General features: G+C 44.5%; 1 protein-coding gene across 3 annotated transcripts; it reads right to left on the bottom strand.

The window, feature by feature from the left end:
- Nucleotides 1-18,986: 18,986 nt before the first annotated feature.
- On the bottom strand, nucleotides 18,987-66,610 carry NDRG2 (NDRG family member 2). Of its 3 annotated transcripts, none has more exons than XM_073554762.1 (17): nucleotides 66,498-66,607; nucleotides 41,246-41,319; nucleotides 41,126-41,167; nucleotides 38,791-38,896; nucleotides 38,089-38,209; nucleotides 37,577-37,639; nucleotides 37,432-37,492; nucleotides 35,871-35,957; nucleotides 35,173-35,229; nucleotides 34,988-35,091; nucleotides 34,126-34,170; nucleotides 33,299-33,350; nucleotides 33,166-33,213; nucleotides 32,052-32,087; nucleotides 30,791-30,842; nucleotides 22,167-22,200; nucleotides 18,987-21,556 (listed from the first exon to the last, which is right to left on the bottom strand). In XM_073554762.1, exons 2-17 carry the CDS (start codon nucleotides 41,309-41,311, stop codon nucleotides 21,385-21,387), a joined length of 1,146 nt encoding a protein of 381 aa, XP_073410863.1. In that variant the 5' UTR covers nucleotides 41,312-41,319; nucleotides 66,498-66,607; the 3' UTR covers nucleotides 18,987-21,384. The 3 variants fall into 3 exon arrangements, with proteins under 3 accessions (XP_073410863.1, XP_073410864.1, XP_073410865.1); XM_073554763.1 differs by lacking the exon at nucleotides 66,498-66,607 and adding an exon at nucleotides 56,171-56,426; XM_073554764.1 differs by lacking the exon at nucleotides 22,167-22,200 and having other exon boundaries at nucleotides 66,498-66,610.
- Between the last annotated feature and the right edge of the window lie 5,479 nt (nucleotides 66,611-72,089).

Genomic DNA, 72,089 nt, shown 5'->3' with positions numbered 1-72,089 from the left:
ATATAATGCACCCCATAATAATAATAATAAATGTTATTTCTATAGTGCCGACATATTCCGCAGCACTTTACATTTCAGAGGGGACTTGTACAGACAATATACATTACAGCATAACAATAATCACATAGATCATAACAGATACCAAGAGGAATGAGGGCCCTGCTCGCAAGCTTACAATCTATGAGGAAAAAAGGGGAGACACGAAAGGTGGGTGGTAACAGTTGCCCTGATTGTATGGACCAGCCATAATGTTAAGTGTGTAACAGTACAGATGCAGAGGGCTAATGGATGCATAAAGCATGTGGGAACATGATGCGGGGAACCTGGTTATGGTAAAAAAACTTTTGGCTGTGCCACTTAGGGATAGATTAGGTTAATGTGTTGAGGCGGTAGGCCAGTCTGAATAAATGAGTTTTCAGGGCACGCTTAAAATTGTGGGGATTGGGGACTAATCGTATTGACCTGGGAAGTGCGTTACAAAGAATTGGCGCAGCACGTGTATAGTCTTGAAGACGGGAGTGGGAGGTTCTGATTATTGAGGATGCTAACCTCAGGTCATCAGCAGAACGGAGGGCGCGGGTAGGATGGTATACAGAAACAAGGGAGGAGATGTAGGGTGGTGCTGAGCCATGAAGAGCTTTGTGGGTGAGGGTAATAAGTTTGTACTGGATTCTGGAGTGGATGGGTAGCCAGTGTAATGACTGGCACAAGGTAGAGACATCGGTGTAACGATTGGCGAGGAATATGATCCTGGCAGCAGCATTCAAGACAGATTGGAGGGGGGAGAGGACGGTGTCCTTGAGGCCAATGGAACAGAGCATAGTGAGGAGGAGCTGATGATCCACAGTGTCGAACGCTGCAGAGAGATCCAAGAGAATTAGCATGGAGTAATGACCATTTGATTTAGCTGTTAGTAGATCATTAGAGACTTTAGTGAGGGCAGTTTCAGTAGAGTGTAAAGAGCGGAAACCGGATTGGAGAGGGTTGAGAAGAGAGTTTTCTGAGAGACAGTGGATAAGACGGGAGGGGACCAGGCGTTCCAGGAGTTTAGAGATGAAGGGAAGATTAGAGACAGGTCTATAGTTAGCGGCACAGTTTTGGTCGAGGGATGGTTTTTTAAGTAGTGGATGTATGATGGCATGCTTAAATGAGGAGGGAAAGATACCAGAAGAGAGAGAGAGGTTATGTATTTATGTATGAGGGGTGACAGCAGGGGAAAGGGGCTGGAGTAGATGTGACGGAAATGGGTCACTGGTGCAAGTGGTTCAAGATGCAAGGAGCCTGCTTACTTCTTCTTCTGTGACTGGTTCAAAATCAGAGAGTGAGCTAGATGCAGTGGGGGAGGGAGGACAGTGCATGTTATGAGGTGATTGGGAGATAATTTCCTGTCGGATCTGGTCAATTTTTTCTTTGAAGTAATTGGCCAGATCGTCAGCTCGAAGCTCCGTGGTTGGGGCCTGTACTCTTGGGTTGAGTAGAGAATGAAAAGTGTCAAAGAGACGTTTAGGGTTATTGGACAGTGAAGTGATGAGGGTGTTGAAATAGGTTTGTTTTGAGAGGTGAAGGGCAGTGTTGTATGTTCAAAGCATAAATTTATAATGGATGAAATCTTCGGGTAGGTTGGATTTTCTCCACAGACGTTCGGCGCACCTGGAGCACCGCTGCAGGAAACGTGTTTGCAGGGTGTGCCAGGGTTGTCGCTGTCTGTGTTGTGGTGTTCCATGTATAGGAGGAGCAAATTCATCCAGGGCACTTTGAAGTGTTTCATTGTAATGCTTCAATGCAGAATCAGGACATGAAAGGGAGGAGATAGGGGCCAATGAAGACTGCAAGCTCTTCATAAGTTTCTGGGTGTTAATGGCCTGTATGTTTCTATAAATATGGACAGTGGGGGTGACCTGAGCAGCCTGGCAGTTCTTGATAGAGAATGAAAGAAGGTTGTGGTCAGAGAGCGGGAGAGGGGAGTTTGCAAAATCATCCACTGCACAAAGCCGAGAGAAGACCAAGTCGAGGGAGTTTCCGTCTTCATGCGTTGGAGAATTAGTAAGCTGCAAAAGGCCAAATGAGGAGGTTAGAGATAAAAGGCGAGTAGCAGATGGGGAGAGGGGAAGAGCAATGGGGATGTTGAAATCATCCATGATGAGGGTAGGGATGTCACAGGAGAGAAAATGTGGAAGCCAAATGGCATAATGATCCAGCAACTGATTGGAGGGGCCGGGAGGACGATATACCACCGCCACTCGCATGGAGAAGGGGGTGTAGAGTCTGACAGCATGGACCTCAAAAGAAGGGAAGACGAGTGAGGGTAGTTGAGGGATAACCTGAAAGGTACATTTTGGTGATAGCAGCAGACCAACGCCTCCACCTGCTCTATTGTCTAATCTTGGGGTATGAGAGAAGTGTAGTCCTCCGTATGAAAGAGCAGCAGCAGCGGTAGTGTCTGACTGCTGGATCCAGGTTTCAGTAAGAGCCAGGAGGTTAAGAGAATTAGAAAGGAAAAAGTTATGAGTGAAGGAGAGTTTGTTACACACTGAGCGAGAATTCCAAAGTGCACAATTAAGAGAGACAGATGGCATGCAGGGAATATTAATAAGATTAGAGGGGTTTCTCAGTGTAGCAGATGGGGGGGTTTGACTTTCTATAACATGGGGGACCAGGGTTGGGAGCAATGTCTCCTGCGACTAGGAGAAGGAGGATAGAAAGAGTGAGCAGATGGTTAAGTGATTTGTGAGAGCGTCTCTGATGTTGAATGGTGGGACTGAATGGATCTGTGCTGTGTAGCAATGTGAAAAGAGCGTGAGTGCTATACATAGGAGAGGAAAGGAGTGAGGGGCCAATATGGACGGAGTATAGAGAGTTAATACCATAGGCAGCCTCATCAAAAATAAATCCAAAACTCACCTTTCCTCCTGGTTTCTTCACTGCTGCGAGCTCCCGCACATCTGCGGACTGTAGGCTCTGAGTAGTGACGTCATTGCGACCCTCTGTCAGTGTTGGCGTTAGTGACATCAGAAGCTGATGAGAGGGGGATGATGGGAGAGGGAGCGTAATGCTCCTTCTCTCATCAATGTAGTCAGCTGAAATGGCATCCAGCCAATACAGTTGATTTTGCAATGACAGGTGGGGACCCACTGCTGGCGCAGGGCCCCTGCGCCTGCTCATGGGCCCCATAGCAGCCGGGTGGCAGAGCAGGGAGATCGATCCTGCCTGATCTGCCACAGAATGTAACACTATCGGCGTGCTGTGGGTGGGTCCCCTCAAAGCGCTGGTCCTGGGGTGACCTCCCTCCCCCCTGTAGCTCACCACATTGTAGGATTCACTCCAACAATAAGTCACCTGCATTACTGATACTAATATATTATATCACACTAGTAAAATGTCCATGCCACTAACAATCGCTGTATAGAAAAACACTGTTCCACAGCTATTTGTCATCAAGCACTAACTGCTGCTGTGGCACTACAAGTGCCAGACTCAACTTCCCAGTAGGAGCACTCTGGGAGCAGCAAACACCAGTTAGGGTGTCTGCACACGTTGCGGATTCTGCTGCGGATCCGCAGTGGATTTGGTCCTGCGGATCTGCAGCAGTTTCTGCTGCGTTGTACAGTACAGTCTATGAGAAATGAAAAACACAGTGCACATGCTGTGGATTTTCTGCAGATTTAAATCTGCAGTATGTCAATTCTTTGTGCGAAATCTGCAGCATTTTGACACCTGCTCCATTATAGGAATCCGCAGGTGTAAAAACGCAGGGGAAATCCGCAGGTAAAACGCAGGTCATTTAACCTGCAGATTTACATATGGATTTGGCCAAATCCACGTGGAAAAATCCGCAGAGTAATCCACAACGTGTGCACATACCCTAATCCTCTACGATTCGCTGTCAGCCTGGTAACGGGTAGGTTAATAATTACACGCCAGCACAAACAGCGAGATAAGGTGATCGATACACTGGTTTAACCCTCCCTCTGCCTGCCAGGGAGGATGCGCCGCTTTCTCTGCACAGCTCAATGACTGCAGCCAGCAGTGCGATCTCTAGTTTGCACTTTTCCTGGTTTTCTCTCAGTCCCAAAGTGCAGTAAATTCCTAGGCCAATACAAAGCATCGCCATATAGCGCATCAGTGACTGCTGCAAAGTGCCTGAAAACTATGTAACACGTAAGGAGAGCATCATGTAATGAATATTACACCCAAATAGCAGTAAGTTGTATGTATATATTCAAAGCAACAGATTAGACACTTCAAATAGTAATTAACATAGATACTCATCAATTCCCATGCTGTGTGCAGTGGCCACTGGTCCTGGAGCAGCACGCTCCTCAGCTTTCAGGCTCCTCTCAGTCAGAAGCAATCAAGTGCAGAGCAGATAGTGAACTCAGCTCACAGGCAGAGGCAGCGCCCCCTGCGTCCAGGCTGCTGCTGGAGCTGATGACTTCTCTGCAGCAGGGAGCTTTCAAGGAGAGCGCGCTCAGCCAGGATTGGGTGAGAGACCTCCCCTCCCCCTCTCCTCTGCAGAAGAGCGGTCACATGACTCACTCCCTGCTGCAGCATGTAATTGTATCTGCGCAATCTGCATGCCGATATAGTTACATAGCATAGCTCGGGTGGGCCCCATCAGAGCGCGGGGCCCGGGGCCACTGCCCCCTCTGCCTGCCCCCCCCGCGGTAGCTATGCTACTGGCTCCTAGGCATGGGAGGAAGCAAAAGACAATACTGACATTACAGCAGAAGATTGCAGAGGATACATTTTGTGAGGTAAAATATTGTTTAAAAACAGTCAGTAAAATATTTTACCTCACACAATGAATCCTCTGTGATCCCCTGCAGTAATGTCAGTATTATCTTTTGCTTCCTCCCCTGCACAGAATTCGCGCAGGTGCAGTCTGACGGTGTTCCGCTGGTGGTACCGCGCAAGAGGCTGAGTGAGAGTGTGAGTGTGTGTGTGTATGAGTGTGAATTTGAGTGAGTGTGTGAATGTGAGTGAGTGTGTGAATGTGAGTGAGTGTGTGAATGTGAGTGTGACTGAGTGTGTGAGTGAGTGAGTCTGAGTGTGTGTCTGAATGTGAGTGTGTGAATGTAAGTATGTGTGTGTGGTGCGTACGGCGTATAGAATGTGTGTGTGTGTGTGGTGTGACGGTGTTCCGCTGGTGGTATCGCGCAATAGGATGGTGCCAGCAGCAGTTTCCATAATGAGACACCCATCACTGGGTTTGCCAATATGACGGTCGGTGAACTTCCCCCGCTTGGAATTCTGGGATACGGTGACATCTGGACAGAACAGGAAATTAACCCCTTAATGTCCAATGACGGACACTGTCCGTCATCAGACATCTCCCCTGCTTTGATGAGGGCTCCGGCGCTGAGCCCGCATCAAAGCCGGGACATGTCACCTGTTATGAACAGCTGACATGTGCCTGCAATAGGCGCGAGCAGAATCGTTGTCCACCCGCGCCTATTAACTAGTTAAATCCCGCTGTCAAAGCTGACAGCGGGTATTTAAATAGCATTTCCGGCCGCCAGGCCGGAAATGACCTCATCGCCGACCCCTATGAGTCTATGAGACCTCTATGGTTGTTCCAGGCATATGGACCCGGTGGTCGGCGCTGAAAGCACAGCAGTAAATCTGCTACATATGGGCGATCTGCTCATCGCCCAGATGTAGCAGAGCCGATCGGGTTGTGCATGCTTCTAGCCTCCTATGGAGGCTATTGAAGCATGCCAAAAGTAAAAAAAAAAATGTTTAAAAATAAAAAAAAATTAAAAAAACCCTAAAAGTTCAAATCACCCCCCTTTCGCCCCAATCAGAATAAAACAGTAAAAAAAATCCCACATACACATATTGGGTATCGCCGCATTCAGAATCGCCCGATCTATCAATAAAAGAAAAGCATTAATCTGATCGCTAAATGGCGTAGTGAGAAAAAAATTAAAAACGCCAGAATTACGTATTTTTGGCCGCCAAGACATTGCATTAAAATGCAATAACGGGCGATCAAAAGAACGTATCTGCACAAAAGTGGTATCATTAAAAATGTCAGCCCGGCATGGAAAAAATAAGCCCTCAACCGACCCCAGATCATGAAAAATGGAGACGCTACGGGTCTCAGAAAATTGCGCAATTTTTTTTTTTTTTAGCAAACTTTGGAATTTTTTTTCACCACTTAGATAAAAGAGGACATAGACATGTTTGGTGTCTATGAACTCGTAATGACCTGGAGAATCATAATGGCAGGTCAGATTTAGCATCTAGTGAACCTAGCAAAAAAGTCAAGCAAAAAACAAGTGTGGGATTGCACTTTTTTTTGCAATTTCACCGCACTTGGAATTTTTTTCCCATTTTCGAGTACATGACATGGTAAAACCAATGGTGTCATTTAAAAGTACAACTTGTCCTGCAAAAAATAAGCCCTCACATGGCCATATAGATGGAAAAATAAAAAAGTTATGGCTCTGGAAAGAAGGGGAGGGAAAAATGAAAATGCAAAACCAAAAATACCCCTGGTCGTTAAGGGGTTAAAACATTACAAGGCAATTATATAAATAGATGTCGGCTGTGTAACATAGGTAATATAGACGGCATTTACAGAGTGGCGAGAGCTCAGCTTCTTAACTCTCATCACACATGTGGACCCTAGGGCAAGACTTAGGCCTGTTTCACATTTCCGCTTGTTGCCATCAGTCAAAATCCGTCATTTTGCAAAAAAAACGGATCCGCCATGTTTTTTGACGGTTCCGTTTTTTTCCCATTGACTTGCATTAGCGGCGGATTTTGACGGATGGTCATCCGTTGGATCCGTTTTTTCACGGATCCGCCATAATTTTGGCGTCCGCTGTCTTGAGTGGACGGATACTTAAACATTTTTTGTCAGCGTCAAAACAGCGGATAGTAACGCTGTTTCGTTATAATGGTCGGCTATGGGCGGCGGATCCGTTGCCAACCGTTAATTGACGGAATCCGGCAACGGATCCGCTTTTTAACACTGAGCATGCCCGGAAGAATTTCCTTGCCCGAAATTTAACCCCAAATTCCGTTCTGGTGGCAGAAAATTCCCTCTCCCCCTCTCTCTCTCCCTCCCTCTCTCTCTCCTCAGACTTGTATTCCTTTAAATTTCAGTCACTAACTTACTAAAGCAGATCCATCAAAAAACGGATCCGGTGCCATCCGTTTGTGCCACAACGGAAACGGATCCGTTTTTTCACACCCTGGCGGATTTTGACTGACGTCAAATAACAGAAATGTGAAACAGGCCTTATAGGTACGCCAAAATGTGCAAAGGGGTTAATTCTTATGGATTTACAATGAAATGTCTTACAATCTCCTGTAGGTGTCCCCATATTTCTGTCCATTTGGGTAAAAAAACCCTGATTTATTATTAAACATGCTGTATGAAAAAGGCCATCTGTCAGTATTGACAAAAAAAGATATAGTATTGCCACCTGCTGGTCAAAGCTGTAAAGTACAGTTTTAAAACGAGAACCGTTAGTCCTCATGGAATATTAATTCTGGAGCAACTTGTCTTAAAATTCGTACAATGTATCACTCTTCTGTTAATTCCTCCAGTAAAAATGTATGAATAAATTGACAACTGTTCATTACTTGTCAACAGGGTACGTCTCTGTGGAGTCAACAAGGGCAATGGTCAGGGTGGAATTCAGCCGCATCACATGGGGAACCGATTGTTAAAATTGCAACGTGCTCCCTGAACAGACAGGAGGTAGTCCCCTAATGTGGTTCTAAGGGCCAGACGGTTTCAATTGATTGTGCTTTCTTGGACGCACATTCAGTTGAAATATATTACAGTACAGGAAGCCATTCTGAAAGCCCTTCCTGTACCACAATATTTAAAATGGCTGCCGGCCAATCAGAATGTGACCGGCATATGAAGTCACTACCATGGGCCTGTTCTGAAGCAGGAAGAGGACACTGCAGGACTGTGAACAGGGAAAAATAATCTTTTATGTTGTTTTCTTACAGAAGAGGGCATTAGACCGGGATCACACACAGTGAGATACGGCCGAGTCTCGCAGGTTAAAACCAAGCTCTGGCACCGGTACTCCGGAGCGGAGCGTGCAGCCGTACAGGAATACATGGAGCTGCACGCTCCGCTCCGGAGTGCTGGTGCCAGAGCTCGGTTTTAACCTGCGAGACTCGGCCGTATCTCACTGTAGTGTGACTCCGGCCTTATGGGGAACATATGTGGACCTAGATATATATGGGACATATGGAAACCCAGATGGGGCCCAGAATGAAGGACATATGGTATGTGGACCTAGATATGGGATTTATGGAGACCAGGAAGAAGGACATAATGAAGACTTGGATATGGGACATATGGGGACCAGGATGAGGACATATGGTATGGGAACCAGGATGAGAGAAATGGGGATTCATTATTTATTTATTTAACTCATTTATATAGCAGAATTAATTCCACAGCGCTTTGCAGACATTATTGGCACTGTCCCCGATGGGGCTCACAATCTAAATTCCCTATCTGTATGTCTTTGGAATGTGGGAGAAAACCAGAGGAAACCCACGCAAACACAGGGAGAAAATACAAACTCCTTGCATATTTTGTCTTTGGTGGGATTTGAACCTAGGAACCCAGCACTGCAAGGCTACAGTGCTAGCTACAGTGCTAGCCACTGAGCTACCATCCCTATCACATAAAGGGGGTCAGGATGGAGGACATTACAGGAAGGGACCCACGATGGGGACATTTAATGAAGGGGCCAGGAAAACTGACATTTTTACTTTATAAGGGGGGGGGGAATGAGTAACATAGTTTATTGCTTCATGGTGGCAAGTGGAGGACATAATTACTGTAAGAGCCAATTAGGGGACATTATTACTGCTGTAATATCTTTTACTTGTGATGAGACAGTTTTCCATGGTGAGGAACAAAGGAGAGGTTCTGTTACTGTGAAGGTTGCACTATGTCGCATTTTCCTTCATCTGTCACAGTGTAGAAGTCGGGTATTAAAGTGGGGAATGTGTTCTAGAAGTGATTAGCTGTAGATGACTATGTGTTATTTTCTGCAAAGTTGAGTACTGGCTGGAAGAAGTAATAGCTGTCTGCGCCAGATGAAGAAAAAAGTGAAAATGAATGACTTCAACTAGAGAGATCACTGGTGAGTCAGTGTATTACATGTACACTTACACTATATAGTATACACAGGGTTCCTGTTTGTAATGTCACTGGTGAACCCTGTATTACCTGTACACTGACATTATATACAGAGCTCCTGTGTATAATGTCACTGGTGATCCCTGTATTACCTGTACACTAACACTATATATAGAGCTCCTGTGTATAATGTCACTGGTGATCCCTGTATTACCTGTACCCTATACAATGTATACTATGTACAAAGCTCCTGTGTATAATGTCACTGGTGATCCCTGCATTACTTGTCCATTGACATTATATACAGAGCTCCTGTGTATAATGTCACTAGTGATCCCTGTATTACCTGTACACTGACACTATATACAGAGGTCCTGTGTAAAAAAATTTTTTGGCGCATCCAGCTATCCACTTTGAAGAAAACCAGGAATAAGTCCAGCCTGTGGTAGCAGTTCGCACGGAAAACGGATTGGGATAAATCCTTGCATGTAAAGGAAATAGTATGGTTTCTCCAGCGATCAGTCCAATGGTGGGGAAAAATATAACTTTTATTTTTCCATTAAAAAGGTTCCATGTTTCTTCAAAAGAAGAAGAAACATGGAACCTTTTAATGGAAAAATAAAAGTTATATTTGACCCCACCATTGGACTGATCGCTGGAGAAACCATACTATTTCCTTTACAGAGCTCCTGTGTATAATGTCACTGGTGATCACTCTATTACCTGTACATGGACACTATATACTGAGCTCCTGTGTATGGCACTGGTGATCCCTGTTTTACCTGTCCACTTACACTATATAGAGTCACTGACACTACAGAACTCCTGTGCATAATGTCTCTGGTGATCCCTATATTACCTGTACACTATATACGGAGCTACTGTGTATAATGGCACTGGTGATCACTGTATTACCTGCAAACTGACACTACAGAACTCCTGTTTATAATGTCACTGGTGATCCCTATATTACCTGTACACTATATATGGAGTTACTGTGTATAATGGCACTGGTGATCACCATATTACCTGCAAACTGACACTACAGAACTCCTGTGTATAATGTCACTGGTGATCCCTATATTACCTGTACACTATATACGGAGCTACTATGTATAATGTCACTGGTGATCCCTGTTTTACCTGTCCACTGACACTATATACAGAGCTCCTGTGTATAATGTCACTGGTGATCCCTGGATTACCTGTACCCTGACACTATATACAGAACTCCTGTGTTTAATGTCACTGGTTATCCCTGGATTACCTGTACCCTGACACTATATACAGAGTTCCTGTGTATAATGTCACTGGTGATCACTCTAATACCAGTCCACTGACACTGCATACAGAGCTCCTGTGTATAATATTACTGGTGATCACTGTATTACCTGTACACTATATTCTGTGTACTATGTACAAAGCTCCTGTGTATAATGTCACTGGTGATTACCGTATTACCTGCACACTGACACTATATACAGAACTCCTGTGTATAATAGCACTGGTGATCCCTATATTACCTGTACACTGACATTATATTCAGAACTCCTGTGTACAATGTCACTGGTGATCACTGTATTACCTGTACCCTGACACTATATACAGAGCTCCTTTGTATATTGTCACTGGTGATCACTGTATTACCTGTACACTATACACTATATACAGAGTTCCTGTGTATAATGTCACTGGTGATCCCTATATTACCTGTACACTGACACTATATGCAGAGTTCCTGTGTATGTCTCCATAGGTCACTGTATTACCTGTACACTAACATTATATACAGAGCTACTGGGTATAATGTCACTGGTGATCACTGTATTACCTTTACACTATACACAGAGCTCCTATGTATAATGTCACCGGTGATCACTGTATTACCTGTACACTATACACTATATACAGAGTTCCTGTGTATAATGTCACTGGTGATCACTGTAGTACCTGTACACTGACATTATATACAGAGCTACTGTGTATAATGTCACAGGTGATCACTGTATTACCTGTCCACTATATACTATGTAAAGAGCTCCGGTGTATAATGTCACTAGTTTGTCACATAGATCCGAATGCTGTCACCAGATTTGTTACTTCACAGCCTGGAACTTTACTGTTTTTTTTTAATTTTGCATCAGTTCATGTAAAGAACATGAAAATAGCTATGAACATTTGGTTTTCTTTTTATTGTGAAGAAAACAACAAATAGAACAAAATAAGTCATTTCAGTGTGTATAACTATTGCCCCCCCTAAAGTTGGCACTTTGTAGAGCCTCCTTTTGGGACAATTACAGCTGCAAGTCTCTTTGAATAAATCTCTATAAGCTATGGTCTGGGCTTTCATTAGGTTACTCCTAAACCTGCCTGTAGAAGGAGCCCCTGTGCTGTGAAAGCTTGCAAGTATTTTTTTGTTTAGCCAATAAAGGTATCACTCCAAGGATACTTTTGTTATTTTTGGGCATAAAAGTATTTACATCAATTTTTTTTTGGGGGGAGGGCTAAAACAGTACCACAATATAATTAATTTTTTATTGTACATCATTAGGCCACTCCAAAACATTTACATGTTTCTCCTTAAGCCACTTGAGTGTTGCTTTGGCAGTATGCTTTGGGTCACTGTCTTGTTGGAACATGAACCTCTTCTCAGTCTCAAATCACTGATAGACTGAAACAGGTTTTGATCAAGAATATTCCTGTATTTTGCACCATCCATTTTCCCTGTCCCTGCTGACGAAAAACATGGTGTTCTTGGGGTGATCAGCTGTGTTGGTTTGGCACCAGCAGAGGTGTATCTAGGTTTTCTGGCACCCGGAGCAGGAATTCAGTTTGGTGTCCTCTTCCCCCCTAAGCATGTATGTGATTTGCACACTTTGTTCAGTGAAAAACTGAGAGAAGTAGAAGAGCAACCAGTTGTCATGTGACAATAGCATATGAGTGAAGCGGCCATGTGATGACTGCTGGCACCAGCAAGCAGAGCTGAATCCTGACTGTGAGTATATTTCATGCTGCTAGGAATGGCTGCATGGCTTCATTTTATAATTAAAGGGCTTGTCCAGGTTGGAGATGAAAGTCCTCAATCGCTATAGGTGGCTGCACAATTCTGAATTCTCACAGTGCATGCTCTGCACACTTTTAGGAATCTCCCCTGTATGTGATTTGTATACTTCTGGACACATTCCGACTAGACTTGCCCAGCCTCGCTCAATTCATTTTCATTCAGTGATGCCACGCATGTCTAATCAGCAGCAAGTGACCGCATGTATGCAAATCGCTGGCACCAGAGAATCCTGACATAGGGCAGTGCGCACTGTGAGAATTCAGAAGTCTGCAGTCACATAGAATGGCTGCAGACTCATCATAAATGTGGAACACCCCTCTAATATTTCTAACAAATAAAAACATGATAATTAGTATCACAAAATTTTTTTTACATCCAGGTATCTGATAGACGATGTTGTCTCTGGAGTTGTTCTCTTTTTCTTCTTCATCTTGTCAGACTCCATGAGATTTCTCATCCACAGCCATCTCTGCAGACGTCCATCTTCTCCGGTCTTCTGCATCACATCCCCGCACAACGCCCTTAAAGATAGTAGTGTCATTATATTATAAAATATCTGCCCTACTCTGAGCCCCTGAATATATAATTGCCCCTCATTATATTCCCTGCACAAAATATGAACCCCACACTGTCCCTCTTAAGGTACATGCACTCTACACTGCCCCCTCCTTTCTATACTGGGCCCTGTCTTCATTGTCCTCTCACACTGGCCCATATAGTGCTTAGTATAGTGTTTCCCCATGCTACGCCCCCACACTACTCAGTTTCTATTCTGTGTGCTTTTTTTGTACATTTCTCCCCCACACTGTCTCCGCACGTTTCCCTCTCCCTCCTCATTCATTTACCCTCTCAATTTCCATACTGCCTCTGTGGGGAAGGTGACCAAACGAACGGACTTGTCAGAAGAAAGAGGGGACGGTTTGTGCACTTTAGACGAATGTTAGTAATGACAGAAGGGAAAAAGCTAGGAAAAGTGTAGAATGGGTGCAGTACCCTGGTTTGACCACAAGATGGCAGGGGGGAGTGTGAGTACAGGACTTGACAGCAGCTTATGGCTCTAGAAACCGTTAGTCATGGGGGGGGGTTACAGGGAATCGGGAAGGTTATAAATAGGACAGGGGGGTTCCAGAAAGTTCCAGTCCGGGGAGGAGCTCAGAAGGAGAGGACTCAGTGAAGGAGTACGAACAGTGTGGAGAGCTCAACTAGGGGACTGAGGAGAAAAGGAGTCAGGGGGGTGGCCCCGACACGTAAAACCGCAGAACAGACGAGGCCCCGGGGGTACCAAATTGACGACGACCGGTGAAGTGCTGGCTGTAGAATGGCCTAGGGAGGCCCCAGTGACAGAACCGTGAGAAACGTCACTATGACAGAAGAAAGGTGTGTGTACCCGGGTCTGAATACGGAGAGCTATGGAAGTGCTGCGGTGTATTGCTGAGGTCGTCAGGAGGACGGCCAATAAACTTGGATCTGTTGTACCCGAAAAGTGCCTCCATCTCGTGTCTGTGACGTCTGTTCGTGGTAAATAAGGGACCACCCCCCAAGCTTGGCCACCTTGCTTCACCTCCTCACACATCTCTCCGACTCCTCATACATTTATCCTCTCACTATCGATACTGCCTCCTCACACATCCCTCTGACTCCCCATACTGTGTCCACACCCATCCCATCACTCTCAGACCCATACTGTGTCCTCATACATTTTCCCCTTGCTCCTCATACTGTGTCTGCACCCATCCCCCATACATGCCCACATCTCATACCTTCCTCTTCATATTGTCTTCAAATTTCTACCGCCTCACATATTGTATCTGCACCTGACCCTTCCTTGCACAAACTCGTCTTCAAATCATCCCCCGTTACACTAAATCTTTCAGCCCCAATACAGTAAATCCCCCCAACACACAGTAAATACCCCCACACAAACTAAATACAACCACACTCAACCAGTTAACCGGCTCCAATACTATGTTATGGAGCTGGACAGAGCAGATGCGGGGGCTCTTCCGGATGCACCCAATGACCTCTGATCTGGAGGCCGAGGTGGCACTCATGGCACTGGACGGGGAGGCGCGGAGGTCAGTGATGTTGAAACCTCCAGGGCACCGCGACACTTTTGAAAAAGTGTTACAGATAGTAGAACAGACTCATGGGGACCGTACTGATGTGGGAGAGTTAAGAACTCGTTTGTTTAGTCGGATGCAAGTAGAGGGGCGGACGATCACAGAGTATATGAATGTCCTACAAGAATTGCATACGGCTATAGAAAGAAAGGACGGGGCAGGGGCAGGACCTGTTGACATTACCCTACGTGACCTACTGGTGACTGGTTTGCGAGATCCATTAGTCAAACAGGCACTGCGGGAACAGATTAGAATGAATCCCCGAATAGATTTTTCAGAGGTGGGAAGTCAGCACGTGCTCGAGAGCAGGAGCAGGGGATGGCGGTCCCCGTGGGGAAAGTCCGAGGTGTGGAGGCCTCCGCGAATGTAGTCGAGGAGCCTCAGTGGGTGGAAGAGATGAAGCAAGAGCTGAAAAGTATTAAGGGCGAATTGGCCGAAGTAAAGGGCTCCGGGCTGGGGGGACGCCGCTCGGAGCCGAAAACCACAACTAGGGGTGGAAGTCCCGAAGATTTGGTAGCAAAATGTCCGGTGGTGTGGGCAGAAATGGAGGGCCGGGCCGTCCGGTGCCTGGTTGACACAGGGTCACAAGTAACCACTATGCCCTCAACGTACTTTCAACAGAACTTCCGGGAAGCAGCAAGGCCTCAGTGGGGGCCCGTGATCAGACTAGTAGCTGCCAACCAACTGCCGGTCCCAGTTGCCGGGGTGGTGTGTTTGCAAGGGATGCTATGCAGTAAATCCCTTGGTCGCAGAGGGGTGGTACTGACTCAAGGAGAAGCTGATAAGCAACACCCCATCACCCTAGGCATGAAGGTTCTACGAGAGTTCGGCAACCTACTTCTCAATGACCCTACACAGAGGATTCTGAAGCAGTGGGGTTCTCGCACAGCCCAGGGACAGGTATTCCAGCAGCTGGTGCGGGGAGCACGGGTACATCAGGACTGCCAGGATGGCGAGACTCTGGGTAAGGTCATCACGCCAGCGACTCCCCTGCTTGTGTTACCCCCCTGGACAGACTGTGGTGGCCCTGCCCATTCGAGCCCCGATACCCTTGGAGGGCGTGGAGGTGCAGGTGGAGCCGTGTCACTCGGAGCGCTTACCTCCTGGCATACTGGTGGCCCGTTCCCTGGCTACTGTGCAAAAAGGAGCCGTCCTGGTGCGCTGCATTAACCTTGAAGACCGAGACACCGTTCTGAAAGCACGGACTGTACTGGCCAAACTAGTAAGGCCTTTAGAAGAAGTGCTGCCAGCTCCTGCGGTTCAATTACGGGTACACCCCGAGGATCCTTGGGAAGTAACAATACGAACCTTACAGACCCACGAAGTCTCGGCACAAGAGAAGGGCCAAAATATTTTGGAGCAGATGCAGGCCGAGCTTTCTGGATTAACTGCAGCCCAGCTCTCACAGATAAAAACATTGCTGGGACAGTACCATGAAGTATTTGCTAGTCATGAGGACGATTTTGGGTGTACCACCGCCATCACTCATGAAATCCCCACAGCAGGAGCGGCCCCTATCCGGGAACGATATCGACAGATTCCGCCACAACTCTATCAAGAGGTGAAAACTTTGCTGGCCCAAATGCTGCGAAAAGGGGTGATACGGGAAAGTCAAAGCCCCTGGGCGGCCCCAATCGTGTTGGTCTGGAAGAAAGATGGTACACTACGATTCTGTGTGGATTATCGTAAACTGAATGCTTGCACTATTAAAGACTCATACCCACTGCCCCGCATAGAAGAATCCCTGTCCGCCTTGAGGAAGGCAACATATTTTTCGACCCTGGACTTGGCCAGTGGGTACTGGCATTTGCCCATGTCAGGAGATAGGGCCAAAACGGCATTCATATTGCCCATGGGACTGTTTGAGTTTAATCGGATGCCGTTTGGGCTGGCCAACACCCCCGGGACCTTTCAGTGACTGATAGAGCGATGTCTGGGAGATCTCAATTTTGAGGCCATGTTGATCTACCTGGATGACATCATTGTCTATGCCGCCACCTTCGAGGACCACCTGAAGCGGTTGGAACAGGTACTCAGGCGGTTGCAAAAGTACGGGTTGAAGGTGAAGCCTCAGAAATGCCACCTGTTTCGCTCTCAGATTGAGTATCTGGGTCATGTCGTTTCGGCAGAGGGTGTGAGGCCATCTTGGGAGAAGGTTGCTGCTATCCAGGAATGGCCTACCCCTGAGACGGTGAAAGATGTGCGGGCTTTTCTGGGGTTAGCCGGATATTACCGACGCTTCGTAAAGAATTTTGCATGTCGAGCTCTAGCCCTGCACGACCTACTAAGGGGGCTCCCGCTGGGGCCAATGGGCGAAAAATCCAGTGGCAACACCCTCAGGAAGAGGCCTTCCGAGACCTCAAGGCTGCGCTCTCGGATGCCCCAGTGTGGGCTTATGCGGATTTCTCTCAACCGTTCATCTTGCACACTGACGGGAGTATTCATGGGCTGGGGGCTGTGTTGTCACAGGTTCAGGATGGCCGGGAGAGAGTGATCGCATATGGAAGTCGCTCACTCCATGACTCCGAGCGCAACCCTGACAATTACAGCTCTTTTAAGCTCGAGCTCCTCGCAGTGGTGTGGGCTATGACGGAGAGATTCGCAGAGTACCTAGCGGGCTCCGAGGTGGTAGTGCGAACTGATAACAACCCGTTGGCTCATTTGGAAAACGCCAAATTGGGGGCTCTGGAACAACGATTATCTACAAGAGAGGGGCCGAAAATGTCCATGCAGACGCACTCTCCAGGATTCGACATTCAACTCCAGGGCAGAATCGAGACGAAGAATTGGAAGGAGAGAAAATACCATTCGCGCTCACTGCTACTGTGCTCACAACCGACAATAAAAAGATATCTTCCTCTGAGACCCCAAGGGGCATACTGGAACAATCCCGGGATAAATGGATACAATAGCAACAAGAAGACGAAGAGGTTGGCCTTCTCAGGACATGGGTCGCCGCTGGGCAATTACCCACTGACTCTCAACGGCAAAATTTGACTCAAGACCTGTTGCTTATGCTGCGACAATGGGAGAGGTTATAAACGTTTATTTTACAAAACACCCTCAGTCTCGTATCTCGTCACTGCATCCCGAGAACCTGCTCGAACCCTACATAAGCACAGACATGGTACTATAGGCATACTGTAAGATTATGTGGTCTACAATATAAGGGCATGTGCGGACGTTAATTATTTGCTGCAGATTTTTCTGTACCAAAAACCAGAATGTTGACCGGAAAATCAGTGAAAAATACACTTTTCTTTTTAACTTGTTTTTTTTTTTTCTAGTGAAAAAACATTGTGATGGTTCAAATCCTCAATGTAAAATTAAGCAGCTTGTGTAGATTTAAGGAATCTCATTCACTTTGCTGGTACTGCAGTGTTTTTTACCCTCAAAAAAAATGTAACAAAAATGCAATGTGTAAACAGGCCTCACAGGTCTATGCCCAGCTAACCAGAGGAAGATCAATCTCCTATCCTTTGGTGTTATAGCAACTGTGAAAAAAGCCCAAAGGTATGATAAAACTGGTGCAGCTGGTGTGAACGTGTGCTTACACGCTGCATACACACCAGTTTATATCCCCATTCATACCTTTGGGTTGTTTTCAGTCGGTTTGCATCACATGCATATAAAAGGTGTTGCATGGCATGCCTTTCCTTTGAGCTGGGCATTATATTGATGTGGTCTCCCATAGCTGTGTGTCCACTAGTTGGGCCCAATCTTTCTCAGCTCTTATCCACATACATGTCACTTGAAAATCGGTAAGGTCTTTAATATTAGAGTAAGGACTGTCCAAATTACGGTCACCCTGACGAAGCGGGATGGCTTTCGCATTTTCTTTTTTTTTTTATCAAAAAACATGTTAACCAAATACCGTATATTATTTTCATGCACTATGCTATTTATTTACTGCAGGGTATTTTATCAGTGTTTGTCTTTCTTTTTTTCTGTTATAGCAACTGTGGTGGAGTTTGGGTGCTGGGCCCTAACATTGGACTGTGTTAAAATGTTCTGTAAATCGCTTGATTGATTTTTCGATAATACCCATTTTTTAACATGACTGCTAATAAGCGTGCAATAATGTTGATAAAAGTAAAGTATCATCGACAAACTTTTTTGACCAATAAAAAAGGCTAATTGGAAACCGTCCACCAAGCCACCATATATCAACATGGTCTTTGTTCCCCAAGCCCTCCTGCCTTAAATTTCGACTTTAGTAATAATTTACCTGGTCTCTCAGATAGTAGGCAGAATTGCATTTTTTTGTATTGTGACACTGAAACATGTTGTTGACAAAGCCTCATTCGACCGTCATCTTGTCACTCCATGCACATCGACATATTTTACCTGGCCGATTTTCATAGCTTACTGTGGCTCAATTGCAAATTTACCATGAAGGCTTACCTCCCCCTTTGTTCCTATTGAAAAACAGATGCACGAGCTGTATGGGATGAATAGATGGGACAACCATTGAAAGTGTATGACCACTATAAGAGATCATTTCTAGAACAACTATGCCTGTAATGTATATGGTTCAGGAGAGTTTAAGATCGAAAAAGACGTCCCTCACATGACTCCAATCAGAATGTAAAAAGAAAAGGCCAGACACGTCCAATCCCTGCCGCAGCTATTCATAATTGCTTCAATAAAACTTTATAAATGATGACACAAGACATTTCTTTAATACTTTATTTTACAGTGTGAGGAAAAAAAACTAAAAACAGAAAAATATAAGAATACAACAAAATGAATCCTTTACAGAATGCCCCCTTCTATACATCAACCCTTCAAAACATAGAGATTTTAACCGTGATGGAGCGCCTTTCTCTATACAAACTTGAAAAAGTCGACTTTCAGTAGGGTCAGAGTCACAAAATGTCAACCCTATATATATATGCATAGGGGCAGCAAATCAAACTGGGTTTTTCCTTCCGCATAACAAACAGGGATATGCCTTTATGGTGGATGACTACTACAGCATTAAACAAAATATCAAGACTACTAAAGTCTAGGTCGATCCATGTGTTTATTCAGATTTGCCTTGTCTAGTGTGATACTTCCCTCAAAAAAAAGGGGTTAAGCTGGCCATCCACTTTAGATAGCTGTCGGTTGCTTCTAACATGCATGCTGGTGTTGGTGTTCAGGTTTATTACCAACGCAAGAGGGAATAATAGATGGCTGAGTACATCTAGTGCCTTTACATCCCAGAATAAGATTGTTCATGTTCACATCTAACATGCCTGATCCATGTTTCCACAACTGCAAGTGTCGGTGGGCAGATTGTCTGGTGATCCACTGACAACTATCTACTTTGTATGACCAGCTTAGGACAGGACAGACATTTTAAGACCTGGCCTACTGGCTGGGTTTAGTGCTAAAATGATGGCTAACCTTACTCTTTGCAGACATTGTTACCACCAGATCCCTTTAACATTACAGTGTATAGAGTGCAGGACCCACTATAATGAGTACAGAACAACATTGGGTGCAAGAGAACCACAACCCGGCAGGCATTCAGCACTCGGTATGGTTAAAATTCAGCATCTCATTTAGTAATAGAAAGAGAAGCAAAGATTTTTCGTTCCCACTCTTTGCTCCACAAATTCATAGTCAAGCGTCGTCGATAAGGACTTGGTTATTAGTGTAGCAATAGCCGATAATGTAGCTTCTGCCTTTCAATGAAGCATATAGATAACGTTTATGGCAAAAGTCTTAAAATCAGTGTACCATATATACTATTATGTTTTCTGAGAAACACTGAAGGCGAATTAGTGAGAGCTGGTGTACGGTTGGCACGATGATCATAGTACAATACTGATTGCTTTCTTGAAGTCATGTTCTGAAATTGGCACTAGTCATTCCGAGCTGTCCATGGTCTTTGATGAAGACAGAATTTAAGAAACTCTATGGAAATTAAGATATAAAAATGCACTGTGCCCTTTAAAGGAATCAATGTATTGAACAGGTATGAAGCTGATAAGTGGAGATATTATAAATGTCCCGAATCCAATTCTACAATGACAATTAGACTTCCTTGCTCGTACATCTAAGCGTTAATAGAAATGTGACACCACCAGCTTGTATCTACAATGGGGCCATTACTGGTAGGATGCCATTTTGAACTAGGATGAAAGTACGTGACACGTTATCTTCTAACTATACATGTCCCCCAACCAATCTACAAGTTTATTTAAAAAAAAAAAAGAAAAAAAATGCATCTAACCTGTGCTGTATCTACATGTTTTTACAACTTAAAAGCAAAATACTAGTATAGTAATATCTCCCCCTAAGACTCAAGGAAGCAACCCTGAGCAAGTGGCAGCGGAGAAGAGTTATGGCAAAGTATAAAAAGGCATCAAACACTACTACTGCAAGGTAAAGCATTTCAAAGGAAGCAGAGTTTACTTAAAGACAGCAGCTATTTACTTTTTTGGAGCAATCTTATACTTTAGCGCTATTCTCCATTGTGCTGCAATCTTTACAGTGACCTCAAAAATGATAAGTATTCCAGTGGTTGGACCTTTGAGAACTTTCCCCGCAAGTTCCCCCCTTTCAATTTCTTTTGGGCATAATGCTAGGAGATGACGTTACCCCACATTATAACTTATTATGTGCCAGGGAGGGCTTGTTAGGGTAATGCAACAAGTTACAGATACATGGAGGTGGAGATGTAAAGAACTGTGTCTGCCTGGCTTTGGAGAAGATCAAAATAAGGAAGGGCAATGGAAAAAGAAAAAATAAAACTAAATTACAGAAGACACTGAAGAAAGAGAAATATTAGACAACTACATATCATTTATGATCTCAGGTTAATCTATTCTGCTGTATGCTACTCTGAGTTAAGCAAACCCTGCTAATCTCTTACACGAGTATAGGAACTGTAAGTATAAAACAAGAAAGGCAAAGTGATCAGAAAAAAAGGGTCATAAAAATCTGGAGACAGGAGAGAAGGAAAGACAGGTACAGACATCTTGTTATCTCTCATGTGAAGTCTGGGTTTGTTTTGTTTAGTTTTCTAATTAGCATAATTAGCTCCGCTAAAATGCCTTCCCCTCAAAACACAGTGGGGGTGATCACATGTCCCCAGCATCACGGCTTCTCAGCAGGTCACCTCCGTGAATGTTCCTGGTGGTCCTCCCCCCGACTCGCTGCTCTGAGACAGGGTACGAGAGCGTGAGCGATTCCCCTCGCTGGATAGAGAGGCGGTGCGCGAGCGAGACAGACGAGTCATGCAAGAAGATGCCACTGCAATGAAATAAAAGAAGAAAAAAAAAAAAAAGATTATGAGAGAAAGAATGGACTCATGAGCAGCCTGGGATCTTCACTTGAAGTTCCTCCTGAAAACTTGACCACCACCACTTCATGCATCTAAATTGTGGACACAATTCTGCTAAATGTGAAGGAATAAGGTCTGTGATACTGTGGTCTTTGAGAGTCGCTCAACTTAACTAATATAACAGATAAAGCATTTCCAGAAATAGGTGACATCACAGTGACAAAACTAACAGGACATGTGGTGTAGCTGTGGGATCTTGGAAACTACAGGTCAGCTGTAGGCTAGCCATGCTTATAGGTAACAGGTGAAAGGTCACAGGGTCATAAGAACTTTTCCGTTGTCTAAACAAGCTGCAATAAGGTCAGCTCGTCTGCCCCATAAGGCATTATAGCTACCGTAGGTATAGTTGTAAGCTCACACAAGATAGAAAAAGAACATTGTAAGCACACAAAAGGTGAGGTGAATGTCTCATGCCCAAGCACCTGGACAAAAGCTGGGTGAGAAGAGGCAGAAAGGGTGCAAGGACCAAGAGCAGTGAAGGAGGATGGGGATTGATAAGTTCTTCAAAAGATACTTCACCCCATACTGCGCCTCTTATCCAGAATGTGGGGGACTGAGGAGAAGAAATAGCAAGACAAATGAAAACTACAGGAACTATGGAGAACACCAGTAAGGAATGGGCCTGAAATGTGACTCTATGGAGAAAGACCAATAGTGACCTTAGTCTCAGTTGTCGTCGGACTTGGGATAAAACATCCTCACTTCTGGAGAAAGAACAATATCCTTTGTATAGAAGATATCTAACATGTCTATGGCTTTGTTAATTCACTAGTAAATCCTAAAGCTTTTCCCACAAATGATATTTACAACCCACATATGCTCACTGCATCTATCATCAATGACTATTCGGCTAAAGAAAACCGACTAAAGACTGGCGAGTCCCTCCCAGTTTTTTTTTCTAGCCTAGATTATAGGAGAATCAAAAACTTTTATTTTAGATGATGGCTCATGAATATACTAGAGCACTATGTACATAAAGGGACCCTGAGCGTATAGATTTCGAACTGAAAAATAGCAGCTCAGCCAAAATACTTGCCCATACCTTGTAAACCATGGAGACCTATAAACACTACAGCAGGTAGTCGGCGCTTTGTCAAAGGTCAGAAAGGAAAATTAATAGGATTTTTGTCCTCCATTAAACCAATGCAGGATTAGACAAGAAAACAATGCACAATCATGTGTTGAGAAAATACAGGATTGGCAGAAATGAGTCACTGAGAGGTCCTCAAAACGAAGTGTAAAAGAAACACCAACAAATAGGCACAGCAGAACTGAATACCAAAAATACTACATCCTATATTGTCATTACAGTCCACCAACTACAACACCAAGAAGGAAAAGTCATGGAATTATGGAAATCACAGAATGGATAGACATGTTAGTGATGGATAAAGGAAAAAAAAAATAAAAATTTTTTTTTAAAAAAATCTCGATATATTTACTATGGAGTATGAGCACCACAAGCAGAAATGCAAGCACTTACATGCCTTAACTTGTCATAAATGAGGTTATTAATGGTTCTCTGAGGTATGTTCTGCCATGCTGAATGCACTTGGCCACGTAAATCATTATGATCCGCTGCTGGCAGCTCGCTTTGCAATTGCCGATCAATGACGTCCTAGATGTGCTTGATGGGAGTCAAGCCTGAAGACATCGCAGGTCATGGTAGAACGTTTAGGCCACGCAGGCTGCTCAAAGTTGTAAGAGCAATATGCGGCCTGGTGCTGTCATGTTGAAATACGAGTCATGAAACACATTGCAGTATTACTGATATACTGGTTCCATATCCTAATCAATGGTACAGCAAGCTTTTAGTGTACCTGGAAGAAAGACTAGAGGGGTCTGGCTCCTGTACATTATGTCACACAACACTATTATCCCAAGAGTAGGCCTTGTGGTGACCTTCCCTCGTGAACACATTTTCAAAGCATTACAAACCAATCTCTTGCTGTCATCGTGTCCAAAAACAAAAGTGGGATCCATCACTGAAGAGGATAGACATCCTTTCCAGTCTCCACTGCAGTCTTGCTTTGCATAATTATAGCCTTTAAGAACTGTGGCAAGAGGTCAATAAAAAGACCTTCCCAGGAGACCGTCACACTGGGCCACTCCCGGGATTACGGTGTGGGTGGCATAATGCATCGTAGCTGGACCCCCTTGTCCTTGTTCCAGGTACACTAACAGCATGGTGTTACAGTAGTTTTGTTTTAGGATACACCAATGCCAGGCCACATGTTGTTCATCAACTGGGAGCAGTCTGCATAGATTAAACATTGTACCATGACCTACAGTGTCTCTAGACTCTAGTCCCACGTGCTCAATGGGAGACATCATTGGTTGTCAATTGCTAAGTAAGCTGCCAGGAGCAGATTTTGATGATTTGTGTGCCCAAGTGCAGAAAAATTCTGCAGACAACCATTAATGATAGCATGCAAAGGAGTGAAAGTGCGTGTATTTCTGCGCTCATACTCAATAAATGTTTTGAAAAATTTATTACCATTATTTAATCATTTGCATATCATTAACATATCTATCCGTCCTATCTTTTTCATGTTTTCACAACTTTTGATTCTTGGTGTTGCAATTTCATTATTTAGAAGAAAATAATAAAAACAATAATATTACTCATTATTAACCACTCCGTGTTTTTTTTTCTTAAATTTCAACGTTGGAGTGGTGTAACTAGCACATGGTCCCTAATTCTTACCAGCCACAATCTTCAACTCATTCTGACACTGCTCCAGTCCCGCACCATTACTCTGTGACCTCAACTTCTGAGTGACCGGAAGTCCGAGGTAACAGTCACATGAGTGCCTTGTTCTACATTGAGTAGCAACTTCCGGATCACCCAGCTATCCAGAAGATCACAATCTGCTGGAGACTAAAGGGCCTGTCACACTAAGCGATATCGCTAGCAATATCGCTATAACGTTACTGGTTTTGTGACGTAGAAGCGATATTGCTAGCGACATCGCTGTGTTTGATACTTACCTCCGACCGGCTCCCCCGCTGATTATCGCTGATCACGCGAGAACAGCCTGGACCGTTTCTCGTCGTCAGCTTCCTGCGGCGCCGACGAGCGACGCGTGGATGCGGGCGGGAGGACGTCAGGATCGCCTCGTCTGACAAGTTAGTAGCGACCCCCGACCCCTGCTATGTCGCTGGTGAGATCTGCCTGTGTGGCAGCTCACTAGCGACCACTTAGCGATGCACCAGCGATCCTGACCGCTTCATATCGCTGGTCGGGATCGCTGGTGCATCGCTAAGTGTGACAGTACCTTAACTGAGGAGGAGCCGATAACAGAAGATGGCACCTGGTAAAAATAAAAAACTAAGCCCAAGAAACTTAAGATTAGTGGCACCATTCCAGCGGTAAAAGGAGAGAAAACACTGGAGTTGTGCTTTAATCCCTTCACAACCTATGACGTATAGGTACGTCATAGGTTGTGTCCCTGAGCCCGCATGTTTTCCAGTACGACAGCTGCTTTCAACAGCTGACATGTACCTTTAACAGCCACGGGTTGAATCGCGATCCACCCGTAACTGTTAATATGTCAAATGCCGCTGTCAATCTCTGACAGCGGCATTTAACATGGCTGTGCCGGAAGTGCGTCACTAATCAGCGTTTCTATCACATGATCACAAGGCGCTGATGGGTTGCTATGACTGCAGGAGACCCCTGTGATTGTCATTGCTGATCTGCTGTGGGCGCCACCCCATAGCAGATGATCAATTCTGCTACACATAGCAGGGCTGGAGCCCTTCTATGTGTAGCACAAGTCATCAGAATTTCGCAGCTTCAAGTCTCCCATGGAGACTACTGAAGCAAGTAAAAAGCGTAAAAAGAAAAATTTATGAAAATATGAAAAGAAACTAAAAAAAGTTCAAATCATCCCCTTTTGCCCCATTTAAAATAAAACAAAAAAAAATAAAAATACACATATTTGGGTATCATCGCTTTCAGAATCGCTCAATATATTCAAATATAAAAAGAATTCATCCGATCAGTTAACCGGCGTAACAAGAAAAAAATCAAAACACCAGAATTATGTTTTTTTTCCGTCGCCAAAACATTGCAATAACAGGCAATCAAAACGTTAATTGTACAGTTGTGGTCAAAAGTATTGACACCCCTGCAATTCTGTCAGATAATACTCAGTTTCTTCCTGAAAATGATTGCAAACACAAATTCTTTGGTATTATTATCTTCATTTAATTTGTCTTAAATGAAAAAAAACACAAAAGAGAATGAAGCAAAAAGCAAAACATTGATCATTTCACACAAAACTCCACAAATGGGCCAGACAAAAGTATTGGCACCCTCAGCCTAACACTTGGTTGCACAACCTTTAGCCAAAATAACTGCGACCAACCGCTTCCGGTAACCACCAATGAGTTTCTTACAATGCTCTGCTGGAATTTTAGACCATTCTTCTTTGGCAAACTGCTCCAGGTCCCTGATATTTGAAGGGTGCCTTCTCCAAACTGCCATTTTTAGATCTCTCCACAGGTGTTCTATGGGAATCAGGTCTGGACTCATTGCTGGCCACCTTAGAAGTCTCCAGTGCTTTCTCTCAAACCATTTTGTAGTGCTTTTTGAAGTGTGTTTTGGGTCATTGTCCTGCTGGAAGACCCATGACCTCTGAGGGAGACCCAGCCTTCTCACACTGGGCCCTACATTATGCTGCAAAATTTGTTGGTAGTCTTCAGACTTTATAATGCCATGCACACGGTCAAGCAGTCCAGTGCCAGAGGCAGCAAAGCAACCCCAAATCATCAGGGAACCTCCGCCATGTTTGACTGGAGGGACCATGTTCTTTTCTTTGAATGCCTCTTTTTTTTTCTCCTGTAAACTCTATGTTGATGCCTTTGCCCCAAAAGCTCTAATTTTGTCTCATCTGACCAGAGAACATTCTTCCAAAACGTTTTAGGCTTTTTCAGGTAAGTTTTGGCAAACTCCAGCCTGGCTTTTTTATGTCTCGGGGTAAGAAGTGGGGTCTTCCTGGGTCTCCTACCATAGAGTCCCTTTTCATTCAGACGCCGACGGATAGTACGGGTTGACATTGTTGTACCCTCGGACTGCAGGGCCGCTTGAACTTGTTTGGATGTTAGTCAAGGTTCTTTATCCAACATCCGCACAATCTTGCGTTGAAATCTCTTGTCAATTTTTCTTTTCCGTCCACATCTAGGGAGGTTAGCCACGGTGCCATGGGCTTTAAACTTCTTGATGACACTGCGCACGGTAGACACAGGAACATTCAGGTCTTTGGAGATGGACTTGTAGCCTTGAGATTGCTCATGCTTCCTCACAATTTGGTTTCTCAAGTCCTCAGACAGTTCTTTGGTCTTCTTTCTTTTCTCTATGCTCAATGTGGTACACACAAGGACACAGGACAGAGGTTGAGTCAACTTTAATCCATGTGAACTGGCTGCAAGTGTGATTTAGTTATTTCCAACACCTGTTAGGTGCCACAGGTAAGTTACAGGTGCTGTTAATTATACAAATTAGAGAAGCATCACATGATTTTTCGAACAGTGCCAATACTTTTGTCCACCCTCTTTTTTATGTTTGGTGTGGAATTATATCCAATTTGGCTTTAGGACAATTCTTTTTGTGTTTTTTCATTTAAGACAAATTAAATGAAGATAATAATACCAAAGAATTTGTGTTTGCAATCATTTTCAGGAAGAAACTGAGTATTATCTGACAGAACTGCAGGGGTGTCAATACTTTTGGTCACAACTGTATCTACCCCAAAATGGTATCAATAAAGGCGTCAGCTTGGCACGCTAAAAATAAGCCCTCACCGAACCCCAGATTCGGATAAATGAAGAAGCTACGGGTCTCAGAAAATGGCAAATTTGTTTTTTTTACCACTTAAAATAAAAAGAACCTAGACATGTTTGGTATCTGCAAACTCATAATAACCTGGAGAATCATGACGGCAGGTCAGTTTTAGCATTTAGTGCACATGGTAAAAAATAAATTGTGGAATTGAACATTTTTTTTGCAATTTTACCACACTTGGATTTTTTCTCCCGTTTTCCAGTAGACGATATGGTAAATCATTGGTGTCTTGAACAGTACAACTTGTTCCGCAAAAAAGTCCTCACACGGCCATATTGAAGGAAAAATAAAAAAAGTTATGGCTCTGGGAAGAAGGGGAGCAAAAAACGAAAACGCAAAAATGGAAAATCCCAAGGTCGTGAGGGGATTAAAAGGAAGACTGTGTTTACAGGAAAGCGGATATGATATGATAAGTAGGTAAACATTGCATACTATATTCTAAGTGCTCATAGCACCAGAAACACCATACTAAATAAATGGTAAAAGCTGTGACTCATACGTAAAACTAATGTAAATTCCGAACAACGCAAACAATCGGGGATACTGCTGCTGTGTTTGTCGGTAACTACGTAGGTTTTATGGTTTTATCTTACCAGTTTATTTATATTGATTCATTCTGAGCTGCTTTTGATTATTGACTTATGATCCACAGCTTTTACCATTTGCTGGCAATTTATGCCTAGTATCATATTTCTGGTGCTATGTGCTCTTAGAATATAATATGTTGTATTTAAAGAATTACTGATCCTTCCACATCTTCATTTTAACCCCTTTCCGACAATGGGTGTAATAGTACGCCGATGTCAAACTCCCCCTGAGCCCGCACCTTTCCAGGCACATGACAGCTGAATATGCGCCCGCAACAGCCGTGGGTTGAATCGCGGTCCACCGCGCCATTTAACTAGCGATTACTGGAAGGGTGTCACTAATCCCGCCCATCAGTGACCCCGTCACATGATCGCAGATCACCGATGGGCCAGCATGACAAGCAGAGGTCTCCAGCAGACCTCTATGGTTGTCATAGGCTGATTGCTATAAGCACCGGCCGGTGGTTGGCGCTCATAGCAAGTGAGCATTTCTGTTGCACACAAGCGATCTGATCATCGCCTGTGTGTAACAGAGGCGATCAAACTAGTGCAGCTTCTAATCTCCCATGGAGCCTACTGAAGGATGCAAAAAAAAAAAAAAAAAAAGATTAAAAAAAATGTGACAAAATATAAAAGTTCAAATCGATCCACATTGAAAATAAAACAATAAGAAAATCAAATATACAGATATTTGGTATCGCTATGTTCAGAATCGCCCGATCTATCAATGTAAAAAAAATTAACCCGATTGCTAAATGGCGTAACAAGAAAAAATTTCAAAAAGTCAGAATTACGTTTTTTTGATCGCTGCTACATTGCAATAAAATGCAATAACGGGCGATCAAAAGATCATATCTGTACCAAAATGGTATCAATAAAAACGTCAGATCAGGAAAAATGGAGATGCTACAGGTCTTGGAAAATGGTGCCATATTTTTTTTTTCTTTTACCACTTAAATAAAAAAGAACCTACACATGTTTGGTGTCTATGAACTCGTAATGACCGGGAGAATCATATTGGCAGGTCAGTTTTAGCATTTAGTGAACATGGTAAAAAAAAAACAAAAAAAAACCCTGAACTGTGGAATTGCACTTTTTTTGCAATTTTACTGAACTTTGTTTTTTTTTTCCCGTTTTCCAGTACAGTATATGTTAAAACCAATGGTGTCGTTCAAAAGTACAACTCGTACCGCAAATAAAACCAAGCCCTAACAAGCCCATACTGACGGAAAAATAAAAAAAAGTTATGGCTCTGGGGAAGAAGGGGAGCAAAAAACGAAAACCCAAAAAATAAAATACCTCTGATCGTGAAGGGGTTAACTTGTGTTTGTAGTATATATTTAGTGATGAGCGAGTATACTCGTTGCTCGGGTTTTCCCGAGCATGCTCAGGTGTCCTCTGAGTATTTTGGCGTGCTCGGAGATTAAGGGTGTGCGCACACGCTGCAGATTCTGTTGCGGTTCCACAGTGGATTTGGCCGCTGCGGACCCGCAGCAGTTTTTGCTGCAGTGTACAGTACCATTATTCCCTATGGGAATACAAAACCGCAGTGCAGATGGAGCGAATTTTTCCGAGCGGTTTTCCTGCGGTTTTGAAACCACAGAAGAACTGACATGTCAATTCTTTCTGCGGAATCCGCAGCGGTTTGCCATCTCCTCCATTGTGGAGATGAAAAACCGCAGGGCAAAACCGCATAGCAATCCGCAGATAAAACCGCAGGTAAAACCGCAGAGCAATCTGCAGGTAAAACCGCAGGTAAAACCGGTTTCACCTGCGGATTTTACAAAATCCGCGCGGCCAAATCCCCCCAATCCGCAGCGTGTGCAAGTAGCCTTACTCTTCGTTGTCTCAGCTGAATGATTTGCGACTTGTAGACAGGCTGAATACATGTGGGAATTCCCTAACAAACGGGCATTCCTCACATGTATTCAAGGTGTCCAGCAATCACAAATCATGCAGCTGAGACGACGAAAACTAAATCTCCGAAGACACCCGAGCATGCTAGGGAAAACCCGAGCAACGAGTATACTCGCTCATCACTAGTAGTATTACTATTAGTGTTCAGCGACCATGCTCGGGTGCTAACAGATTGACTTCGGCGTGCTTCAAAAATATGTTTGAGTCCCTGTGGCTGCAAGTCTCCTTTGTTTGACAGCCGCACACATGCAGATATTGCCTGTTTGTTAGGTAATCCCGGCATGAGTTGGGGCTGTCGGACAGACGAGACTTGCAGCCACGAGGACTCAAACATATTTTTTTACTATGTAATAAAAATTAAAGATTGATTATTTTTGGCATTCTCTTATGCTGGATCTGTAGGTATCGGCGTGGCTTCGTACTACGAGGATTATCCTGTGTAGTCCTGCCCCCTTTATGTAGGTACAGAATTCATGTAGGTGGATGAGAAGCTTTCATCTCACAATTCTATGTTATGTATTGGTTCTAGATCTAAACCCTTACATGTCATCTGGAGGGCTGCAGCCAAGCATTATGCTGTATTTGAGCGAGCCATTTAGATGTATGAGTAATTAAAACTCGCCTGAAGCCGGAATAGCCCAACATCTGTCCTGCAACGCGGCTTAGCGGCTAAGTCTGCAGAACACGCAATTGCTTCTAAAGCCGCCATTATAAGAGGACAGCTGGAAGCTCCTACGTTAGATGATAAAACCAGGGTGGACGGTGTGGAGAATAGAAAGGTCAGTACTTACTGTAGCCCATTCCCTGCACAAAGTACTTGAAAGCCTCAGCGAGTTTTCCAGGCTACAACAGCATGGAAAGAATAAAGAAAAGTCAGACCGTCATTAGGAAGTATTAGCGGAATTTGTATTATCCTTGTGATGGCTTTATTAAAAAGAATGGCGAAGCTGAATGACAAATACATGGAATATACAAGTATGTACAATAAGGAGGAAGGTCAGCAGAAAATGGCCTGCTTAAATCAGCACTTTTAGGTTACATTGTTTTTTATTTTTTAATTTATGATTTTTTTTTATATTTACCATATCAAATATTTATATTAAAAAAAACACACCACTATTCTGGCCATCGAACTTTATATCAGTCTTATAGTTTCTAATCCGGAGAGATTAGTAGTGATCAGTTTATCATAACACCTCTATATACAGTAGATAACACAATATAAATCAGTCACGGAGTACGGCCAGAGCCAACGCGCCGCCTCTGTGCAACGACCCTTACCCAAGTCACAGAGCATGCCTAGAAAATGCTTCTGTAGCATTCATTAAGTCAGAGCATGACTATTGCTGCCTATGATACACGCGGCTGCTATACAGTGTCTCTCTCTTCATGTAACAGAAGCTCACGCGAAGAAAATAAAATGCAAAAAACAAACAACAACTATAAAACATAAAATAAAAATATATAAAAAAAAGAGGATATGTTTCGCCATCTGGTTTTAGTTAATAAAAACAGGAGAGATGATATTTTTTTTTTTAATTACAATATATCAACATGTACCATATAGCGGACTAGATGTGGTTCTAACTGTACTCGAATATTGCCAAGTGTCCATTTAAAAAAAAAAAAATTGGGCTCACCATATAGTAACACTTGTGGTCGGGGGACTCCTGCCCCATCATGCTCAAGTGCCCAAACTTGTTAGGCAAATTTTAAATACTACTTTATTAGGCCATGTGCACACATTGCGGATTGTGCTGCGGATTTTTCCGCTCGGATTTGGAAAAATCCGCAAGTAAATCTGCAGGTCAAAAGACCTGCGTTTTACCTGCGGATTAGCCTGAGGTTTTCCCCTGCGGTTTGACACCTGGTAATGGAGCAGTGTGCATGTGCACTGTGTTTTTCATTTTCCATTGACTATAGTGGTACTGTACACTGCAGCAGAAACGTTTTTGGCCCTGCGGATCCGGAGGAGAATCCGCAACGTGTGCACATGGCCTTAAAAAAAAAAAAAAAAAGAATTATTGTTGTTTTTTGGTTAGTATGTTTTACCTGAGTTATCTGTGGCTGTCCGCCAGAGTCTGCCATCTGAGAAAAAAATATAGTTAAATATATTTAAGTCTCAAGTTTAGTTTCACGGTCTCCCGAACCATCAACTATCCCAAAGCTGTACTTCTGTGCTTACTGTTGGCAGCATGAGTATTCCTATCTGCCAAGCGGGCCTACCCAGTCCGAAAGGAACTAAATATAACCTCATGAGAAAGCTGACCAAGTAGAAAAGCTGGGAGAGTTGTGTCATTTGGAGGCTACAGCACCTTACACCATAAATATAAAGTATGTTCTCAAGCTTTACTGCCAGAATATTATACCATGTCCTCTCAGGGTTTAAAAGGAATCTGTCACCAGGTTTTTGCTACCCCATCTGATAGCACCATGATGTAAGAGCACAGACTCGGATTTCAGCAATATGTTATTTACTGGGCTGCTTGCTGCAGTTTTTGTAAAAAAAAAAAATCACAGTTTTATTGGCTAGAGATCTAGCAGCTCTCTGAATGCTGAGCTCTGTAGAACCCCACCCACACCACTGATTGGCAGCTTTCTGTGTTCACTGTGCGTAGGCAGGGAGCTGCCAATCAGAGGAGGGGTGGAGCTATATGGAGCTCTTGAATATGGAGAACTACAAGGCAGCAGGTTTACTAGTGATAATCTGTTACTGATAAAACAATGATTTTATCAAAACTACTACAAGCAGCCCAGTCGCTGGAATCTTGGTCTCGTCTCTGTACATTATGCTGCTCAGGTTAGGTATCAAATACTTGGTGACAAATTCTGGTTACGTACATGCTGAATCCTCACTTGCCGGCCATAGGTAAAATGTTCACCAATTGTTTTCAATAATCAAGTCTCGGCTTCAAAAAACAGATTGTAATGCTGCAGTGTGCTTATTTATTCAGTCGGTGAATTGACAGATCATATTCCAAAGCTTTAACCTTGTGAGTTTTTACAAGGGCGATCTGCTCGGTATGCCAGTCTGTGTGTACAGTAGGACGGGTCCATGCCGCTCTCAGTTGCTCTCCTTATCTCTCAGCCATATAACTGACCCGTCTACATTGCTACCTCTGTGATATCACCAGTGCTGGGCTATCCAACTTCTCTTCTATCTTACCTTCAAGAATGAAGTCTGAGTTGGATCCAGTTTTGAGTTGCATTCCACCTGCAGGGGCACAACAGGGGTCAAAACAGAAGATTCACCCCCCAAAAAAATATCTGACCAGTAGCATAAATGCATTCATCTTTACCACTGCATCCTCATGAGGAGCTTGGTCACCAACTACCAACATTACAGGGCACCTACAAAATATAAGTAGTAAGAACGTTAGAACATAAAAACGCAAGAAAGAACTTATCCGTTCACCCAGGGTTCGGCTCCCATGATTCATTTTAAAGGGATGAATGGATGGGGAATCCCAGCTGGTTTCCATGTAGGAACAGAGTATAGTTGACAAGGTTTCCATCCACTAATTCTGTTGCTTCATTTTAAAAATAATTAAAAAACCATAGAGGAAAAAACAGGAAAGGAGAGACAGAAATATAAATATATTAAAAGGTGACGCGTTTCGAACCACAAATGCTTAATCATAGCCAGAACGAATGTGGTTTGAAACGCGTCACCTTTTCATACCATTTTCCTTGGCTTATTTTTTTTTTTACTAAGATGCAATTTTTTAATCTACGGGATTGCTGGATCGAAACGTTGTCGGGCTACCAGGTAAAGAAAGAATACTTTTAGCTAAAAGCTTATTTATTTGAGCAGATTATCTACCGGCTCATCAAAAATTGATTTGCGCTTGTTTAGTTCTGTTACCATGCTACAATTATTTTAGGATTTTTATACAAACGATCGTTCACGCAATAATTCATAAAAAAACACGTCACATTATAATTGGCACGACGTCCACATAAGAGATACGACCAGTGACCAAAGAGAGTGTTTTCTCATTTGTGGTTTGATTGCCAGACAAGTTTACACCAGGCAATGATTGGGAACGAACATTTACACAAATAATCATTCAGATGTTCATTCACCTCCCCCACCAGATTAATGGGTATAAGATAATAATCTTACTTTAAAGTGACATCCCCTCCACGCTCCAGGTTCAGATCTCGGCGACTGCAGATAAACGATAACACTGAGTTTTATTAATGTTAAAAAAAAAAAAAGCACTACATAATGTGGTCAGTGACTATTTTGACATTTTTTGCCGGTTCTTATGAAAAAAAAAACACAAGCACACTTTTTTTTTATAAGTATTGCTAATAGTAGCTTTCTAATCTGTATTCCCTGAATGCGTCAGGACCATGACTTCCAATCACTGGCCGCAGTGGTGATCTTAGCCAGTATGGCACACTGCAGCCATTGATTGTCTGCGTCGGTCAAGTCATGGCTCCATTCATTTTAGAATTAAAAAAAATCTAGGTGCTGTCTAGACCAACATCCGCTAAATTTTCCATTAAATAATGCCTATGCAGTAAAGAGTAATTTTTAAAAATCCTATTATTAAGTCAATTAAGGCACTCTACATTCAGTCAGACTAGCTAGAACCTATAGATGTGTATAATAAAGCATATGCTGTATATAGAAGATATCGGGGGCTGTTTGTCTGTATCGCCAAGTCACATAAAGATCTTTTCCACAATAGAACATTTACATAACCCGGAGTTACTCTTCTATTAGTCATCAATGGCTAGAAATAACTTTTCTATATTTCCCATACAAAAATTCCCATGTAACTTAGAAACTGTCAGCTAGAGTTTAGGACATATTTGCCGATGGGCGACACATTGTGTTTAGGACCGGCAAAAGAACAGATGGCAAACTAGAACAAGGTTATGACAACCTTTGGTCAAATAGTGGGATGCAAATATAATCGGAACCTTAAAAACTAGCAGTACCACGATGAAACCCTCCATGGCACCAATAGGCTTACCTGTTGTAGCTGTTCCAGTACAGGTGGTTGTTGGCAACGATAGGAGAGTTTAAAATGGCGCTTTTGTACTGACGCACGATATCGGAGTTTCCAGAAATGTCCTCCTACACAAACATATCCAAGAAAAGTAAGAACTGTATCCAGGTCACTATTCAGCTTACTTTAATTTCAGTGGGTTCACTTACGGGGCTGAAGAGGTGTGACAAAATCATTTCCGGGATGGATGAAGTGAGGCCTGTAAGCTGGAGAGGAGAGAGCCACATCACAGCGTGATCAGTTTCATCTATATCTAAATAAAACCCGTGACCGTCTGACTTGGCAGAGGCAGGGAACGTACCCGAAGTGTAAAGTACTATGCTTAAAGATACACACAACCTTCATCTAAACACAACATGAGAAATACAGCGCTACAACAGACATTGGGGGAGTCTTATCTGGAGGAAAAAGGAGAAAAATTTGGTTTGGAAGTCATACCCTATCAATTAGAAAGAGGATCATTTTCTGACTGATGGGACCGCCTGCATCCCCGAGGAGCTCCGTGTAAATAGAGCATTGGTCGATCACAGTCATTGTTAAAGAGACCCCATAGACACCTGACCTCAGCGCTTGGCTGGTTATCGGCACTCCCATTTAGAATGAATAGAGCGCGGCAGTGTAGATGATCAACTGCTTCTCCGTTCATATGGGGCTCTTCAGAGCTCCAGTTCTTTGGATTAGTGGGGGTCCAATTGGTTTGATCCCCAGAGATCGGCAAGTTATCCCCTATCCTGTGGACAGCAAATAACTCCCAAACTTGAGAATACCTCTTTAAAACTGGCATATAAAAAGGCCAGAAATAGTAAATCCTCCCAGTATGTTGAGAAAATCTCGAGTCTTGTTTTACCTTATGCGCGGCCCAGTCCATCCAGCCTTTGGCATTTGGATCAATGTTAACGAGAACTAAACCTTCCACAGTGTTAGGATGGGAAAGCTGTGAGAAGACGGAGAAATGTTGGAATTTTAGATTTCACTTATACAAATACTTAACAAAAAGGGTGAATTTAATGGCATTTTATTTCCTTTAAAAAATGGCATTTTAAGTCACTGTGAGCCAGGCGTCTTTAGAAGACTCCCATTTCAGAGGATGGTAAATGACACCAACCAATTATAGGGCACCAATAAAATACACAACAGGTTTTGTTATGCAATCATTAGTCCATACATAGCAGCTCAATACCGGCCTCTGGGACATAGCATTTTGTGGGGATGATGGCCATCTTGAAAAATGACACTTATTTAGAAGGAACAAGTTGTATTTTCTTCATGACAAAGAGCAAAAGAAAAAAGATTCCCAGAGATGGCACTGGTTACAGGCGCATACTGACAAAGACGAAGATCTTTCAGATGGAAAACAATGGATAGAAGCAATCTAAACCAAGGGATCACAGTCCGATCTGAAAACGAGTACGTGTATATATAGGATATTATTTAAGTAAAACTACATATTTACACAAGACCCAGCAGAGATTAAAAGAAATAAAAAGCGGCACCGATATGCAAAGTGGCGCTCCGTATTTGGTGCGGATTTTATGTGGCATTTCTGCATTCAAAATCCATGAATATTTTCTACACTTATTCATCTGTTTTAGTGGTAACTGGGAGAGTTAAGATCCATATAGAAATGAACAGGTAAAAAAAAGTCAAACCAAGAAAGTGCTTATCCATAACAGGCACAGATTTAACAACTGCAAAAAAAGGCAAATTTCACACAAAAATGCAGCAGGTGGATGAAATTAAGATAACACGCCTCCACTTTGCTGGCACTGTAAAATGTTGAGCATTTTGTGTTCTTAAAATCTGCCCCAAATATACAATGTGTGAGCCCAGCCTTAAACAGGCCAGATATGACATTGTAGTTACTGATAGGGTGAACACTACCATAAAACCAGGACATGGGCAAAAGCAGCTGAAAACAACATGGAGTCCCGTTTATGAAAACTGAAGGCCCCCTACATATTATATGTAGAAAGATCATTCTGTCTACCCTACAACTATTGCTCCTGGAGACCCCATATACAGTGACACTCTGCTTGGCCGAGGGCTTCAGTGTTCTCTATGCTGTAAGACTTCTGAGGCGGCGGCTTAGCGCCGAGTAAATGGATCCGGCAACTTAATTCATTAGTCTGGATCCTCTTGCCTGCCATCATCAGTCGGTGAAGTTTCGGGACGTCCCCATACACAATAGACCGCCACCTGATCCCAGCCTTATCGGAGTGTTTGGGCGACTGTACTCTGATGTGACGCTTCCGTAACAACCATTCAGCTTCTATTTCCTAGATTTTTTTTTGTTTTATAGTAATTTAATAAGTTTAGGGAAGAAAACTGAAAGAGCAAACTAGATTTTTTAGATATCTCCATCCATGAAGTTTGGCTTCCAACTATAAGACACAATCACTGTTATTTACCGTGTATCTGGCCAAGACGTACGCACCAGCGCCAACACCAATCCCAATAATACTGGGGAAACTGTAGTGAAAAGAAGACAACATGTGACATACAGGCCACAGAGGTGTCCATTACTTCAAGGTTCAGCTCCATTCCATTACTCACTTCAGGTATTGCAGCACAGATGGGATGGTTTCAGCCAGTTGATCAAGTGATGGGTATTGGTACCTAAGAGAATGCAGAATGAGAGACTAAAAAGGCAGCCCAATACAGGACTATATAATCTGGACACCTTCTTGTTAAAGCATTATTCAGCACAGTCAGTGGATATGATTTACGCAAGAAGTACATGAAGGGGTCATAGATGAAGAAGCATATAGGCATCGCATTATTGTAACCAAACCTGCCAATCTTTGGGGCACACACCAAAAACCCAGTACCCATGAGATTACCTGGCAGCCTTCTGCACTTATTTCTAGATATCTCTTTGTCATGTTCCAGATTTAGCTTGACAACACCAAATCTGGAAACAGTGCCAGAAGGGTCAGGCAATCCTTCATCTCCTGCAGCACTTTTACAAGTGCCAGTGCCAGTGAAAAATGCACGAATCGAAACGGACAGATGTCGACCAAATGACAGTGTGACCTACAGCTACCCACATAATACAGAAACCTCACCCAGCAGGATAGACAGCTGCCCCCTCCTCTTGTCCTGGGGCATCAATGTGGCAAACAACAAAATTCTTCACAATCTCATACATGTCCTCGTTTTCAAAGAGCATTTTAAAGCACAATTTATCTGAGAAGGGAAAAAAAATAAGATAGGAAAAGGAAAAATTTTTTTATAAGGGTGACACAAAAAAACCCCACAACATGACGCAAGGACAAGAGGCATGCAATTAGAAAGGAAAGGAAACTTTCATCAGATGTAGGATCTGGCGGCAGCTAGGTTCAATGAGGACGTATGGGCGGTTAACCACTATGTCTTCTTCTGAGACATGTATGGGGGATGCTTTAGAGCTTTTCATCTAGCCTACAAATGTGATGGCAACAACTAGCTGGATCCTGGCAATCCTCGTTGTGTGACCCTACTACTGCAGCAGCCACTGAGGTAAGTCACACAAAAATGGCAAAAAAGAACTAAGAAGAGCAATTTAGACAGCGCAGCAATAAAACTGCAAGAGATTAAGAGCTATAGAGGGTCACACGTGACAAAGGTCTTTTGCCCTTAAAATACACAAATATCACCACACAAAGAAAGAAAAGCCCCCACAAGCACTGGACAGACAAAAAAGAGAAGAACTACGTGAGAAGCAGCCAAGACAGACGTACACAACACTCAACAATGAATGGCTGAAGGCAGACAGCCCTCATACTCACGGTCCATCCCCACATCATGGAATGTTACAATCGCTGGCCTCTTGGGTTTGGGGGAGCCCTGAATTGTGACTGTCACCATCCCATAGGGAGTTTCGATTGAATGTTTCTATACCATGAGATACACAAATAGTGAGACTGAGGTCTACCAGAATGTGGGAAGACATCGATACAAGACGGGTAAAACGCACGCTCAATGTACCGGATTGCTCCTGCACAAATACAGCAAATGTGGGTTAAATATATACAGTAGCTTGAACACGAGAAAACAGTGGTGATTTTGATTTTTTTCAAGACAGGAGTTGACTACACTAACGTGGTGTATGTATCTAAATGCGAGAAAAGGATCTTACAGGGTTCGAATATTCTGTGCATGTTGTAGAGAAGTCTAGTTCTATGTAAACCAAAGCAGCACAACCTGCGGCCTGCGATGCCATCCTGTGCGGCACTCTACCATATGGATCGAAAAATGCTCGACAGGTTATCCATGTGGTCAGGCACACGCAGAAGTGTTTGGCAGCAGTACTGGATGTACTAATGGTGCACGGTGTGGACATCTCTGGATACCTAATACTGGACAATGGGGTCTCGTCACCCATTTGGCACCCAGAGAGGAGGATGTGAATAAGAAAGGACGCCTTCTGTGTCTGTGCATCACTCCACTCTAGTTTATGATTATTAGACAGTTAACGTGATCCATTGTAGAGAGCCATGTGCATGCGTGACCTCGTCTTTTTTCGGGCTTATTCACACAGTGTTTTTAAGAGGATTTAGAAGTGGATTTTACTGTAAATCCACATTGAAAAAAATGCTTAAAATACTCTTTGATTTAGCTTCCTGCTGGCTTGTTTTACTGCAAAATGTACAAAATAACAAGAAAAAACCCAACCTACTGTTTGCACTATAGGAGCCTTTCCCATTAAAATCAAAGAGTATTTGAAGTGTTTTTTTCATGGTAAAATCTATTTCTAAATCCTTGTCAGAACGTATCATTAGAATCCTGTATGTCGAATTTGCACCTATTATATATATTTTCGATATACCATAAATTGTCAAAGAAGGTAATACTCCTTTAATTTTTAGTGCGACCCCTGGATTGGTTCAGTATGACAATGTGGATCTAAAAGGACATAAAAGGGTGTGCACCCCTGCTTTAAACCAATTCAACTGCTGATAAGCTGCATGTAATAGAGGTAATCCAATGAGTATTAATATGGACGATGCCTCCCAAACACGCCAACTCCAATGCCGCATGAGCATACACAGCTCGAGAAGTAGGGAAACCTGGGAATATCATCTGACAAGACCTCACTTTCATGTATGATACCATTAGTGGTACAGAAAGCAGATTAGCGATAAAAGACACCCAACAATGCTGCACAACTCTACATACATAGACGCCGCTATACAACGCCACAGAGAAGGAGTTGCTGCATTATCCAGAATATACTGTATGCTGCTTAAAAATGTCAAATCTGAATAGTTTATCATTACTCTTTTATTCTATTTTCCCTAATGGTTTGGTTAGTAAAACGTCATGATGTAATATAAATAAAAGATAAAATATATATTCATATATGAAACATATAATTTCATTATATTTATTAATATGGCTTTTGGGAACAGTATAACCTACAAATATCCAGCACACCGAATACATGCATAACATGCGAGATTCATACAGTAAGAGTAAAAGGGATCTGTCACCAGGATTTTGCTTCCAAATCTGAGTTGCTGCATGACAACCTGATTCTAGTGATAAGTAACTTATTGGGCTCCTTGCTGCAATTTTGACAAAACCACCGATTTACCTGCTGCAGATCAATCAGTTCTCTGAATGCTGAGCTATGTATAACCCTGCTCACACCACTGATGGGCAGTTTTCTGTGTACACTGTGCATAGGCAGAAAGATGCCAATCAGTGGTGGGCGTGGGGTTCTACAAAGCTTGTGAATATGGAGGATTAAGTGGCAGCAGGGTTACTAGTCCTCTAGTGATAATCTCCTGCTGATAAAATACCGATTTTATTGAAACTACAACAAGCAGCCTAGTAAGCGACTCATCACTGAAATCAGGGTCTTTACATCATGCTACTGTCAGATTAGGTGGCAAAAACCTGGTGACAGATTTCCCATATTAACCATTAAATGTCAAAAACACTCCATACACAGTACAAAATATCACCTATATAAAAGATATGTAAAAATGACTGAGCTGATAAAGAATAACAATAGGAAGTATTGATAACACACGCATATGCCATGTGCTGGACATACAAACATGACCTTCCAAATAAGATATGGTGGCTTTACAATCACTAGTACGGACACCGGCATACCTGCTCTTGCACTTGGAGTAGCTTGGCTGCTAGCTCAGCTGCCTGAAGGGAGGAGAAAGACATATCTAAGTAGAATTTAGGAGGTGGTCTCAAGCAAAACGCTAATAGCCGTAATCTTACCTTTAAGGGGTCCTGAAGAAGAGCATTATTGTCCTCCGTAATCTGAACCTCTTGTAACTCCGACATCTTCAGATCTAAAAACACACAAAAATTATTTATACTGGGGGAAAAAACTGTACAATATATATTACATACTTTCTGTGCAGTGGGTACATTGTGGGATCCTAAGCATTCAGCTATTGTAGCACAAGTTGGGTAAAGTTTATAATAAACAAGCAGAGTAATCCAGAAGTACATGCACTATGACTTCGGAAGAAGAGACCGTTCTGCCAGTGAGGGCTGTGGTGTGACGGGTGGTCGCGTAGTTAATGGGAGGTATATGTCACGTGGATGGATGCTCCCTGCGATGCAACCCGGAGTATTTTGTGTCTAGTGTATATGAGCACTAAAGATGTCATTTAGTGCACTGGGTAGCTATGAGAGATGGGAGGGTCTGGCTACCCATATTGCCTCACCTCTGGGTGAGGGTGCTGATTGTACCCGTTTTCCTTTAGGACCTGCAGGAGTTTCAGGACCTGCCGTGAGGTCATGACCATATGATCCATACCTCACCTGTGGGAGTGGTTACAACCCACATAATGGAGGCTGTGTTTAGCACATGGCAGTGAGTGTGCACAGACTTCCATGTGTCCAGGTGGGACATTACAGAGTGGTCTCTGTGCAAGAAGGAGAAGCCCTCCGGTGTGTACGGCTCAAGACGGAGCCTCTGGGCTGGACATTGCCCTCGCCTGTGTGTGCACAGGGCCTGAGGGAAGAAAGCCCAGCTAAGGGCTGTTTTGTGTTTCATGAAGACTGTTTGCCTTTTCTGTTCTGGATTTGATGGTTTGTGAAGCCAATAAACTCACAAGGACATTAAAGAGAATGCGCCTCCTGCTTCCTCCTACGCAGCTAAGTGAGCACAAACCTTACAGGGCCAACAATCTGCCAGAGAAGGGGAACGGACTCCGAGGGTTGAAGGCAGAAAGCACTCATATAACAGTATGGAGGTGGAGGGTTTTAGGAGGGTGTGGGATTTCCTAAAGAGGGCAGTTTTTCAGCGAGTTTAAGGTTTCAACACTAGGGGAGTCTGATAAACAGAGGTTCTAAAGTTAGGGGAACGCACTGATAAATTTACGAGGCTGTTGTGCCAGAAGCCAATAAGAGCACAGAAAGGGGTCTTATAAAGGACCAAATATTAGATTCTATGTTAAAGACTCCAACTCCAAGACTGAGTTTAAAGGGAACCTGAAAAGTGAAAAAACACTATTAGCCTGCATATACGGGGTTAATCTACAGGTTAATAGCGTTCTGAACCTGCCCAGTGTCCGCACTTAAGAGCCCCACTGCCAGCAGGAAATTACCTTTATTCCTCCTGGTAGCGGTCAAGTTTCAGTCACAGGGGAGGAGGCGACGCCTCTTTATGGGTGGTGACTGAACCTGCGTTATGACATCTGCAGCCTATGCATGATGAGGCCAATGATTGATCGCTGTGGCTGTACATGGTATACTGGCTGTGATAGCAAATGCATACAGTGACGAGCACTGAGAATGCAGAGATAGAACATAGTGTGTGTATATAGTTAAATATTTTGGCAGTATTACTGCTTGTTTTTACTTAATTTGGTCAACCTCTTTAAAAGGGAGTATCCAGCACCTCTCTGTCATGATCCAGGTTGGATCTGACAGATTAAATGCACAAAGTAACCTTTTTTTTCCCTTTGGCTGTGTGCCAAAGGTGGTTTTGCCCCCGGTGGCCATTAGGGTCATTGTACTCTGGTTACCTTAGTTTGTGCACGTGATTATGTAACAGGTGTGATTGCTCTATAAAAATGTATCACGTGTGTCAATCACTGTTGGTGATAGTTCCTCATTTGCAAGCAAGCCTGGGTAAAGAAAGGAGCTGAAGGAGAGTCACGGGCAGCCCAGTCAGAGTGCTGGAGTAGCAGCTATGGTGTCTGCAAGGAGGGCTGGCATTGCTTGGTGGAGTGGCAGCTATGGTGTAGAGCTGTACTCAGGATGCTGGACTCGGTTGCTGAAAGCTGGACTCTAAATGTTGGACTCTTTACCAGAAAAGCTGGACTCATTTGCTGGACTCTGTTTCTGGACAGCTGCACGCAGGTGTGGACTCTGTTTGCTCCAAGACTGCACTATGGTGCTGAGAAGAGTCCAGGACAACTCAGTCAGAGTCCTGGAGTGGCAGCTATGGTGTCAGCGAGGAGTTCGTGGAAAACTTGGTGGAGTGGCAGCTATGGTGTAGAGCTGCACTCAGTTGCTGGACTCTTTTGCTGAAGCTGCACTCAGGTGCTGGACTCCATTGCTGGACACTGCACCCAGATGATGGACACGGTGGAGGAAAAGATGCACACAGGTGGTGGGCTCTGTTGCTGGGAGCGTAAGCAACAGAGCAAAGCTAAGTGGTGTTTCCCTGTTTTGTCACTTTTCCTTATGTGTGTTTAGTGCAGTGGTGGGATTAGTTTCCGCACCGACCAATTCCCTAGTGAGGGTTTAGGTGCAGGGCGAGTCAGGGTTTTTAGGTTCCTGATCGGCGTCCGGTGCGGAACCGGCCTAGGGAACGTTAGTGCAGGAGGTCTCCACTTCCCCGTTCCCTATCGCAGGGCCACCATTGTTATTGTTACCCAGGTTTTCCCTATTCCCTTGTCTTATTGTATTAGTTACCGGCCAGCGGGCCGCGTCACATAGGACAATTACACGTGCCGCGTCCTGTTGTATTAGATACCGGCCTACTGGCCGTGTCACTCGGGACGGGGCACGTGACACTCTCATTTCCAAATTAGGAGGTCTGAGGCACTGCTGATGGGGCATCGTGTCACACCTGTCCTACTATAATGTGCATGAACAATACTTAGGTGCTGGATTACCCCTCTGTCAGCACCAAATGACTGTTCAAACTAAGTCCAGGCGCTGGGTGTTTCATAGCGCAATCATTTAAATACACTTTAACACCTGCTTGATTCCCCTCAATCTCCACCCACTCTTCTTTGATTGACAGCTCTAGCTTCATAGAGACAGATAAGGATGCAAGTGAAAAGGTGTATTTAAATGGTTGGCCACGCCATGAGGCATCGGACACCTGTACTTGGTTTGAACAGTCATTAAAAGGGAACTGTCAGCACAGAATGACTGTTCAAACCAGGTACACACATTCTGTGCACCCTTGGTATGGCCTCCCCCTCTTTGATGTGCTGAGCCCGCATCTTTTCAGGCACATTAACTGATCTGATCAGCTGTCATGTGTCCCCAACAGCAGCGAGTACAATCAGGATCCACCCGAGGCTGTTAACATGTTGAATGTCACTGTTAATCTATGAAAGCGGCATTTAACATGAGTGCGCTGGAAACAAGTCACAAGCCCCGCCCATCAACGCCCCTGTCACATGATCACGGGACGCCGATGGGTTGGTATGACAATCGGGGGTTTACAGGAGATGCAGATCTGCTATGAGAGTCGGCCTGTGGCCGGCATTCATAACAGATGATTATTTCTGCTACACAAGCGATCGGATGATCACAGCTTCAAGTCTCCTAAGGAAACTAATGAAAGAAGTAAAAAGCACAGAAAAAAAATTTATTTAAAAATATTAAACAAATTTAAAAATACCGTATTAGTTAAATTCACCCCCTTTTGCCCATTCTAAGTAAAAAAAAAAAAAATAAAAAAAAATAAAAAATATACATTTGGTATCACAGCATTCAGATACGCCTGATCTATCGAAATATAAAGAGAATGATCTATCGAAATATAAAGAGAATGAATCCGATTGGTAAATGGTGTTGTGATGGTGTGATATGTTATGTGGATGTCATTTTTTGTATATTCCTATTTTTAACAATTCCAGCTATTTTCATAGTGTTTTTCTTATTACATTGTAAGTCTACAGCCTCACTGTATCTGTCTCTTTATGACCCCCTGTAGTGCATTAATCCCTAAGGCCCTTTGTTTTCCTCTGGGAGGCAACTTGTTTGACTACCTCTGGACAAGGAAGGGGGTGGGGGGAAGAACGGCAGCTGGACAAGTCAGTTCCGGTAGAGACAAGATGGTGAAAAGGCTGCATTTCAGACAGAAGGACCCATTTTTATCCTCTGGTGCTAGAGTGTTTTGGAATCTCATTTCCCTGGACATTTTATCCTGATACTGGACTGCATTCTTATTCTGGACTATCTTATCCTTTGTGTGGTGGACTGAATATGGACCTTTTCGTATTTTTGCCTGAATAAAGGTCTTGGAATTGTTCACTCTTCGCTTGCTCTGTTGATTGTGTGATACCAGAGAAGGACCCCGTGACAGGTGTAACGAGACAAAAAAATAAAACGTCAGAATTACTTTTTTTTGCTTGCAGCAATATTGCAATAAAAGGAAATCAAAAGATGGTATCTACCCCAAAATTGTATAGCTAAAAACGTCAGCTAGGCCCTCACCCAGCCCCAGATCCCCAAAAATAGAGAGGCTCTCGTACAATGTCAATTTTTTTTTTTTTTTTTTACAAACTTTGAATTTGCAGGTCAGTTTTAGCATTTAGTGAGCATAGATAAAAAAAAAAACAACTATTGTGGAATTGCAATTTTTTTTCCCAATTTCACTGCACTTGGAATTTTTCTCCCATTTTCCAGTATACTATATGGTAAAACCAATGGTGTCTTTCAAAAGTACAACTCGCCCCGCAAAAAAACAAACTCTCACATAGTCATACTGAAGGAAAAATAAAAATAAAAAGTTATGGGTGTGGGAAAAAGGCAAGCAAAAAGTTAAAACGCAAAAATGGAAAAGCCCAAGGTGGTGAAGGGGTTAAGTGCCCTTTCCCACCTAATTGTTTTCCCTCTATCTTCACCCCTCCTTCTTTGAGAGCTTTGGCTTCATAGAGTCAGAGAAGGTCGGAGACCAAGCAGGTGGGAAGGTGTATATAAATGTTTGGCCACCCCAACGCTGCATGAGCGCCTGTACTTGGATGGAACAGTCATTCTGTGCTGACAGAGGCCTTTTAAAATCACAGTCAACCAAATGTTTGTTTGACAGACACTTTCCAATCCCCCCCATACACATACAGGCTTATTTCAGTAGGGACGGCCAGAGAACTTTGCCAATGGCTTATCTCCCTTAGGAAGGCTATCTGGTAAGAGTCGGCTGGCCCCATCCTAACCCACCAAGGAGCTTCATCTAATGAGTGTGACCTATGGCGGCCCAGGAGTGGAAACAATCCATGAAGACATTGGTGTTTCTAGCAAATTCATAGCGTCTTCATACAGTATTGTGAGGAAAATCACTCCATGGTGTTCTAGAAAACTAATTGAAAATATGTTTCAAGTAGAGAATCCTCGGAACGGTTGCACTATTTACACCGCTGGAGGCATGGTGCTTATTTGTGGACTTACATTACTTTCTATTTTCCTGCAGGTTATTGTTTTTACACTTACGAGAGAACCTGACACCAGATTTCACCCTTCTCACCCTTTCCCATCACACTTTGTGGCTTGAAAATACCTTTTTAACCTTCTACCGCTGCGTGCCTTTGATGTGGAGGACATGCTGCCTATAATGTTCAGCAACGTTTTATGTACATCCGGCGGCCGTCTGAGCTAATAACAGCTCATTGGTGGGAGTCCGACACCTCACCCCCCACCGATCTGATATTGGCGACGGTCAACATTACATTCCCGAAAAAACACTTTAAATTCTCTGCCCTACACAGGCTAAACAGCTGCACAAGCATCGGTCCTTGGCTGTGCCGTAGAGATCTGGAGTGGTGCGTGGAAGATGTAGCGGAAGTCCACATCAATCAAAGGAGGATAAGACGGACGAGATCTATATCAAGAAGCTAAGGTGATTACCTGGACAATCTGGACATGCCAAACTGTGCAGGAGTTTTGTAAACTTCTTTTTCTAAAGTTCTAGGTAAAGACCTACATATATGCTTGGAAGAGTACATCAAGCCAAAATGCATGGCGGGCAAGGCTTAGAAGGGTAAACGCTGACGACAAGGCTCTTTAAAATGCATTTTACACTAGAGAAATAAAATGTAGTTTGTGGATCTTGAGGTAGAGGTTAAAGGGAACATGTCACCCCCAGAAAGACTATTAATCTGCAGATATAGTGGTATTATGCATATATATAGTTTTTAGATCATGTATGGCTGCCTTACTGGAGCAACGGCTACAGGGAGAAAATTAGCTTCTATTCTCCCTGCAGCCGCTTGCTTCCAGTCATGTGGGCAGTGCAGGGAGCAGTTACAGTCACTGTTCAGTAATTAACAGATAGCCTGCTCAGTAGCGTGTGTGTGCCCAGTAGGCTGGCAATCAATGTGCCAGGGAGTGAAGTCAGCGGCGACGTCAGTAGAGTTCATACATAGCGTAAATGCCGCTTTTTATCTGTATGTTTTTTGCAGGTGTCCACACCAAACTACACAAGAACAATAATCTCTAATTGCGTTTTCCTGATTATTTGATTCAGATTTGAAGTAACATTTTTAGGATATGTTAACACACAGGTTTTATTGCCTTTTTTTTCCCCCTATTTTTTTTTTTAAGCAGATTACATGTGTGAATTGTCTGCAGTTTAATAAAGCTAATTTTATTTGTCAAAAAATGCTGCAAAACCTTTCTTAGGGTGTCCTATGGATTAACCCCTTTACTCCCAAGGGTGGTTTGCACGTTAATGACTGGGCCAATTTTTACAATCCTGATCACTGTTTCTTTATGAGGTAATAACTCTGGAACGCTTCCATGGATTCTGGTGATTCTGACATTGTTTTCTCGTGACATATTGTACTTCATGACACGGGAAAAATTTCTTTGCTATGGCTTGCGTTTATTTGTGAAAAAAAATGGAAATTTGGTGAAAATTTTGAAAATTTCGCAATTTTCCAACTTTGAATTTTCATGCCCTTAAAGTGAATCGGTCACCCCTTTTTTCGAATATGAGCTGCCGGCACCGCCATCAGGCGGGGGATATACAGCATTCTGTAATGCTGTAGATAAGCCCCTGATGTAACCTGAAAGATAAGAAAAAAGAGTTAGATTATACTCACCCCGGCGTCCGGTCTGATGGGTGTTGCGGTCCGGCGCCTCCCATCTTGATATGATACCGTCCTCTTCTTTCCTTCCTGTCGTGGTTCCTGCGCAGGCGCACTGCTCTGCCCTGTTGAGGGCAGAGCAGAGTCCTGCAGTGCGCAGGCGCTGGTGCCCCGATAGGAAGGAAAGAAGAGGACGTCACCGTAAGAAGGGAGGCGCCGGACCGCAACACCCATCGGACCAAGACCGGACCGCCTCCCGGCGAGTATAATCTAACTCTTGTTTCTTATCTTTCAGGTTACATCGGGGGCTTATCTACAGCATTACAGAATGCTGTAGATAAGCCATTGATGGCAGTTCCGGCAGCTGATATTCGAAAAAAGGGGTGACCGATTCCCTTTAAATCACAGAGATACGGCACACAAAATACTTAATAAGTAACATTTCCCACATGTTTACTTTACATCAGCACAATTTTGGAACCATGTTTTTTTTTTTTTTTGTTAGGAAGTTATAAGGGTTAGGCTAAGTGTACACGTAGCAGAAAATTTCTGCTGGAAAACCTGACTCCCTTCCCAGAAACTGCGCGTTTTTTTCTGCGCGTTTTCCGCCCGTTTTTACCGCGTTTTCTAAACGCATGGAAATAATCAGAAACGTGGAAAACGCCGCGAAATTAATGAGCATGCTGCGTTTTTTACCGTGATGTGTTTTTTTTCGCGGTAAAAAACGCATCAATGTGCACAAAAAGTGGAAAATGTATAGAAATGAATGGTAAGCTTATTTTTCACGTTTTTCCCGCGGATTTTTTGGCAAATCCGTGGGGAAAAAATGCTGTGTGTGAACACAGCCTTAAACGTTGACCAGCGATTTCTCATTTTTACACCATTTTTTTTTTTAGGGACCACATCACATTTGAAGTGCTCAAAACCACATTCAAGAAGTTTATTAACCCTTCAGGTGCTTCACAGGAATTTTTGGAATGTTTAAAAAGAAAAAAAAATGAACATTTAACTTTTTTTCACAAAAAATTTACTTCAGATCCAATTTTTTTTATTTTTCCAAGGACAAGAGGAGAAATTGGACCCCATAAGTTGTTGTGCAATTTGTCCTGAGTACGCTGATACCTGATATGTGAGGGTAAACCACTGGTTTTTCCACATTTTGAGAGCTATAATTTTTCCATATTTTGGCCTACAGAGTCATGTGAGGTCTTGTTATTTGCGGGACGAGTTGACGTTTTTATGGATACCATTTTTGGGCACATGACATTTTTTGATCGCTTTTTATTCCAATTTTTGTGAGGCAGAATCAACAAAAACCGGCAATTCATGAATTTCTTTTGGGGGGGTGCGTTTACACCGTTCCGCGTGCGATAAAATTGATAAAGCGGTTTTATTCTTCGGGTCAGTACGATTACAGCGATAACTCATTTATATAATTTTTTTATGTTTTGGTGCTTTTACACAATAAAAACTATTTTATATAAAAAAATAATTATTTTTGCATCGCTTTATTCTGAGAGCTATAACTTTATTATTTTTTCGCTGATGACGCTGTATCGCAGCTCGTTTTTTGCGGGACAAGATGACTTTTCAGCGGTACCACGTTTATTTGTATCCGTCTTTTTGTTCGGCGCTATGATGATAAAGCATTGTTTTTTTTATTTTTTTTAAGGTGTTCACTAAAGGGGTTAACTAATGGGACAGTTTTATAGGTCGGGTCGTTACGGACGCGGCTATAATAAATGTGTACTTTTATTGTTTAGGGGTTTTTTAACTCAAATATTTATTGATAGAATAAATATTGATTTTTTAAAATTTTTTTAATATTTTTACAATAATTTTTTTAAATTTTTATTTCATTCTAACTTTTAGGCCGGGGTCACACTAACCGATGCAAAATACAGTCCGTAGTTTACATGCGTAATACGGATGAATGGCCCCTAAATAGTGCTCCGTATGTCATCCGTAAGCAAGGTGTGGTCGCGTATCTTGCGCATGTCAGCATCCGTATGTAATCCGTATGGCATCCGTATGGTGAGATTTTCTCGCCGCCTTGCAAAATGGACATATAATGGAGCCCTATGACAGGGTTTCTAACAGAAACGAAATAATAGATATAGACACATAGAATGCATATATATAGATATATATATATATACACACACACACACAAGTCATTGAGACAAACATATATATATTTATATTTCACAGAGTTCTTCATAGCAGAACAGCCGCTAATTCAATTGCCGGCTTCAATCAAATCCTTCCCCAACCCGACATGAAATGACACATAGTACGTCCACTGTCAGAAACGGGTTAAAAAAAATAACACTTCAAGATTTAACTCACAATCTTCTAGTCATCATGGCGGGGCAAAAAGCGGTAAGCGGCTGCACTGAGAACAAACCTCAATTTTCTTCTCGCACCTGCTCTTCCAGTAAGGCTAAGTTCACACAAGTGTATGAAAATTTTTGAGTTTCATCCAGAAAGCTTGGGACAATTTTATTCTCACTTGTCATCCATATACAATACTTTTTTTTTGTACTCAGCAGCTATTAATGATTTACAGCTTCCTACGGAATTGCAATGTATCTGTAAAAATTGGATGCTATACTGTGGCTCCGTTTGACTTTTGACGCACCCATAGACCTGAATGGGGGAATCTCATCCAGTTTATGGAAGAAGCCTGTGCCAGCTTCCTAGTCACAAATATAAAGCAGCTACAAGGACAAGGTTTCCTGAAGGTAAGGGAATTAAACTCAGATCCTTCGCCTTGTTGATTGGTTCCTATACATGACCGAGCTGCTGAAATACTTTCAAAATATCAAATTCAAGAAAGCAAAAAATATCAACCGTACTAATGAAAAGGGACAAATCCCAGCCTTTGCTCCCCTAGCAACCACCCTTTTCTCTCTGCCCACCCACAGCCCCGTTCTACCAAGGACTACAAAACACGGCTTCTGACAACTGTTTGCTTCCTGCCAGCCTGGCATTTAACACCATGGCCAAACAGAGCTATGGGAGAAGCGGCACAGAATATTAAAGAGGATCACCGGCCTGAATTCACCAGATTAATTGTAGCCAAAATCGAAAAATCTCTAACCCATCAAGATCGACACGGTGGACAGATGGGTAAAAGTGACAAAAAAAAAAAAAAAGCATATGGTACAGGATACATTATCTGAGATCTGATACATAGCCCCGATCCCCAGAACAGAACACTTTTGAGCCACACGAACATGTTTATATCAAAGGCAAGAGTGGTATATGTAACACGTAGGGTTGAACACCGAAAGCAAGAGACCCCTGTGCAAGAATTTGGAATGGGCTTCCCTCTCTTAAAAGGGGATTTTTATTTTAATTATTATACCCTTAGGCTTGTGCTAGGGAAAGATAATAAAATCACAATTACTCATGCTCCTTGGGTCTAGCGGGTTCTCTCCGCTGCTCGGGTCTTTGTTGACAGACTGCAGTGGTGACGTCATGACTACAGAGCAACTTAGCGCTGCAGCCAATCAATGCCTCAGTGGTCATGCCATGATACATGGCACATATAAAAAAAAATTATTATTATTCCGGCACTCCATTTATTGCTGGTCAGAAAGGATTTTATTTCAATTTCATAATCCAAAATATAACGTTTCGGTCTTCAATGACCTTATACAAGTAGAAATTTATTCACAAAATAATTGTGGGGGAATCTCAATAAAGTCACAAAAGGATCCCAAAATAGCGCTAGGGAAATGGGGTAGAAAACCGCCAGTGGATTCATTACATATATTATTTATATTTTTTATATATATTGAAAGGGAGTGGTAACCCTTCTTCCAGGCACCACCTAATCAAGGAGTGACGTGTCATTTTGAATCTATACCATGATACATGGCACAAGCCGCTGAATCCAGTGATTAGCTGTGACGTCACCTCTTCAGCCTCTCAACAATGCCCGTTACAGTAGCGGAAAGTCAGAGCTGGAGAGGATGTGAAATCCTGATGTTATTATTTCTCCTTATTGCCATCCTATGGGCATAGAAAAGTAAAAAATAAAATGGAAAACCCCTTTAAGTAACATGTCATTCAACAAAAATGTTGAATACACAGCAGGAAATCAAAGAGCACATATTAGATTCAGTGCACCTGTCAGACACATTACACAAGCATAGTGCCCGCATCACACAAGTACATAACACGCATTACACCAGCATAGTGCCCGCATCACACAAGTACATAACACGCATTACACCAGCATAGTGCCCGCATCACACAAGTACATAACACGCATTACACCAGAATAGTGCCCGCATCACACAAGAACATAACACGCATTACACCAGCATAGTGCCCGCATCACACAAGTACATAACACGCATTACACAAGCATAGTGCCCGCATCACACAAGTACATAACACGCATTACACCAGCATAGTGCCCGCATCACACAAGTACATAACACGCATTACACAAGCATAGTGCCCGCATCACACAAGTACATAACACGCATTACACCAGCATGGTGCCCGCATCACACAAGTACATAACACGCATTACACCAGCATAGTGCCCGCATCACACAAGTACATAACACACATTACACCAGGATAGTGCCCGCATCACACAAGTACATAACACGCATTACACCAGCATAGTGCCCGCATCACACAAGTACATAACACACATTACACCAGGATAGTGCCCGCATCACACAAGTACATAACACGCATTAGACCAGCATAGTGCCCGCATCACACAACTACATAACACCCGTTACACCAGCATAGTGCCCGCATCACACAAGTACATAACAGCATTACACAAGCATAGTGCCCGCATCACACAAGTACATAACACGCATTACACCAGCATAGTGCCCGCATCACACAAGTACATAACACGCATTACACCAGCATAGTGCCCGCATCACACAAGTACATAACACACATTACACCAGCATAGTGCCCGCATCACACAAGTACATAACAGCATTACACAAGCATAGTGCCCGCATCACACAAGTACATAACACGCATTACACCAGCATAGTGCCCGCATCACACAAGTACATAACACGCATTACACCAGCATAGTGCCCGCATCACACAAGTACATAACACGCATTACACAAGCATAGTGCCCGCATCACACAGGTACATAACACAAGTACACATAAAACATTACACAGCTCACACATGACACATTTAACATATACACCAGAAAAGCACAAACACAGGGACACACACAGCACAAGCTTAACTATCACTGAACAAACCACTTACCACTTCCAGGGCTGATCTTCAATAGGCTCAATTTCAGAGATGGAAAGCTTTGCCTGAAACTCAAGACCTGCCCACTAGTCCTGCTAATCTCTACCCACCAGGGCCACTAGGCTCCACCCCAGTCAACCAAAACTGGAAACTTCCCAGGATCTGGTACTGTGAGAACTGATTGGACAGTGTCAGAGTGTGCACAGACACACCACCAACTAGTGACACCCAGCTGTCAATTTCTCTCTGCACTTCTAGAAGGAATAACAGAGGAATCGCACAATGCAGAGCTATAAGATGATACAGGATTGTTATAAGGAATACAAATACTAAAGCAGACAGGAGAGGAGACAGGAAGGGAGAGCAGACAGGAGAGGAGACAGGAAGGGAGAGCAGAGAGGAAAGCAGACAGGAGAGGAGAGCAGACAGGAGAGGAGACAGGAAGGGAGAGGAGACAGGAGAGGAGACAGGAAGGGAGAGCAGAGAGGAAAGCAGACAGGAGAGGAGAGCAGAGAGGAAAGCAGACAGGAGAGGAGAGCAGAGAGGAAAGCAGACTGGAGAGGAGAGCAGAGAGGAAAGCAGACTGGAGAGGAGAGGAGAGCAGAGAGGAAAGCAGACAGGAGAGGAGAGGAGAGCAGAGAGGAGAGCAGAGAGGAAAGCAGACAGGAGAGGAGAGCAGAGAGGAGAGCAGACAGGAGAGGAGAGCAGAGAGGAAAGCAGACAGGAGAGCAGAGAGGAGAGGAGAGCAGAGAGAAGACAGGAGAGGAGAGCAGACAGAAAAGGAGAGCAGACAGGAGAGGAGAGCAGAGAGGAAAGCAGACAGGAGAGGAGAGCAGAGAGAAGACAGGAGAGGAGAGCAGACATGAGAGGAGAGCAGAGAGGAAAGCAGACAGGAGAGGAGAGCAGACAGGAGAGGAGAGCAGAGAGGAAAGCAGACAGGAGAGGAGAGCAGAGAGAAGACAGAAGGAGAGCAGACAGAAAGGGAGAGCAGACAGGAGAGGAAAACACACAGGAGAGGAGAGCAGACAGGAGAGGAGAGCACACGGGAGAGGAGAGCAGACAGGAGAGGAGAGCAGAGAGGAGAGAAAGGAGAGGAGAGCACACGGGAGAGGAGAGCAGAGAGGAAAGCAGACAGGAGAGGAGAGCAGAGAGGAAAGCAGACAGGAGAGGAGAGCAGAGAGAAGACAGAAGGAGAGCAGACAGAAAGGGAGAGCAGACAGGAGAGGAAAACACACAGGAGAGGAGAGCAGACAGGAGAGGAGAGCAGACAGTACTCTTTAAAGTGTAGCTTCATTTTTTTTAATTTCTGCCTGCCATTTAAATTTTGTGGTTTGCTCCTCAGTTCCTACTTAGCAACAGATCATTATAATCATTAAAAAATGTTTCCGTTTGTTGCTAAAAAGCAAGAGACAAACAACAGATAGAATTTTAGAGCTGCACTTTAAAAACAACTCTCCTCCTTGTTTTTCACATTGGCTGCAGGAAGACTTTTAATCAAATCTTTATGCCATCAATTACGGTATGTATATTTCCCAGCCGAATAAATGATCTCAGTCACATTTGTCGGTCAATGCAATTACATTGTTTTTTTATTAACCAAATGTTTCATGCAAAGTAAAGTCACATTATGAAGGAAATCACGATGCTAAATTATGAAATCCACAGGGCCTCAGGCGTCATCATTGGCTTCTATGGGCTGTAAGCCGTCTTCATGCACAAGTCCACATTGGTAAGCCCTTGTCTGCACTGTATATTCATGTATCTGAGGCTAGTTTCCCACACTGAGAGACCATTATGTTTGTGAGGACCATTTACAATATGCAACTATGCCACTGAATCCTATTTAAAAAAGGAAAAATCCCAATGCTGACGGTGCAGGTTTTGACTATCTGTTGTATACAATTGTATGGGGAAAAGTAGTTGACTGCGCTTCTCAGTACAGGAATGACTGCAGATTGCAAATGTAAACCGATCAGAAATATGTCAAATGTCTATAGACACATGGGTGGATACACTGACGTACATGGTTGTGTATTGAGCACCAACTTTTGTTTTCAATGCTGGTTCATGATGTTATCAACACAGAACTGGATACTAAAAAGCCAGTGCAACCAGTCAATTTCCAGTTTGGCGACCTGATTGGTTGCAATGAGTGTGATGGAGGGGTTGGGGTGAGGGAGACTTTGTCTTACCAGTTTTTCTATGCAAGAATATGCAAATGGCCTCTTCAGAGGACTTGAATTCTAGTGCCACTGGTAGGAATCAGCAATCCTAAAATTCAATATAAACCCTTCAACAAACCTTGTAAAGTGACTTAGAAAAAAGACAAACCAGAATCTCAATTTGCAGATACGGTGTTTCGGGGCGATTGCTCCTCGTCAGTGCAAAGGGTGAGATCTGATTTGGCTAGGTGAGAGGCTCTGGATTGGGGTCTAAGGCGTAAGGTAATAAGGAGAAGTGTTAATAACCCTTAAGTCTCCATGCAAGAATAAAAGTGTAAAGATAGAAAATTGTGCTGAATGGACTACTCCCTTTGTCAACACACATTTTGCAGAGGGAAACAATTCTAGCGCTGTGAAAAAAAAAATACAAAAAGAACAAGCTAGTAGAAGCTGGGTGATGTGAGCTCCTTATCTGTAAATCAGTAGATGTAACACACCTTAAAGAAGAACCAGTTGTCGATCAGTCCTGCGTTCCTCACTTCTGCACAGCCCTTCCCCACAGCTTCTGGCATAATGAAATCCATAAACAACCGGGCAATGATATCGTTCTCTCTCTCCGTGCTCTGCTCTAGTCACATATGACTTATCATACGAGCTCCCCTTTAAATAATGGTATGTCCCAGGCAGCAGAGTTATGGCAAAGCTCCCAGGAGTTACGCAGCTTCTGCCCTTCAAATCTTGAAGGTCACAAGATCAAACCCGTGGCAGACAGACAAGCACAGGCTGGTAGAGCGTATACACACTGGTATATATCGCTAGGCGTAAGTGCACACCTATCGGCACGTGCGGCAATCTCATCCAATACACAGGCACGATACGCCCAGATCTCACCATCGCCAGGATTCTGCTCGCAGCTTACATTTTTACTATGCAGCTTGAATGTTAATTAAAGGCAATCTGTTCATATGACGTGATTCACCGAGCTGGTCAGAAACGCTAATTATATTACCAACGCCAATCGATTAACGCTTCTAAAAATCCACATCTGGGAAAAATGCCGGAAAATATTCCAGATATTGACATATGTCACCGATCGGAGCTCCTGGGTAGTCGTTACGGTGAATGTACACATAACAGTTCTCCTGACAATGGCAATCAACATGATCTGGAAAAGGGTTTGCGTTTACCCATAACAATTCTTCATACATTAGATACACGGAAATGAGGGTAAAGCCAAGTGCACACGTTGAGGATTTGGTCAGTATTTGTAAATCACAACAGGAGTGGGACAATCAGAGGAAAGGTAGAATAGAAACACGTCACCACTTCTGGATTATCACCCACTCCTGGTTTTGGCTTACAGATACTGAAATACTGACCAAATACTGAGAGTGTGAACGTGGTGTAAGACACACATACTGGTAGTGGTGTAGCAAAAAATGGCATTGAATCACCTGGCCGATACACATGGTGTAACTCAGGATATGGCTACAATCAGCAGATTTGCTGTTGCATGTATATGGGACCATATTGTTTGCGTCTTTCTCATATACCCGTCTGTACACGTTCATGCCCATGCTGTAGAATACGTGTAGAGAACGGACGACAGTGACAGAAACTCATGCAAGGAATACACCATCAACATAATTCAGCTATTTATCTGTGCCACTTTTTAGGCAGAGCAAAAATACAATATGAAGAGGACTTAATGCAACCCATGTTCTTGCTGCCAAACCAATCCTACTGAGATGAGAGGGAACTGATTTTCCATCAAAGAAATATCTGCAACAAATCAGTCACGTGTGAATCTATCTTAAAAGGCAATCTGTCAGTAGGATTGGCCCTCCTAAGCCGTCTATATGAGCATGTAGGACATAGGAAGCTGAAGAAAATGATGCCTTGATATCTGTGATCTGATGTCTTTTTCCAGTGATATTCATGTTTCCAAAATATGTAACGGAGCTGTTAAGATCTATGGGCGGGAGATAGTTACAGTGTTTCAGAGAAAATATAGCTAGATCATGTGCCATAGACAGAGATGGGACTAGTCGGCGCTGCTCCTAGTGCGCTGCTGGTGATTGACAGGTCTCTCCCATAGTTTATTCATGACGCTCATAAAGCTGGCTGGGGCGGTGCCTTATCTATCTCAAACTATGATCCCCTGCCAGATTTTCTAACTGTATTTTCTTTGAAACACTGGAATTTTTCAGAGTAAATTATACTTGGCTCAATCATGCAGTGAGACGGATTCCTGACGCTTGTAGATTGGGCAGCATGAATCAGCTAAAAGATACCCTATATAGATACGTCTATCCTAGAAGGTCTTCATCATTCAGCCTTGGTCCAAGGTACAGCAGCTCCACTTTTGGCCCGATGCCCGGCACTGGTTCTTTAAAATAGTTAAAGGGAATCTGTCACCCTATTTTTCGCCTATCAGCTGCCGGCACCGACATCAGGGGCTTATCTACAGCATTCTGTAATGCTGTAGATAAGCCAATGTAACCTGAAAGATAAGAAAAAGGAGTTATACTTACCAGGGGGGGGCGTTCCGGTCTTGGTCTGATGGGTGTTGCGGTCCGGCGCCTCCCTTTTTCTAACAATGACGCCTTCTTCTTTGCTGCCTGTCGTGGCTCCGGCGCAGGTGTACTGTCCTGTCGAGGGCAGAGCAGAATAATGCAGTGCGCAGGCGCCGGACCTTTTTTTGGCCAGCATAAATGATCTAACCACCCAACGTCAGGCGTCTTGTTCATCGGGCACTTATCGGCATTTTTACACTGATGTACAATTTAGAAAGAGCATCACTACGATCACCAGTTCACCGAATATCTACGGGTGTAAACCAGCATAAGGCTAAAAGCTGAAGATCGGGGCCCCTTTCAAAAAAAAGTGTACTAGTTACCGTAAGTTCTTTATAATCTTACAGAAATTGTTTGCAAGTGGACAACCACATCATGCCACCGATATGTGAATTATGTGCAAATGTTCAACACTTACAAATCATTAAGTAAAATTTTACAGTCAGTCCTGTGTGACATTAGTCTAACTTTATTAGTGTACGTTTCCAACTCATAAATCTGGAGCTGTACAACGTGTAGCCATAATACAATATTTCTGGGGTACACTGGGAGGCGAGAACATACAGTGGTCTGAAGAATGTTCTAAGAAGTGAGGTTCTCACACAACTGGAAAAATCTGACATCTACATACAGATGGGGCAAAGTCTGCTGCAATTATGGCAATTTGCTACCTGAATGAAGTTTAACAGGTCTGATCATAGTACGTGACTATTCCAACCAGTTCTAGTCCAAGCCAGAATATATGTGAACCTAAACTTAGTCAGGTATTCTGAAATGACAAGAAATGTGCACTTATGGTGTGTCGTCAACAAGAAAAAGGTACAAGTAAACCATTAAGAAATGTTCTTTAAAAAAGCAATGTGAATTCTCTTCAGAGACATCATTTACCAGTGACATCAAGGTACAGAAGAATATTTCACTACAACCTCAATTCCAAAAAAGTCATAAGGTGCAGCGACACCTGAAACGCATAGATGCCATCGCTGACATGAAGATTTTATCCTTAATCCTCTGTACTATATTCACTTGAATAAAAAAACACTGTTTGCCTGTGAGCTGGATCCTTCATTCATCAAAGATCTATCATGCAAGGACGAATCGATATATCAACACAATCCCGAATCGCTGCTGTCTTCTCTGGACCGAAGCTCATTTATAATGGACTGAGGCAAAATGGAAAACTGTTCAGACGAATCAAAATGTAAATCCTTTATGGAAACCATAGATACGAGTCCTGCGGACTTAAGAGGAGAGGGACCGTCCAGCTTGTTATCAGCGCACAGTTCAAAAGACTCCATCTCTGATGGTATGGGGGTGGGTAAATGCCTATGGCATGGGCAGCTTCCATATTTCATCAAGACATATACTGCATCCATTACAACGTCATGACTTCACAGGACAAGAGTTCAGGGTGAACTGACCGCTCGAAGTCCAGACCTTTCACCAACAGAAAACATTTGGCAAATTATGAAACGAAAAATCCAGCAAAAAAACAGGACTGTTAAGTAGCTAGAATCCTACATCAGACAAGAATGGGACCACATTACTCTCCCAAAACTCCAGCAATTGGTCTCCTCACTTCCCAGATATTTAGACTTTTGGAAACATATAGACATGGCCTTGTCCCAACGTTTTGAGATGTGTTACAGCCATCAATTTCTAAATGAGGTCATTTTTTCAAATGAAATGGAAAAGGTCTTTCACCTTCTGATCTCTGTTCTATATGGTGCATGCAATATGGATATCAGATGATTCTAGAGCAACGCATTCTTGTTTTCTTTACATTTTACACAGCATCTCAGCTTTTTTTTGAAGTTGAAGTTGTAGAATAAAACTCCCTCTCATTGGACTATTTTGACATTAATGAAAGTACCAATTCCTAGGGCATTAAAAAACATCAAAATAATTCCTAGTTTTAACTGGTTCCTATGCCATGACTGCTGGAATGTGAACATTTCTAAAGTATTTGGCATTACGACATGTTTGGAACTCACCCACCTGATGTCCCCTAAATCTATTGGAAATTTAATGGAGGGACACTGCGCATGTGCAACTTCTGCTCCATTGAAATGGAGGATATAGGACTTTTGATCTTGTGCTTTGGGACTGGCCCACCAATGGCACCCCCCAGGGATCAAACACTAATCACCTGTTCTGCACACAAGTAAAAACTGTGGTACTTTTCTGGAATGATTTCTTTCATACAGTATGTTTATAGGGAACTTCTGAGGACCAAAAAGCTTTCCACTTCCCTACGATTTACAGCCATAATTCAGCAATACACTCATGCCCTTGATGTACCATCTTGTTATTCCTATACACAGAAAGAAATACTGGTATTGCCTTCCCTCATGTATATGGATTATCTTTGACCCCCTGACCCAGTGCTTCCTTCCCCAATACCTTGTGGAATGTAAGCCTGCGAGGACTTCCTTCATGGTCGCTACTCATGCCACCCCTTGGCATGACTTCAGCGACCGCATCATGTGCATCGCATGCAGCCTCTTTCCTCTATAGGCCAGCAGTGAAGAAGATGCAACCAGGAAGAGGTCACCTGGCATCACTGCGCCTACCAAGGTGTATCCAGCGCAACGTACAGCGGAGCGTAACGACTATGAAACAATACTCTTCTAGGAAAGCAACGTCTCATCGGACTAGTCATTATTTACTTTAAAGTACCATCAATTCCACCATTCTACACATGTGAAGAAGGTATACACACTTATCTAAAATACAAGTACAATAAACGTACAATAAACATAAAATAACACTGTCTAGTACAGATTGGGAGATGACCCTGTGCTCAAGGGCTTACAATCCGCGACACGTTGGGCAAGGAGACAATAGGTGAGAGGTCAAAGATAATTTGGTTACAGAGTGAGGGCAATAAAAGTGTTTACTGCAGAGATAGGACTAACAAAATGGGACATCAAGAGCATGAGTGTATTGCTGATTTAATACTCTAAATCATTAGGAGGGGCAGCTTGAGAAGCTCGAGGGACCTGCAGGTTCCCTTTAATTCTCCATCAGAAAATCTTAACAGGTTAGTTTTATCCTTATTTTACATACATATAGGTGCATAGGTGATGTATGAAGCCCCTTTTGGATTAGGTACCGGCACCTAGTAAGAGCGTGTGCAGCGGTTTATAGTAAAACCATTTGTCCTCCACTGGGACATATTTTGCATTGGAATTAGTACTGCCCATCCACAATACAATTAACTGCTTACGATTAATTTAAGGGAACCTGACAGCTGGATACATGCTTCTGATCAACAGGCAGCAAGTACATCGCACCGGCTGTAGGATCTCAGCCATATATGTTTAGCTCTGAAATGCTGCGGCATTACAGAGCAAAAGCATAGTTTACTGGCCACAGGAAGACTAGTCGAACAGGTGGGTCCCTGGCAGTCTCCCCCCCCCCACTGCCAGTGACAGACGGGGCTTTCCCTATACACGTGCACAGAGAGAAACTTGTCACTACAGGGTACCGGGGGGGGGGGGGGGGGGGGGGAAGCCACCGAGGACCCACTTGTCCGACTAGTCTTCCATGGGACTGGCTCCCCAGTGGCGATTAAACTATGTTTCACTAAGAAACTCTTCCCATTGTTAATCCTGTGCATTCAGTACATCGGAATGAATATATATATATATATATATCTCTAAAACACTAGGTCATATGAGTGTGCATTATGCCGTACATGCAATTTCAGCTTCATGCCTCCTAAAAAGTTCAGACCACCACCACCTGCTGAGGCTTGGTTCACACATGGCACTTGAACAAAAAAATAATTAAAAATCCACTGTAAATACATATATAATAGAAAATCTTACTCTTGTTAGATGTTATTGTATTTGTAAGCATAGAGTAAGTTATTTAACTTGGTAATTTGGACAACATACACAATTTGTTTTCTAGCCAGTAAAACAACTCTATAATAATAATTCATATATGTGTACAGATTTTAATAAAAATGTATTTTTTGATTTTTAGTAAATCTTTTTAGTCTGGATGCACATTGGGCACGTATAGCTACAGAGGGTGTATGGCTTGGCTCCTACTAAGCATCCAGCTAATGAATAAAGAATGATTAACACTGCATTCCAGAACCTAGACCCCCTGTGTTCAGCTTTCCTCACAATGTCAGAAGGGGGGCTTCTAAACTAAGCCCATGACCCTATAGAAGCCTTATGACAGGAGGGTAGAGAAGGCCCTAGATTCCTTGTGTCACCCTGCTTCTGTCTCTGTGGATACGCAGCAGAGGTTGCGGTCAGGCTTGTTTGTCACCCGTGTTATTGTATTTTTTGGTGTTAACTGAGATTTGACCCAACAGAGAAGACGTCTTCCTAGTTGTATCTCATCCCGGTTTCAGGAAGAAAAAAGAAGCTGTTAATTTTGTTCACAGGATATGTAACTGCACCCAAGGACGATCTCCAGCAATGTATCACTGCTCACACTTTCCACCTATCTATATGTACAGCCAATCACGCCGGAGCCGATAGGCTGCATATTACTAGGAAGGGTGACCATGTGCTATTCTGTACTATGGACAGTTGCAGCCCCTCAGTACCCCACTCACACACATAGAAGAAAGCCCCTAATTACCAAAGTCACCCCCCATTACCCCACTATGCACCACACGAAGAAGCCCTCAACACCCCATCATACAAGGGAGCCCCACCATTAGCCCTTCATACAAATGAGCCCCGATTGCCCCACCATACACAGGAAACCCCCATTACCACAACATACAAGGGAACCCCGATTACCCCACCATTCACCACACATGGAAGCACACAATACACCCCACCATACAAGGGAACACCCCCATTACCCCACCATACAATGGAGCCCCCATACAAGGAAACCTCACCATTAGCCCTTCATACGAAGAAGCCCCACATTACTCCACAATACAGTACACGATGAAACCCCCCCCATGACCCCACCATACACCACGCAAGGGAGCCCCCCACAACCCCACCATACACCACACGAGGGAACCCCCCATGACCACACCATACACCACAGCAGGAAGCTCCCCCATGACCCCACCAAACACCACACGAGGGACCCCCCCATGACCCCACCATACACCACACGAGTGAGCCCCCCATGACCCCACCATACACCACGTGAGGGAGCCCCCCCATGACCACACCATACACCACACGAGCGAACCCCCCATGACCACACCATACACCACAGGAGGGAGCCCCCCATGTCCCCACCATACACAGGAAACCCCCATTACCACAACATACAAGGGAACCCCGATTACCCCACCATCCACCACACATGGAAGCACACAATACAAGGGAACACCCCCATTACCCCACCATACAATGGAGCCCCCATACAAGGAAACCTCACCATTAGCCCTTCATACGAAGAAGCCCCACATTACTCCACAATACACTACACGATGAAACCCCCCCCATGACCCCACCATACACCACGCAAGGGAGCCCCCCACAACCCCACCATACACCACACGAGGGAAACCCCCATGACCACACCATACACCACAGCAGGAAGCTCCCCCATGACCCCACCAAACACCACACGAGGGACCCCCCATGACCCCACCATACACCACACGAGGGAGCCCCCCATGACCCCACCATACACCACGTGAGGGAGCCCCCCATGACCACACCATACACCACACGAGCGAACCCCCCATGACCACACCATACACCACAGGAGGGAGCCCCCCATGTCCCCACCATACACAGGAAACCCCCATTACCACAACATACAAGGGAACCCCGATTACCCCACCATCCACCACACATGGAAGCACACAATACACCCCACCATACAATGGAACACCCCCATTATCCCACCACACAAGGGAGCCCCCATACAAGGAAACCCCACCATTAGTCCTTCATACGAAGAAGCCCCACATTACTCCACAATACACTACACGATGAAACCCCCCCCATGACCCCACCATACACCACGCAAGGGAGCCCCCCATGACCACACCATACACCACACGAGGGAACCCCCCCATGACCACACCATACACCACAGCAGGAAGCTCCCCCATGACCCCACCAAACACCACACGAGGGAGCCCCCCCATGACCCCACCATACACCACACGAGGGAGACCCCACAACCCCACCATACACCACACTTGGGAGCCCCCATACAAGGAAACCCCACCATTAGTCCTTCATACGAAGAAGCCCCACATTACTCCACAATACACTACACGATGAAACCCCCCCCATGACCCCACCATACACCACGCAAGGGAGCCCCCCATGACCACACCATACACCACACGAGGGAACCCCCCATGACCACACCATACACCACACGAGGGAGCCCCCCCACAACCCCACCATACACCACACGAGGGAGCCCCCCCACAACCCCACCATACACCACACGAGGGAGACCCCCACAACCCCACCATACACCACACGAGGGAGACCCCACCATACACCACACGAGGGAGCCCCCCATACAAGGAAACCCCACCATTAGTCCATCATACGAAGAAGCCCCACATTACTCCACAATACACTACACGATGAAACCCCCCCATGACCCCACCATACACCACGCAAGGGAGCCCACCACAACCCCACCATACACCACGCAAGGGAGCCCCCCATGACCACACCATACACCACACGAGGGAGCCCCCCATGACCCCACCAAACACCACACGAGGGAGCCCCCCACAACCCCACCATACACCACACGAGGGAGACCCCACAACCCCACCATACACCACACGAGGGAGCCCCCCCATGATCACACCATACACCACACGAGGGAGCCCCCCACAACCCCACCATACACATGAGGGAGCCCCCCACAACCCCACCATACACCACACAAGGGAGCCCCCCACAACCCCACCATACACCACACGAGGGAGCCCCCCACAACCCCACCATACACCACACGAGGGAGCCCCCCACAACCCCACCATACACCACACGAGGGAGACCCCACAACCCCACCATACACCACACGAGGGAGCCCCCCCATGACCACACCATACACCACACGAGGGAGCCCCCCACAACCCCACCATACACATGAGGGAGCCCCCCACAACCCCACCATACACCACACAAGGGAGCCCCCCACAACCCCACCATACACCACACGAGGGAGCCCCCCCACAACCCCACCATACACCACACGAGGGAGCCCCCCCACAACCCCACCATACACCACACGAGGGAGCCCCCCACAACCCCACCATACACCACACGAGGGAGCCCCCCCACAACCCCACCATACACCACACGAGGGAGACCCCACAACCCCACCATACACCACACGAGGGAGCCCCCCACAACCCCACCATACACCACACGAGGGAACCCCCCATGACCACACGAGGGAACCCCCCATGACCACACCATACACCACACGAGGGAACCCCCCATGACCCCACCATACACCACACGAGGGAGACCCCACAACCCCACCATACACCACACGAGGGAGCCCCCCCCATGACCACACCATACACCACAGGAGGGAGACCCCTATGACCCCACCATACACCACACTAGGGAGCCCCCCATGACGCCACCATACACCACGAGGAAGCACCAATACACCCCGTCCCCACCATACACAGGAGCCCCCTACTACCCAACCATACACCGCACGAGAGAGCCCCGCCATTACCCTACTACAGCCAAGGAAGCCCCTCCCATTACCACACACAAAGCCCCACCACACCCGAGAGCCCTCCTGCCAGGTGACAGCACGCAGAGGTCGCTCTGTTGTTGGTACACGTGTGCACAATGCACGGTGGGCGTTACGAGAACTGTCAGGCTGTTTATGGGTGTGACTACCGCCATGTGGGCGTGGTTACCCGGGGACTGACAGTAACAGGGGTGGGCGTGGCTTTTTGCTTCTAGAGATGTTTATGTCACTTTGTGGCACAGTATAGTGTCTCAGTGATGCGCCTTCTGCATGCTGGGAGTTGTAGTACCACAGCTGCTCGTGTACATGTATGCACAAGGTAGTATGTGCTGTTAATGCAGAGCTAAGCCCCCCGTGCGCACACAACGCGCTGCTGACATGAAGTACAAGGACACAGGACGTGCACATGATAATACACTGGGCCATCTGTCACACGCTACCAGCACCATGACAGCACCGCGGGCTGCACACATTCCGACACACACCATATGCAGGCACGACAAGGACGGCACAGGAGGCCGGTGTGTCACCTCACACATCAGCCGGGGACACTCACTGTGATCGGGGCTCCGGCCTCTCTGTCAGCCGTCTCTGGGGTCCTCACTGTACAGCTGTCTGCGAGATCTGAGAGACACCCAGACAAAGGCTCATAGACACTCCCAGGGAAAGAGACAGCAATGGGAGGGGCTGAGGGGAGGACCGCGCAGAGACTGCTGAGAGAGGGACACGGGGCGGGGTGACTGCAGACCACCGAGACATGAGAGACTGCTGAGAGAGAGACCACCGAGACATGGGAGACTGCTGAGAGAGACCACCGAGACATAGGAGACTGCTGAGAGAGGGACACACGGGGCGGGGTGACTGCAGACCACCGAGACATGGGAGACTGCTGAGAGAGAGACCACCGAGACATGGGAGACTGCTGAGAGAGAGACCACCGAGACATGGGAGACTGCTGAGAGAGAGACCACCGAGACATGGGAGACTGCTGAGAGAGAGACCACCGAGACATAGGAGACTGCCGAGAGAGGGACACACGGGGCGGGGTGACTGCAGACCACCGAGACATGGGAGACTGCTGAGAGAGAGACCACCGAGACATGGGAGACTGCTGAGAGAGAGACCACCGAGACATAGGAGACTGCTGAGAGAGAGACCACCGAGACATAGGAGACTGCCGAGAGAGGGACACACGGGGCGGGGTGACTGCAGACCACCGAGACATGAGAGACTGCTGAGAGAGAGACCACCGAGACATAGGAGACTGCCGAGAGAGGGACACACGGGGCGGGGTGACTGCAGACCACCGAGACATAGGAGACTGCTGAGAGAGAGACCACCGAGACATAGGAGACTGCCGAGAGAGGGACACACGGGGCGGGGTGACTGCAGACCACCGAGACATGGGAGACTGCTGAGAGAGAGACAACCGAGACATAGGAGACTGCCGAGAGAGGGACACACGGGGCGGGGTGACTGCAGACCACCGAGACATGGGAGACTGCTGAGAGAGAGACAACCGAGACATAGGAGACTGCCGAGAGAGGGACACACGGGGCGGGGTGACTACAGACCACCAAGAATGGGAGACTGCCGAGAGAGGGACACTGGGCGAGGTGACTGCAGACTATTGAGGATGGGAGACTGCCGAGAGAGGGACACAGGGCGACGTGACTGCAGACCACCGAGACATAGGAGACTGCTGAGAAAGGGACTTGGTGCAGGGTGACAGCAGACCACCAAGACATAGGAAATTGCAGAGAGAGGGGGGCTGCAAACCACTGAGACATAGGAGACTGCCAAGAGAGGGACAGAGGGTGACTGCAAACCACTGAGACATAGGAGACTGCACCGAGACATAGGAGACTGCCGAGAGAGAGGCAGGGGATGACTGCAGACCATTGAGATATTGGAGATTGCAGAGTGAGGGGAAGTGGATGACTAAAGACCACCGAGACATAGGAGACTGCCAATAGAGGGGTGCTGCAAACCACCGAGGCATTGGAGACTGCAAACCACAGAGACATAGGAGACTGCAGAGAGAGAGGGACACGGGGCGGGGTGACTGCAAACCTCCGAGACATAGGAGACTGCTAAGAGAGGAACACGGGGTGACGCCACAACACCAAGACATCGTAGACTGCCAAGAGAGTGATAAGGATTGACTGCAGAACACCATACATAGGAGGCTGCTAAGAAAGGGAGACAAGGTGATGGCAGACTACAAAGATATACAGTTGTGGCCAAAAGTATCGACACCCCTGCAATTCTGTGAGATAATACTCAGTTTCTTCCTGAAAATGATTGCAATCACAAATTCTTTGGTATTATTATCTTCATTTAATTTGTCTTAAATGAAAAAACACAAAAGAGAATGAAGCAAAAAGCAAAACATTGATCATTTCACACAAAACTCCAAATATGGGCCAGACAAAAGTATTGGCACCCTCAGCCTAATGCTTGGTTGCACAACCTTTAGCCAAAATAACTGCGACCAACCGCTTCCGGTAACCATCAATGAGTTTCTTACAATGCTCTGCTGGAATTTTAGACCATTCTTCTTTGGCAAACTGCTCCAGGTCCCTGATATTTGAAGGTGCCTTCTCCAAACTGCCATTTTTAGATCTCTCCACAGGTGTTCTATGGGATTCAGGTCTGGACTCATTGCTGGCCACCTTAGAAGTCTCCAGTGCTTTCTCTCAAACCATTTTCTAGTGCTTTTTGAAGTGTGTTTTGGGTCATTGTCCTGCTGGGAGACCCATGACCTCTGAGGGAGACCCAGCTTTCTCACACTGGGCCCTACATTATGCTGCAAAATTTGTTGGTAGTCTTCAGGCTTCATAATGCCATGCACACGGTCAAGCAGTCCAGTGCCAGAGGCAGAAAAGCAACCCCAAAACATCAGGGAACCTCCGACATGTTTGACTGTAGGGACCGTGTTCTTTTCTTTGAATCCCTCTTTTTTTCTCCTGTAAACTCTATGTTGATGCCTTTGCCCAAAAAGCTCTACTTTTGTCTAATTTGACCAGAGAACATTCTTCCAAAACATTTTAGGCTTTTTCAGGTAAGTTTTGGCAAACTCCAGCCTGGCTTTTTTATGTCTCGGGGTAAGAAGTGGGGTCTTCCTGGGTCTCCTACCATACAGTCCCTTTTCATTCAGACGCCGACGGATAGTACGGGCTGACACTGTTGTACCCTTGGACTGCAGGGCAGCTTGAACTTGTTTGGATGTTAGTCGAGGTTCTTTATCCAACATCCGCACAATCTTGCATTGAAATCTCTTGTCAATTTTTCTTTTCCGTCCACATCTAGGGAGGTTAGCCACAATGCCATGGGCTTTAAACTTCTTGATGACACCGCGCACGGTAGAAACAGGAACATTCAGGTCTTTGGAGATGGACTTGTAACCTTGAGATTGCTCATGCTTCCTCACAATTTGGTTTCTCAAGTCCTCTGACAGTTCTTTGGTCTTCTTTCTTTTCTCCATGCTCAATGTGGTACACACAAGGACACAGGACAAAGGTTGAGTCAACTTTAATCCATGTCAACTTGCTGCAAGTGTGATTTCGTTATTGCCAACACCTGTTAGGTGCCACAGGTAAGTTACAGGTGCTGTTAATTACACAAATTAGAGAAGCATCACATGATTTTTCGAACAGTGCCAATACTTTTGTCCACCCTCTTTTTTATGTTTGGTGTGGAATTATATCCGATTTGGCTTTAGGACAATTCTTTTTGTGTTTTTTCATTTAAGACAAATTAAATGACGATAATAATACCAAAGAATTTGTGTTTGCAATCATTTTCAGGAAGAAACTGAGTATTATCTGACAGAAATGCAGGGGTGTCAATACTTTTGGCCACAACTGTAGGAGACTGCTGAGGGGGAGACAGGGTAATGACAAACCACAGAGACATAGGTGACTGCTGATAGGTACCCAGGGTGACAGTAGATCACTGATTCATACGAGACTGCTGAGAATGGGAGACAGGATGACTACATACCACCAAGACACAGGAGACTGCTAAGAGAGGAACACGGGGTGACACCACACCACCAAGACATCATAGACTGCCAAGAGAGCGGTAAGGATTGACTGCAGACCAAGAGACATGGGAGACTGCTGAGAGAGGGATAAGGGGTGAAGGCAGACCACAGAGACATAGGAGAATTCTAAGGGTGATACATCATGGCAGACGACAGAGATATAGGAGACTGCTGAGAGGGTCACAAGGTGACGGCAGACCACCAAGACATAAGAGACTGCTGAGAGGGCGACACGGGGTGATGGTAGTACACCAAAACAGGAGACTGCCAATATAGGAACACAGAGCGATGGCAGACCACCGACACATAGAAGACTGTTTAAAGAAGACAGATTGGCAGACCACTGAGACATAGGAGACTGCTGAGACAGGAACAGAGAGTGATGGCAGACCATAGGAGACTGCTAGGAGGGGATTATAGTGTGATGACCGATCACTGAGACATAGGAGAAAGGGAGACAGTTTGAGGACAGGCCACCAACCAAGACATAGAAGGCTACTGAGAAAGGGAGACAAGGTGATGGCAGACCACAGAGACATAGGTGACTGCTGATAGCTACACAGGGTGACAGCAGACCACAGAGACATATTAGAATGCTGAGAATGGGAGACAGGCTAACAGCAGATCAAAGAGACATAGAAGACTGCTAAGTAAGGGCAACAGGGTAATGGCAGACTCCCGAGACATAGGAGACTGCTGATACAGACACAAGGTGAAGAAACACCATTGAGACTTGGGGAGACTTCCAAGAAGGACACATTGTGATTGCGGAACACAGCGACATAGGGGACTTTTGAAAGGGAAATGGTGATGGCAGACCACAGAGAAACAGTGTCATGATCCCAGTGCAGGTTTTTGAGCTGCACGTCAGGGGTTAATGTCTGGAGCTCAGTGCAGGTTTTGACCTGCACACCTGGGGTTAATGATTGTGGCCTCTCTTTGGTTCTGGGAGAGCTTCTTAAACCCCTGGGAAGCTTCAATCCCTGCCAGTTATACTTTTGCCTTTGGCCGAGTGTGCTGAACCCCGTGTTCCTGTTCATTGTTATAGCTTGTTTATATGGTTCTGACCCGGTTCTGTTCCCCGTTGTGAGTTTTGCCTGTTGATTCTGTACTGCGCTACCCTCTCTGTGTATGACTCGTTGCCTGTAATCTGACTACTCTGCTCGCCCCTCTTGTACCTTTGCAGCTATCTCTGTTTGTGACTCATTGGCTACGTCTTGACTATTCTCCCTGTCTATGCCCCTTGGTAACTTTGTCTCGCAGTTACCCTGCTAGGAGTTATCTTGCAGCTCCTAGCTCTCTGGAGTTTAGGCCACGCTCCTAGCACTCACGTGCTTCAGGTCCTGCTGTTCTGAAATATGCATCTACTCGGCTGCTGCCCGCTCCACAGGTATCTTTGAGCACAATTCGCTTTACTCAGGACACGCGCACTGGCTCAGTGAGCAAGTTCAGTGCGGTGTTCCTGACAAACAGGAGATCTATGAGAAGGAGACCCAGAGATGTGTAAAACGATTATATTCTTAGCATCGGTAGAAATAAGAGTTTTTGCACTGAATACCCCGATGACCTCAATGAACCTCTATAAATTGTGTGGGATTAATGAAAACTTAGAGGCCATGCTATAATGACTGCACCTTCAACACAATCCCACGTCTACTCTCGCTTATTCCCCCCTTCTGTTGAAGTGCACTCTTTCCATGTCCACTCTCCTTCCAACATCCATGTGGTTGTCATTTACCGACCCCTAGGCCTGCCCCCACCTTTATCGACCTCTTCTCCACCTGGCTTCTGCAGTTTGTCTCTGCTGACATTCCCACTTTCATGATGGGTGACTTGAACATCCCCCTTGACAGCCACCAGTTGGCAGCCTCCAAATTTTTGTCTCATCATCCTTTCCTCAAACTCAGCAGTCCTCCACATTCACCCACACAGACATACCTTAGACCTTATCTTCACCCGCCTCGATTCCTTATCTAACCTCACAACATCACCACACTCCCTATATGACCACCATCTACTTACTAACCTTGCACTTCTAAACATTCTCACGCTCTCTGACTATATTCTACTGTTGTCCTCCATATATCTTTAATCCATGAC

The sequence above is a fragment of the Dendrobates tinctorius genome, unplaced genomic scaffold, assembly GCF_039654945.1.
Source record: "Dendrobates tinctorius isolate UK_male_01 unplaced genomic scaffold, ASM3965494v1 ptg000213l, whole genome shotgun sequence".
NCBI lineage: Eukaryota > Metazoa > Chordata > Amphibia > Anura > Dendrobatidae > Dendrobates > Dendrobates tinctorius.
This window is presented reverse-complemented; position numbering and strand designations above follow the sequence as displayed.

What these genes read in the sequence shown, in the direction of transcription:
- NDRG2 (XM_073554762.1), bottom strand. Translation starts at nt 41,311, where the DNA reads ATGTCGGAGTTACAAGAGGTTCAGATTACGGAGGACAATAATGCTCTT. An exon ending in TGTCACACCTCTTCAGCCCC is followed by an intron (nt 35,092 to 35,172) that starts GTAAGTGAACCC and finishes ATGTTTGTGTAG; the next exon opens with GAGGACATTTCTGGAAACTC. An exon ending in CTCCTCATGAGGATGCAGTG is followed by an intron (nt 33,214 to 33,298) that starts GTAAAGATGAAT and finishes GTGCCCCTGCAG; the next exon opens with GTGGAATGCAACTCAAAACT.